This window comes from Phodopus roborovskii, unplaced genomic scaffold (assembly GCF_943737965.1).
Source record: "Phodopus roborovskii unplaced genomic scaffold, PHOROB, whole genome shotgun sequence".
In the NCBI taxonomy this organism is placed as follows: domain Eukaryota; kingdom Metazoa; phylum Chordata; class Mammalia; order Rodentia; family Cricetidae; genus Phodopus; species Phodopus roborovskii.
The window spans coordinates 41,912-112,415 of record NW_026126962.1 but is presented as its reverse complement, the minus strand read 5'-3'; the positions used below and the strand labels follow the sequence as shown (position 1 = coordinate 112,415).

At 40.6% G+C, this 70,504-nt stretch overlaps 3 protein-coding genes and 3 non-coding genes across 8 annotated transcripts; 5 read left to right on the top strand and 1 right to left on the bottom strand.

The window, feature by feature from the left end:
- Window positions 1–1,102: 1,102 nt before the first annotated feature.
- Snrpg (small nuclear ribonucleoprotein polypeptide G) lies at window positions 1,103–9,354 on the top strand. Its single transcript, XM_051175022.1, has 4 exons — window positions 1,103–1,164; window positions 5,900–5,922; window positions 6,905–7,029; window positions 9,179–9,354. The coding sequence occupies exons 1-4, from the start codon at window positions 1,133–1,135 to the stop codon at window positions 9,227–9,229; spliced, it is 231 nt and encodes a 76-aa protein (XP_051030979.1). The 5' UTR covers window positions 1,103–1,132; the 3' UTR covers window positions 9,230–9,354.
- A 3,141-nt stretch (window positions 9,355–12,495) lies between these two features.
- On the top strand, window positions 12,496–12,636 carry LOC127214735 (small Cajal body-specific RNA 21). Its single transcript, XR_007833891.1, has one exon. It is a non-coding gene; the product is annotated as a small Cajal body-specific RNA 21 (non-coding RNA).
- Window positions 12,637–20,098: 7,462 nt separating this feature from the next.
- LOC127214734 (small nucleolar RNA SNORA67) lies at window positions 20,099–20,234 on the top strand. Its single transcript, XR_007833890.1, has one exon. It is a non-coding gene; the product is annotated as a small nucleolar RNA SNORA67 (small nucleolar RNA).
- A 3,408-nt stretch (window positions 20,235–23,642) lies between these two features.
- On the bottom strand, window positions 23,643–33,034 carry Pcyox1 (prenylcysteine oxidase 1). Its single transcript, XM_051175029.1, has 6 exons — window positions 32,900–33,034; window positions 31,878–32,084; window positions 30,315–30,489; window positions 29,055–29,266; window positions 28,593–28,745; window positions 23,643–26,725 (listed from the first exon to the last, which is right to left on the bottom strand). Exons 1-6 carry the CDS (start codon window positions 33,003–33,005, stop codon window positions 26,067–26,069), a joined length of 1,512 nt encoding a protein of 503 aa, XP_051030986.1. The 5' UTR covers window positions 33,006–33,034; the 3' UTR covers window positions 23,643–26,066.
- Window positions 33,035–39,039: 6,005 nt separating this feature from the next.
- On the top strand, window positions 39,040–39,110 carry Trnag-ccc (transfer RNA glycine (anticodon CCC)). Its single transcript has one exon. It is a non-coding gene; the product is annotated as a tRNA-Gly (tRNA).
- Window positions 39,111–39,350: 240 nt separating this feature from the next.
- Tia1 (TIA1 cytotoxic granule associated RNA binding protein) lies at window positions 39,351–67,539 on the top strand. Of its 3 annotated transcripts, none has more exons than XR_007833888.1 (13): window positions 39,351–39,610; window positions 49,806–49,902; window positions 51,982–52,080; window positions 55,005–55,059; window positions 55,232–55,264; window positions 56,465–56,552; window positions 59,990–60,065; window positions 60,805–60,913; window positions 61,289–61,384; window positions 61,506–61,590; window positions 62,426–62,549; window positions 62,689–62,797; window positions 63,421–63,569. XR_007833888.1 is itself a non-coding variant. In XM_051175027.1 (13 exons), exons 1-13 carry the CDS (start codon window positions 39,585–39,587, stop codon window positions 65,114–65,116), a joined length of 1,164 nt encoding a protein of 387 aa, XP_051030984.1. In that variant the 5' UTR covers window positions 39,354–39,584; the 3' UTR covers window positions 65,117–67,539. The 3 variants fall into 3 exon arrangements, 2 of the variants coding, with proteins under 2 accessions (XP_051030984.1, XP_051030985.1); XM_051175027.1 differs by lacking the exon at window positions 62,689–62,797 and adding an exon at window positions 64,990–67,539 and having other exon boundaries at window positions 39,354–39,610; XM_051175028.1 differs by lacking the exons at window positions 55,232–55,264; window positions 62,689–62,797 and adding an exon at window positions 64,990–67,539 and having other exon boundaries at window positions 39,354–39,610.
- Window positions 67,540–70,504: the final 2,965 nt, after the last annotated feature.

The window sequence follows — 70,504 nt, the reverse complement described above, 5'->3', positions numbered from 1 at the left end:
ACATCCTGAGTGCATAGCAGTGGGTGGGAACCACTAAGAGAAAGAAGATACCTAGACTCAAGCACCTTTAGTCAGCACTTGGGAGGCAGAGGCAGCTAGATCTCTGAGTTCAAGGACAGCCAGAGCTATACAAAGAAATCCCAGTACTTAATAAGGTTGAGGGGAAGAGGCTTGAACCCCTAGTTTGAGGACAACCTAAGCTACATATTTAGTATGTTCATGTCCTAGTTTCAACTAACAGCAAGTGGGGGAAGAGTATAAATTAAGACTATACTTGTTTGCTTTGACAACGACACAAACTAGTCACATGGTAAGAACCTCAGTTGAACTGCATCCAACTCGGGTATGCTTTCTTAATGACTGATGTGAGGAAGCCCGGTTCAGAGGGCAGTGCCACTCCTGGGAAAGGGAGCACCTTTAATCCCAGCACTCAGGAGGTAAAGGCAGGCTCGAACCTCAGGACTTTGGTGTGGCATATCTCACATTTTATGTGAAGGGATTGAGATTTGCTAAGTGAAGTTTTGGTGCCAGTGGATCCCAAACTGCAGGACTGCGTCAAGAATACTCCAGGCTCTGGATTTACAACCTAGAATCAGCCCCGGCCCCAGCCGCTACTGGTGCAGAGAAGCTTCAGGAACCGTAAACTTCGCCTGAGTATACCTGGATAATAGGAAATGGACTGCGTGGTGCACAGGAGGCAGAGGCATGAAGATAGGTTCTAAGTCAGCTTCAACTATACGGTGAGCTCGAAGCCGTATGAATTACATCAAAAACGGGTGAGGGCGGGGAAGGAGAAACGATGAAAATGTAAAGAAAAAGAAAAAAGGAAAAGAGAAAGTTAAGAAAAAAAGCAAGTGACGCGCAAAGAAGCACGGAACCCACCACTCCAATTTTACACAAAGGAAGCTTAGCCGAGGCACCGCCTCTTGGTCGTAGCCAGTCACTGACGACGCAACCGGAAGTGTGGTGCGGGTTCCAGCGCCCTCGGTATCGCGAGATGAAGAAAACGGTTACCGGAAATCGATTGCCCAGCGCGGGGGTGACGTCAGACATTAGCGCCTGACTTGCTGCGCGTGCGTTTGTGAGGCCGCCCGCTCCTTTTCATCGTGCCGAGCCCGCTTGAAGAGTCGCCATGAGCAAGGCTCACCCTCCAGAACTTAAGAAGTGAGTAAAGCCGGCCCGGCCGAGGTCCAGGCGCTCGTGGGAGCCGTAAGTGGCCCTGAGATCCGGTCAGCATGGTTACTACAGTGGCAGTTCCTCAGCGTTCCCAAAGATAAACTATCAGAGGGCTACCTGGTTAGGAACCAAGGCAGCTGTCGACAACGTGGCGCGTGGTTGCCTGTGAGGAACCGGAAACTCACAGCTTTAAAAAGTGCATTTGAGGGGATGGAGAGAAGGCTCAGTGTGGTTAAGAGCGCTGACTGTACTTCCTTAGGACCGGGATTCAATTCCCAGCACCTACTTGGCAGCTCATAACTGTCTCTACACTCCCAAGATCTGACACCCTCATACAGACATACATGCAGCCAAAATAACAATGCACATAAAATAAAAAATAGGTTATTTTTTTTAAAGTGCATTTGAAAAGCCAGGCTTGGTGGCTCACTATTTTAATCCCAGCACTCGGAAGGCAGGATCCAGCCTGGTCTACAAAAAGAATTCCAGAAAAGCTAGAGCTGTTACACAGGAAAAACCCACCCCGCAGCTGGGCATGGTTGCGATTGTCTTTGTGGCCAATACTTAAGAGGTTGAAGCAAGAGGATTACCGCGAGTTCCAGGCTAGTCTAGGCTAAGAAGTGAGACCGTTATAAACAAAAACAGTGAATTTTTATGTTGGGGTGGGGGGAAGTTGGAAGTACAGTTCCTCTTTCTTGACCCCTTGTAATCATTTTTAAGTTTATAGTGAGGTTGTTTTGCTTGTTTTTTGATGCTCACAGACATGTTTCATTGTGTGTTTGTGCACATGGGTTGCTGAGAGGGCGTCGGATCCGGATCCACCGGAGGTTGTGACCCCCCGGCGTGAGTAGTAAGGGTGAATTCGGGTTCTCTGAAAAATCAGAAAGTGCTGAACCAAGCCCCAAGAATTAGGTTTCTGAAGCATAGTCAAACGTACACTTGCTTGCCTTCTTGCATGCAGGTAAATTTTGAATGCTGTGTGGTATCTTGCCCTGGTAATAAGTCCGTGTAGGAAAATTCGTTTTCTACTCGGAGAAAGCTAGTTTTTTCAGGGTTTTATTCTGCACCCAATAAAATTAGGCAGTAAGATGTTGGTTCAACAGGACCCAGTTTAAAGCTTTTGTCTCCTCAGACTGCACTTGTGTATAGCTTATCACTGGGCTTATAAAGACTCCAATGCATGGGAACTTTGTATTTGAGTGCACATTTTTATCAAAGAAACCTTGATCTGAAACCCCTTTGTTGGACCTGTTAAAAATTTATTAAACCATAAGTAGAAATTACCCTGCACTGCACTGTTGGTTTGTAATCTTAAATGTCTTTTGATTCTTTACAGTTAATGCTTGGGCCTTTCAGAGACTGTAACTAGTGATTTTTGTCTGGATTAGTTGTGTTTTGACTTTTTTGTTGGCTTGTTTGTGATGTTATGATTCAGGCAGGGCTTTGTTCATGATGTTCCACTACTGAACAGTTCCCTGAAGTTCATCCCTGGATTTTATAAATTTTGGAATATTGTTACGTCTGCCTCCCTTATTTTCTCATAAATCCTACTCATACAACCTAGTTTAGCATGACAAAGTGTTCCTTGGTCACTTCTAGCCAAGTGTCTCAGTAGTCTCGAAGCTGAACTCCCTGCCTAAGCACAGTCAACTTCCCACCTCTTTTTTTTTTTTTTTTTTTTTTTTTTTTAAGATTTTCAGTGTTCTGCCTGTATGTTTGCCTACATGACAGAAGAGGGTACCAGATCTCATTATAGAGGGTTGTGAGCCACTGATTGATTCTCCTGTAACAATTTATCTCTGCAAAGTCAAGTCCAGACTTCAAGCCCCTCCATCTGCAGTCCAGCAGCCATATTCTTTTTTGGATTTTTGAGAAAGGGTTTCCCTGTATTGTTTTAGAACCTGTCCTGAAACTGGCTCTGTAGACCAGGCTAGCCACCTGCCTTTGCCTCCCAAGTGCTGGGACTAAAGTTGTGCACTGCCAATGCTCGGCTAAGCAGCCATATTCTTACTTGGTATGTGCCTGAGAGAAGTTCTAAACTTCGATATCCTGTTGCTGTGAAGAGACACCGTGACCAACTTTTATAAAAGAAAGCATTTAATTGGGGACTTACTTACAATTTTGGAAGGTTAGTCCATGGTTATCATGATGAGAAATAGACAGGTAGAGAGACACTGGGCGTGACATTTATTGTCTTTGTTTGGTTTTGGTTTTTTGAGACAAGGTTTCTCTATGTAGCTCTGGTAGTCCTGGAACTTGCCCTGTAGCCCGGGCTGGCCTCTGCCTCCCAATGCTGGGGTTAAAGGCTTGCCCCACCAGTATCCCAGTGACAACTCATCCAACAAGAACACACTTTCTAATTTCTTCCCAACAGTTCATCAGCTAGAGATTAAGCATACAAGTATATGACCCTGTGGAGGCTATTCTCATTCAAGCCACCACCCTGAACCTTAGTTCTCATCTGTATAATATAGTAATAATTGTACATGCCTTGTAAGAATTAAACATGCTCCTATGTTTGTTGCTTTATGAAATAACTCCTATTAACATTTAGTGTTTGAAACCAGGTGGTGATGGTGCACACTTGGGAGGCAGAAGCAGGTGGATCTGAGTTTGAGGCCAGCCTTGTCTACAAAGCTAGTCTATTTTTTTGTTTGTTTTTGTTTTAGAACTGTTATTTGTAAATGTATCTATTTTTCCCTTCTATCAGACTCTGGCTTAACTGTATATTTGAATTCTTCCATTATACTTTATGCATTAAAACTCAATGAAGCAAGGCCTGGTAGTACAGGCTTATAATATCTGCTACTGAAGAATCTGAGACAAAGAACTGTAGGTTCCAGGCCAACCTGGATAACTAAGTAAGACTGTCTCAAAAAGATGATGATATAACTGAGTGGTATACATTTGCCTAGAGTGCTTGGGGCTCTAGATTCAATCATCAGTAGAGTGAGAAAGAAAGGGAAACTTTCTAGCCTATTCCTAGAAGACAGCAATTGAAGAGTTGAAGGTTCAAAGACAACTCCTTGAAGTTGTCCTCTGACTTCCATATTGACACCATGATGAACACAAACAAAAGATATTTTAGCCAGCAGGGCCGTGCTTTTGTACCCTTTTAATCCCAGAGACAGAGGCAGGCATATCTCTTCCTTCAAGGCCAGCCTGGTCTACAGAAGCTGATTTGGACACTGGAGAGTGTGATGGCTCTGAGTGCATCCTGCCTTCTCAGGGGCTCTAACATCCTCTTCTGGCCTCTTTTCAAGACAGGGTTCCTCTGTATTGTTTTGGAGCCTATCCTAGACCAGGCTGGCCTTGAACTCAGAGATCGGCCTGCCTCTGCCTTCCTAGGGCCAGGATCAAAGATGTGCGCCACCAACACCCGACTCTTCTGACCTCTTTAGTATCCACACATACATAACACATTCACACAGACATGCATATAAATTAGTAAGTTTCAAGCAACCTGACTGCATGACTCAGTGATCTTATGTGTCTTTCTAGAATTAAATTTTCCTATTTAATCTGTTAAATTTTCAAAATATGTACTTATTTCACTAATATCTTAATGCTTTAATGTTAAATAAAACACTGTTGCCAGACACGTTGGCACATCCCTATAATATCACTCACACACACACACACACACACACACACACACACACACACCTATAATATCAAATACAAACTAAAGAGGCTGAAACAGGAAGATTGCAAAATTGAAGTCAGTTTGGGCTACAGAATTTCAGGCCAGTGTTAGCTGTACTTGCTGAATTAGATACAGTTTTGTTATTTTAGAATAACCAAAATGTAACCAAATCTTTGTAACTATATTAATGTAAATATTCACTGTATTGTCCACTAAAATAGTGGACAATATACTGACCCATAACAACAATATGGGACTTGGGAGCTGGAGAGGTTACTCAGCAGTTAAGAGTAACCTGAGTTCAGTTCTCAGCATCAACGTTGAGAAAATCACAGCTGTCTCTGAGGAATTTTAGGGTGTCTGATGTTCTTCTGGCTGCTGCTAACAACTGCTCCAGTACACATATACTCATACACACAAACATACAGGATTTTTGCTGTTTTAAATGGTGTATTTCTGCTATACAGATTCTAAAGAGTTACTTTTTTACATCAGTTTGTGTATGTGTGTACATGTACCAGGTATGGAGGTCAGAAGATAGTTTAAGAAATTTGTTCTCTGCTTTCAAGATAAGCGTTCCAGGAATCAAAATCAGATTTGGCAGCAAATCTGACTCTTCTCACCAGCCCAAATTTTAGCTTCTTTTTTGTTTGGTTTTGTTTTTCAAGACAGGGTTTCTCTGTATAACAGCCCTAAGTGTTTTGGAACTTGCTCTATAGACCAGCTGGCCTCAAACTTAGATCCCGTCTGCTCCTGAGTGCTGGGATTAAAGGCATGCACCACCATTGTCCCAAGCAAAACATTTTTGAGACTTATTTTATGTGTATGAGGATGTGTATTTGAGCACAGATGCCCTGGAAAGTTCTAGAGCTAAAGTTACAGGTGGTCATGAATCGCCTAACATAGATGCTGGGAACTGATCTCAGGTCCTCTGGAGGAGTGTCAAAGTCTCTTAACATTTGAGCCATCTTCTGTAGCCCCAGAGAATATTGTATTGTTTTAACTTAACTGATTCTGTGTTTGTTTATGCTTAGAATTTTTTTAAGTAAGTCATAATTTTTACTCTTGCTTTTTCAGATTTATGGACAAGAAGTTATCGTGTAAGTCTGCCACCACCTCAGTTACTCAGTTTCTTTTTGTCTGTCTTAGCAGTATATAATCTTTAAAGTACCCAAAATAGTCTCCATTAATCAGGTTTCTTAGAGTTCTAGTTAGACTCTTTGCCTAATTTCCATTTTCCAATACCTAAAACTTTAGAGTATCTCATCTGTGCCTCCCTGACATTGACAAAATTAGGAGTTTCCTGTGTTGTAATATTTGAAACTTTATTGACTGTTTTTCCTTTAAACAAGCTTCCAAGTAGTCAGGCAAAGCAAGCAGCAATTGTTTCTTATGAATGTATAGGAAATACAGACTTAACTAGAAACCTGACCCCATGCAGTATAGTATATATAGTTTTTAAAACAAGGGGATTTTATTAGTATTTATTTGGTTCTCTAATCTGCTATACATTAACATTGAACCCTGCTATTTGGAATTTTGGTTCCTTTATGTAAAGATAATACTACTTTATATATGTTGGGGAGGTGTTATTGGTGGGGAGTCATTGACATAGGGTCTTGCTGTATGACCCAATCTGGTCTCGGACTTTTGAATCAGTCCTCCTTCTTTATGCCAAGTGCTGGAATTATAGTCATGAGACAGCACATGTGATATCTTCATAGGATCTTAAAGGCTAAAATGTAGGAAAAGAATAACTAGCTGGGCGTTGGTGGTACATGCCTTTAATCCCAGCACTCGGGAGGTAGATACATATGGATCTCTGTGAGTTTGAGACCAGCCTGGTCTACAGATCGAGTTCTAGGCCAGGCTCCAAAGCTACAGAGAAACCCTGTCGAAAAGAAAAAAAAAAAAAAAAAAAAAACAAAGAATAGCTAAAATATATTAGCCTGGTGTTTGGCAGATAGTACGGGTATGGGGTAGTGGTCTCACATTCCAACAACCTGTCTTTTACTGCCTGATTTGTGATGGATGGTTGACAGTTAAGGGCTTTATTGAAACTTCTTTTTTCCCCTCTTACAGTGAAGTTAAATGGTGGCAGACACGTACAAGGAATACTACGGGGCTTTGATCCCTTTATGAATCTTGTGATTGATGAGTGTGTGGAGATGGCAACTAGTGGGCAACAGAATAACATCGGCATGGTGGTAAGTAAATGTTGATATGGAGGAGGTGTGTGTGTATGTCTTCACTTCCCTTATATCAACTTCTCATACAAGTTAGATACCCTTTGAAAGGCAAATAAGAGGAAAGATTAGAACTTTGCATTTCCTCTTTTCCTTTTATCTATGGACATATCAGCTGTGATAATAATTCCAGGTACCTGTGGATAAGATCTCATCTCTTCTTAGTCTTCTCATCATAGGGCTTAAAACAGCTAGCTGTTGGAAACCATTTTTGAACTTTATCCTATAGAGATAGGCATACACATACATAGCCAGACTTTTGATTACAGTAAAAATTCTCTAAAGCATAGGATGCCCCAGGATATCTTGTTAAGATACAGGACCTTGTGAAACTGGCTTGGCTGTTTTTGATTGTTTGTTTAATTATGCTTATTTTATGTATCTGGATGTTTTGCCTGCATGTATGTCTGTGTACCATGTGTATGCCTGGTGCATGTGGAGTCCAGAAGAGGGTGTTAAGTCCTCTAGAACTAGAGGTACAGGTAGAACCAGTGCTGTTAACCACTGAGCCATCTCTCCAGCCCCTGGCTCAGTAATTAAGAGCACTTGTTAGTCTTGCAGAGGACTGATCCACGCTGCAGCTACCAACAATCCTTAATGCAGTGCCTTCCTCTGATCTTCTTGGGCACCAGGCATGCTCATGGTACATGTACATACATGCAGTCAAAACTTTCATATAATAAAAAATAACTAGGAAAAAATACAGGTTTGGAGCCTAGGAATGTATGTATCTCAGTGTTATAATGTTTACCTAGCACACACAGGCATTACTTTGCATTCTTGGCATAAATGTTAAACATGCCTTTCATTACAGAAGAATACGGTAAACCAGAATTGGGGTGGGGGGATTAGAATAGAGTCTGACTGTTTGGCCTGGAACTCAGAGTACTCTTCCTTCAAACTCTGAAAGGGCTGGGATTTCAGGCTTCAGCAGCCACCATGTGCAACTGAGCTTTCATATTAGACATGAACTTTCCAACATTCATTAAGCAATAGTTCTGTGGCCACAAAAAAAAAAAAAAAAAAAAAAAGGTTTTTACATTCCTCGAATATAAGGACTTGTGATGAGGTCATCTCCCCCTACACCCCTCATCTTAGAGTTTCTATTGCTCTGATGAGACAACATGATCACTGAAACTCTGATAATGGAAAATGTTTAACTGGGGCTTGCTTACAGTTCAGAGGTATTTAGGCTATTATGATGGGAAGCATGATGGCATGTAGACAGGCATGATGCCAGGGAAGTAGCTAAGATTCTACATCTGGATCTATGTGCAATAGGGAGAGACGGTGACACAAGGCCTGGCTTGAGCTTCTGAAACCTCAAAGGCCACTCCCTATGAGCCTCTGGGAGCCATTTTCATTCAAACCACCATACCCATTATGGCAAAAATAGGACCTTATCCACTGAGCTGAATGCCCAACCCCTTGAACCTTTTGGTTTTATTAAGGTTGGGTAGTGGCCGGGTAAAGGTAGACTACTTTACTATTTTACTTGTGTATTTTAAATCATTCTTTTACATCATTTCAGATCAAAAGTTCATGGTATTACTTATTTCAGAGCTCAGTGTAGTGATGCATACCTATAATCTCACCCCTCAGAATCTTAGTGTATTATTATTATTATTATTATTATTGTATAATGGCTATTCTTCTATATTGTCCCTGTTTAAAGATGAAGAAACAGCTGATGGTTGGCACAGTCTTGTAACCCTGGTTCCCAAAAGCTAAGTCACAGTGACTTGGCATCTCATAAAGTTAATCATTACTTTTCAGTCCTAATGTCATAATATCAGTCTCTTTTAATGGGCCTATTAGAATATAGGCGTTGCTTTTTTTTATTTTATTTTGTTTTTTATTTTCTTCCTCCCCTCTCTTTAAAACAGGATTTCACTATGCATCCCTGGCTTGCCTGGAACTCAGATATCCTTCTGCCTCTGAGTTACTGGGATTAAAGGTGTGTGCCACCATACCTCATTCATGTCTTAATTTAAAAATTAACTTAATCTTTGTGGCTTGAGAAAAGCCTCACTGATGTGTCATGTTGAAAAGGTACTATATTATAATTTGCCTTTTTAAATGAATTATTCTTTTCAACTGACTTCTTTAGGTCATACGAGGAAACAGCATCATCATGTTAGAAGCCTTAGAAAGAGTCTAAACAATGGCTGTTCAGCAGAGGAATTCACATCCTTCCCCAAAGGACTGTTTGTCTGGGGTGTAGAATTGGGTCACGTACATTTTCATAAGAAACTTTTTGCTAAATAAACTTTTGTGATACTCAGAGTGTGTTTCTGGAGTTCTGAATGTTGTGTGGTTACTCTTCTCTCACCGGATCTTCTTGGCCAAGCTGTTTCCTACATTCAGGTGGAAGCTTCTGGACTCAGTATGAAAGGAGATAAGTAATCAGGCACTGAGCAGATGAACTGCAAAAGTGTGGCTTTCAAACACTAGTTCTAGTGCTTTTGACTTCTATGACTCCAAATTTGGGTTGAGTTCCTTTTGCAAAATTTTTTAGGACAAACGGGTTTCATATTTTAGAATATGTATTTATATGCCATGTACTGTGTTAGGATGGGAGCTTTGTTATTTTTCTATTATTGTGAAGAAAAACCATGGCCAATTTATAGGAGGGGGAAAAGTTTATTGGGGACTTAAAATTTAGAAAATGAGTCCATGTCCAGCATGGCAAGCAGGCCTGGTGCTGGAGCAGTTGCTGAGAGCTTATATCTGTAGGCAGAGAACTAACTGGGAATGGCCTGGACTTTCGAAATCTTAAAGCCCACCTCTAATAGCACATCTCCTAATCCATCCCAAACAGTTCATCAACTGGGGACCAAGTACTCAAATACATGACCCATGGGCAGTTCTCAGTGACACCACCACAGGACCCAAACCTAAACAAGAAATTCATTATTTCCTATTCATAACTATATATGTTGCTTATTGATAATATTACCTTTTTTGTTATGGGTATATATGTGTGGAGATAAAGGGACAGCTTGGCAGCAAGTACCTATACCAATGAACCATTTTGCTAGCTGAAGATGGAGTTTCTGTCCCACCTGGTCCCCCAGCTGATTCACCACAAATAAACACACGGATGCTATATTAATTATTATTAAGCTGTTTGGCTAATAACTAGGGCTTCTTACTGGCTAGCTCCCTCTTAATTATTAATCCATTTCTATCTGTATTGCCGTGAGGCTGTGGTTTACCATTAATCTGGCATGTTACTCCTTCAGCAGTATGGCGTCTATCTGGCCACCTCTCTCTGCCTCTCCCCAGCCTTCTGGTCTGGTAGCCCTGCCTATGCTTCCTGCCTGGCTATTGGCCAGTCAACCAGTAAGAGAAATGTATATATAGAAGGACATCATCAGCTAGCCTATACAATATTTTTGCTTGATTTTTGAGTGCAACAAGTTACATGAGTTACAGCTCTGTCTTGGAACTTGCTGTGTAGATCAGGCTGTCCTTGAACTTATAGATAGCTTCTGCCTCCCCAGTGCCAGGATTGTGTATGCCACCATGCCTTGTTTGTGGAGAGGAATTAGGAATCAGAACAACCTTCCTTTATATAGCCATTCCACCCAGCTCATCAGGTACATAGGCCTCACAAACTGGAGGCTGCATTCTAGCCCTCAGTCACTCTAAGCAAAGACTTGAGGATTTTTTTGTGACTGGGTAAGGAAAGCCTAAGTTAGAAACTGAAGCAGGGTGGTATGTGCACAAGGGAACTTCTAGAACAGCAGAGTGCCTCTGAGAAGCCATGCTTATAGGTGGCTGCCATGTGCTCAGCTAAAACTAGTTGTGGTTTCAAGTGCTTTAATCTCAGGCAGAGGTAGGTGGATATCTAAGTTCAAGGCCAGCCTGGTCTACATGGTAAGCTCCAGACCAACTAAGGAACAGTGAGACTCTTGCTTTGTTTGTGGCTCCCAGGAATGAAGCTTCTGTGAAACAGTGGCAGTTGTATTACACATCTGTTGGATAGCACAGCCCATTATTCAGGCAACTCTGAGAGTCATTTAGTTTTCCAGTATATAGGCAGCCATCCTTTGTAACCAAGTTTGTCTGAAGTCAGTTCCCAGGTCCAGGTCTATCCTGTGACTGTCATTGGCTCCCTCACCTTGAGTGTAAATATTGTAGGGTTCTGCTAAGAAAAAGAGGAGGTAGTTCTCAGCAGGTAGTGAGAAAAGGTTTCACATTCCTGAGCCAAATAGAAATTTTCTCTCAGTACTGTAGTTTTTCTAGATCATCCTGATCATTTGAAGCCTACAGTTGAAGCCTGTGTATGGCTCACCACTGCACAATTTGGAATGCTCCATTCCCCTTACTCCATCTCTCCAAACCCCACCCACTGAATAAAGGAAAGGTGCTGTCTTTATTCCCAGCACTTAGGAGGCAAAGGCAGGATCTCAGTTCTAGGCCAGCCTGTTCTACAAGAGTGAGTTCCAAGACAGCCAGGACTGTTACACAGAAAAGCCCTGTCTCCAAAAAACAAAAACTAAAAAATATTTTGGGGGGCTAGAGAGATGGCTCAGCAGTTAAGAGCTCTAGGCTACTCTTCCAGAGGTCATGAGTTCAATTACCAGCAACCACATGGTGGCTCACAACTATACATTATAGATGTATAATGAGATCTGGTGCTCTCTTCTGGCCTGCAGGCAAACATGCAGGTAGAATACTGTATGCATAATAAATAAAATCTTTAAAAATAAATAAGGAAAGGTGCCAAAAAGCACAGTTACTTAGCTACTATTGCAGCTTCCCCTGCTCCTTGAAGTTGCCAGCCATTCATATCCCTGCCTATGAACTTAGCTTTTGACCATAATTGGGCACAAACCCAGCTTGTGGCAGACATACAGGCCTACAACCTGTAAAATCTTGCTGTAGTTTGGGCTGTGACTTCTCTGGCCTCTAATCTCTGGGGCCAGAGAACCTATTGGGAGTTGCTCTTAATAAACCTGTTACTCTTCTTCAATTCAGCTTGACCTGGCTTACCTGCACCCTTTTATTTTCATTTAATGATTCTCACTATGTGTTAGGGGAGTTCTCTTATGCCTTTCCTTTGGGAAATTTTGTGTAGACTTTGAAGAATGAAAATGTATAAAATGGCAGCCTCTTTAAATAATACTTGGGGTGGGGGAAATCCCTGCCTCCACAGAAGCATATAGTGTGATGACTCAGAAATCACCAATGTGTCCTCCTGGTTACATGAAGAACAGAAAGGTTGAAGATTTGGTAATTGGACACACCTCACTCCAAGTTTGAAGGTCGTGCAGTCCAGATCCAGAGTCTGAGGCCTTAAATTAAGGTCAAGAGTTCACTGAATAAGTGTAGAGGAGCCAGAATGGTATCATAATGGAAAAAGAGTAAGACATCAAGACCTTCCCTTTTGGGAGCTGAGGCAAGCAGGCCCATATATTAAGACTAAGATTTCCTGGGATGTGGGCTTAGCCTACCCCATTTCCCCTCAGCAGAGCCTAGAATAAAAAGGCCAAGCCTGCTTCCTCATGGGATGAGTGTTTGAGGAAGGAGCTTCACCCAGGGTAGCCCAGCCTCACATTTTCTTGACCCTGCTAACTTGGCAGGAGGAGCTGGTGAACAGGATGAAAAACTGATAGGAAAAAAAAGACTAAGACACAAACTGGTCACAATTAGGGAACAGCTCAGTGCTTACAGAGCATCAAGCTCTGTAATTGCCCTTAATCATGTAGTGCAGTGTCTGGTCCTCAGAGAAGTCCTTTCCCAAGGCCAGGTGAGGATAAGTGCCTTGAAAAAAGTTCCTGCTTGCTAAAGCAGTCTTTCCCCCTTTTTTCTGGCAGGAGGAACTTGTGGCCTTTGCACTGAGGTAAGAGGGCTCCTGGTGGAGTTGCTGAACCTTTGAGAACAATAGGCATTTAGATACTTGCTGAACTTAAAACTTTTGTCTTGGGGTGGGGAGCAAATGCTGGAATAAAATTAATGGCCACTTTCATCCCTGAATCATTGAGCCTGCTAAACTACTGTGTAATTATAGAGTATAATAGGTATAGCCTTTTTCAATAAACAGGCAGCCATCCCAATTGGCCCTCAAATCCCTCTCAGATCCTATCACTCTCCTCCTTGGCTTCTTTGGGACTTGAAACCCTCTAGAGCTGGATTCTGGCAGGTCTCTGATTGTTCAGTTTCTTTAAGAGGGCCCAACCTCCTAGTTGGAAAGCATATGGTGGGTCCTAGGGTAAGAATTTCAATTAAACTCGTTGGCTAGAAGCCCAGAGACTTTCCTCTGCTGCCCCCAGCAATGGGGTTATGGGCATCTAGGCACACCTAGGCCTTGCCCCCTGGATGAAGGGGCAGAGTGCATCACTCCTCACTCCTGCTCTCATGGTAAGCAGGACCCTGGCTCTGTACATGGCTGCAAAAGGCCCCTTTAAGAGACAATCTCCACCTACTTCCTGCCCCCCCCCCCCACACACACACACACACACTCTTCTTCCCTTCCCCCTCTCCTTCACTCCCTCTCCTCCTTCCAACCTCCCTCACTCCTCTCTGTGTCTCTGTCTTCCTCCCCCACACATGCCATGAGATCTGCCAAGGTCTCCCTGGTACCACATGTCTTAACATCTACATATAGCCTGGAGATCTGAATTTAGGTCCTCATATCTCTTGCCCTCTAAGAGATCTTCCCATCCCCTGCAGGCTCTGCAGTTTGCTCTTTCTGTTAGCTGTCAATCAAGGTGTCTGGGTAGTTTGTATTTCTGAACTGGAACTCTGTCCCTCTCCAGCCCCTCTCCACTCCTTTATTATGGAGACTAAACCAGGACCATTATCTCCTTAAGGAGTCAAACATTACAGTGCTGGGAATAATGTCTTTATGTAAACTGAAGCCACTTGGAGATTTTTTTGGGTTTCAAGGATGTGCCTCACTCAGTCCAGCTGGAGAAAACATCAGCCAGAACCAGTGAAAAATACAGCCTAACTCTCCAATGACCCCAGGAAGCCAGAAGTTTAAAAATACTAAATACCTTAAATTCCAGACCCTGCCCTCAGCCAGTAAATAGGCGAAAGGTCACACTCCTTGCCCATACCTGACTTTGTAAACTGCTTGTGAAACCCCCGCCCCAATGACCTGACCTAACTGCCATTTGTCACCCCACCTAGGAGCCCCCACAAATGCAGACCTCCTGGGCTATAGAAAACTGATTGGATGGTTTAAATTGATTGGTCCACACCGCATGGGCTCTGGATGCTATGAGATGGTTGATTTAAGATGCGCAGGCTTTGTTTGTAACCCTATAAAAGCTGTCTCAATTCTGTACTCAGGGTCCTCAGTCCTCTACCCCTGCGTGGCGAATGACTGTGGACCCCAGTGTACTTGGAATATAAAAGACCTCATGCTTTTACATCAAGACCGCTAATTGTGAGTGATTTGGGGGGCACCTTTCCTGAGTGGGAGCATGAAGGTCCACACTCTGCGGGTCTTTCAATAGTTTCCAGTGATCTTTGGTATCTGGCTGAAATCCATTTGCCAACCTTCAAAAGGATATGGACCCAAAGGGATATGTTGGAGGTTGTTTTGTGCACAGCTGGTAGCTGGGTTGCCTCCTCTATTGTCTGGTGTATCTCTGGTCCTGTAAGGTGTGGTTATTCAGTTAGAGAGTTTCATTGGTAATGAATCCTAGTGAGTGTGGGAGCTGAATCAGACACCAGCTTGCTTGGTGATATGACTATGAGTTTTCCTTTCAATAAAAAGAGTCTTGTCCTATATAACCCATGTAGGTTCTCCCTACCTCTCCTCTGAACACACAAGTGATGATTGAGGTCTGTCCAAGGTCTGGAGATATGTAAAGATGACCTCTTTTTTTACTATTTTATTTTTATGATAGTATGATAGATTTTTTTTCATTCATTATTTTTACATTCATTTATTTTATATGGAGCATCTTGTCTACATTTATATCTGTACACTACATGAATGGAGTGCCTAGTACCCATGGAGTTCAGAAGAGAACATTGAATTCACTAGAACTGGAATTACAGATGGTTGTGAGCCACAATGTGAGTGCTGGAAAATTAAACCTGAGTCCTCTGTAAGAGCAACATATTCTTTTGTTTGTTTTGTTCTTTTATTTTTCAAGACAGGGTTTCTCTGTATGTCTTTGTAGACCAGGCTAGCCTGGAACTCACAGAGATCAGCCTGTCTCTGCCTCCCGACTGCTGGGACTAAGGCGTGCACCACCAACACCACCCAGCTGAGTAATGTGTTCTTTAAAAAAAAAAAAGAAGAAGAAGAAATTATTAATTATGCATACAGTGTTGTGCTGCAGGATGGAAGAGGTTGTGAGCCACCATGTGGTTGCTAGGAATTGAACTCTGGTCCTTTGGAAGAACAGCCAATGCTCTTAACCTCTGAGCCATCTTCCCAGTCCTGAGTAGTGTGTTCTTAGTCATTGAACTGTAGCTAGTCTTTCTTGATAGACTTTCTTTGGACTGCCGGTCCCCAAATAATGACACAAAGACTTATTATTTATGAAATTTGGGGCTTTAGCTTAGGTTTGTTCCCAACTAGCTCTTATAACTCAAATTAACTGCTTCTATCAATCTGTGTTCTGCCACGTGGCTCTTTACTGCTCCTCATTCTGTAAATCCTTCCAATGCTCTCTGTCTCCCTGGCTTCTCCCACCCCACCAGATTCTAACCCTGAGTTCCTCTCTCTGTTTGGAAACCCCACCTATTCTCTCCTGCCTAACTATTGGCTGTTCAGCTTGTTATTAAACCAATCACAGCAATACAGTGAACAAATACCTCACAACTCTGAATGATCTCTGCAGACCCCGTGAAAAGATCTCATATATTTAAGGTTAAATTATATTCCATTGCATGTGTACCTGGTGTCTATTTGCAATCACATTCACATGTGTATCTCCACCTCCCATTTTCCTCTTTTATAATTTATGAAATTTGAGTGCTGTGCTGACTGTAGTTCATTCTTTTTAAATTATTTTTGATTTTATGTTCGTGGGTATTTTCCTGCATGTATGTCTGTGCACACCACATGCTTGAAGTACCCACCGAGACTAGAAAAGGGCATTGAATCCCCTTGAACTGGGGTATAAATGGCTGTAAGCCAACATCTGGATTCTGGGAACTGAACCCAGATCATCTAAGCCAGTGTTCTTAACCAATGAGCCTTGACTCAGCCCTCCTCCACTTTTTCTGTTCTACAAATCAGTATCGTTGTTTTTAATATTTATTTATTTATTTTATGTATGAGTGCATGTACGACTTCATGCCATAAGAGAGTATCAGATCCCACTATAGATTGTTTTGAGCTACAATGTGGTATGTGGTTTCTGGGAATTGAACTCAGGACTTCTGAAAGAGCAGCCAGTGCTCTTAACCACTGAGCCGTCTCTCCAGTCCAGCATCATTATTAATAATGCAAACATCTTTGGGGATCCTGATGTCAGAATTTAAGCATTTACCTTAATCTAGCTGTGTGTCATTTTTATAAGTGAGTTCATTACAGTATAGACATTTAAAAAATAAAACAGGCAAGAGAATGGAACAGATACTTTCCCTAACAAACAAACAAATAGGTACAAGAAAGTAAAACCATTATTCAGAAAAATGCAAAACCACAATCAGAAAAGGTCAAATAAATAAAGCCAATAATAAAGTTAAATACAAACTTGAAGCAATTAACAAGTATTGAGGGTGTGGAGAAATTGAAGTACATTATACTGTTGATGGAAATGAAAATGTCACAACCCTTGGGCCAGTGTAGGAGAGCTTCAAGACTGAAAAAAGAACTGTCATATGTTCTAGCAGCTCCTTTTCTGCGAATATATGACAGATATTTTAAGTCATTATTTACAATGATTTAAATTCAAACCAACGGTTTGTGCTATCACTTCTTTTGAGGCAAGGTCAAGTAGTGCACACCTATAATATCAGTCCTCTGATCTCAGCTACTATCTCAGCACCATAGTAACAATAGCTTATCTCTGTGATAGGGATTATGGTCCCTGTTTAAAGATAAAACCAAACAGGTAAGGTGGCACAATATCCTAGCCCTCAGGAGGCTTGAGTCATGGTGATTTGGCATCCCATAAAGTTTGTAACTCCAGTTTAGATATGCATCTCTTCTAACCGTCTTCTGTGGCTTCATGTCCTCCAAGAGGTCTTCTGTTAGCCTTTCCCCTCCTCCCACCATTTTGTTCCTATGTTCTAATTATATTATACCAAAACTGTAATGTAACTCAGAATACAAACATAGCCTGCTTAAGGCCCAGAGTTCAAACTGAACAAGCCCCCCATGTAGCCCATGCACAGTAGGAATCTCTCCTGTCTAAGACCAGTGGTACTCAGGAAGTAACAATGTGACCGCTTGTGTGTGACCTGTTGTAAAGGGTAGAAATGGGCTTTCAGAACATGTATGCCAGTTCCTCCTGAGAAGAATAATGAGGATGGCAGATGGCCATCCAGCTCAGAACTTACTTGTGCCTCACAGGCCCAAGAGATGCAGGTGACAGTCTTCTAGCCTTCAATCATCCCAAGCAAAGGCTTGAGACATGTTTGTGATCTGGGAAAAGGCCATGATTGAAGGCTACTGCTGCATGCAGCATGTTCAGGAAGGCTACAGTGAAGGGGGCAGCCAGTGGGACAGACATAACTAAGGGATGAAGCCACCAGGACGTTTCCTGTGGAGCCTGTCTTCAACAACATCCCAGCTGTCACATGGGAAGAGAAAAATGTTGAACATATGGTATTTTGGCCTATATTTCTGATCTTTAGGGAAATTTTTTGAGCTGTAAACTGAGTTGGGATTTCAATGACCCATTTGAAGGTCATCTTTTTCCTTAATCTACTACACAGGCCATGCTGTGTAACATTAAGTAACTTTCCACTAACCATAGGTGCATTGGTAGACCAGTTAGCTAAGATTTCCCACAGGGGCCTTCCTGATGGTTTGGACTTAGTATTCTGAACAGTTAGTTACAAGCTACATCAGGGCTCTCCAAACCATCCTGGTACCTCTGTATATTTTATGTCTTTTGACCTAGTATCAAAAAGTTTGAAATCTTCATATTTCCTCTTTAAAAAAAAAAATAAGACCTAAAACCAGGCATGGTGGAGTATGCCTTTTAATCCCAGCACTTAGGAAGCAGAGGAAGGCATATCTCTGTGAGTTTAAGGCCAGCCTGATCTACAGAGTGACTTCCCTCTAACTCCTTTTGACTTCCATGGACATCCCCATAAATACATGCATATACATCGAAGTAGAATAAGGTATTTTTAGTTTTTATTTATTTATTTTTTGAGACAGAGTTTCTCTGTGTAGATTTGGAGGCTGCCCTGGAACTTACTCTGTAGACCAGGCTGGCCTCAAACAGCAGAGATCTGCCTGTCTCTGCCTCCCAAGTGCTGGAATTAAAGGCATGTGCCACCATCACCAGCAAATACTATTTTTAAAGACTAATTATTGGCAAACAAGGTTTTGTTTTTGTTTTTTAAAAAAAGACTAATTATTAGAGTTAAAGCACTGTTTGTACTGCTCATTCTCAGGAATGGTTTTACTTGCCACCTGGAGACATAGATGAAAAAAATGTGTTGTTGCCCTTAACAACCTGACAAAAGCTTACACTGTCAAGTCTAATTTATGTCTCTAAAAACAAAAGTCAGACTGCCAAGTACACTTGTAAAATCTCAAGTGCTTGTTCATCCTCCTAGTAGTTTTAGATATAAAATGAGAATACAAACTGTACTTGGGATGGAGGCCTTTAAGGAGCTGCCCTGGCTTTGGTCCACTGGAGAATACATCTCCTTTTCTCCACTCTTTGGTATCAAGGGCTTATTCCAAAAAGATTCCTACAACAGACATAAAGACACACACATACACGTAAGAAAAATTTAAACTCAGGTGGTGGTGACACATGCCTTTAGTCCCAGCACTTGGGAGGCAGAGACAAGCAGATCTCTGTGAGTTCCAGGCCAGCTAGGTCCATAGATCAAGTTCCAGGACAGACTCCAGAGCTACACAGAGAAACCCTGTCTTGAAAAACAAAAAAAAAAAAAAAAAAAAAAAAAAAATGTAAAAATGCCCCAAGCTTTGAAGCCCAAAGGTATTCAAACAAAAAGGAAGTGATAAGCCGGCTGTATAGTATATAAGGGATCCTGGTTTAGTCCCCAGGACAACAAAGAGAAAAAAAGGAGGTGCTGGACAGGGTTCCCTAGCAATGTTGGGGAGGATGTGCTTCAATCTAAAGGGCTGTGAACTCATAAGAACTGTGGTTTCTGTGCTTCTCCAAATGGTGGCCAAAAAAAAAAAAAAAAAAAAAAAAAACACAAAAAAAAAATCTGTCAGGGCTGGCCCCAGCACAAGGATAAAAAGGAACCCTGAAACATGTTAGCTTAACAGCTGTATGAAGGCCTTCCCTACTTTCACCAGTGTAGGATACCCTTCTCAGCTGCTGTAGCATTGTGGGCATGGCACTCACCTCAGGGCTGGCTCTGGAGTTCCAGAGGAAAAGCCTTTCCAGAAATCCCAGTACACTCTATTCAGCAACCCAAACCAGAGGAAAAACAGGCAGAAGAGTTGGTGAGAAACAGGAAAGGAAATTTACTTTCAGTAAGAAGAGGTTTTAGGTGATATTTGTCTAGAATCAGTCTGCATGCCAAGACTCGTACCAAGGAAGTTATTTCTGCAAGGTGTGTCTCCCTTTGGTGCCAAGGAAGCCCACTGGGGGTGAGGAAACTGCTGCTGCTCAGAAACAGTCTCCTGCTGCTCAGAAACAGTCTCCATTTGCTTGACAAAGTACTTTACTACCAGGCCTCTGATTCTGTGAGAGGAACTTCTGGAGTTTTCTAGCAGACCAGTGACCTTGAAGTTTAAAAATAAAGTACGGTAGCCAGATGTGATGTCACACACCTTTAATCACAGCACTCCAGAGTCAGAAGCAGGCATACATCTGTGAATTTAAGATATGCTTGATCTACAATGAGACCCTGTTTAAATAACAATAACAACAACATTAAAAACAAACAAGTCCAATGTGATTCCTTTCCAAGGGGCTGACTAATGCCCCTTTCAGGAACGTAGCAACTTGGAAGAAAACCTGCCATACCTGAGGTCTCTGAGAGAACATGAGATGCTTGTTTGTTGCCTTTGGCTGCCTACATGGAGGAAAAAAAAAAAAAAAAAAAAAAAACCTGAGAGGACCAGCAACTTAGAAATGGACTGAACACTGGCTTCCAGATATGTACCCAAGGACACTGAAGAAAAAACCATTGAGATGCATACCCACACATCCTTGTTTTTTATAATGCTATCCACAAAAGCAAAGTCATAGAATCAGCCCAGCTGTCCATGGACAGATGAGTGGACATAGAAAATGTGGTACATACACACAGAAGTGTTTGATGCACCTGTAAAGGAGGGCTGGAGGTGTGCTCAGCTGGTAGAGTGGATTGCTGAGCTTCCACAAAAGCTCCTGCAGTCTTTACAAGCAAATGCAGCTTGGGCAAGCCCAGAGAAGTCACACTAAAGCAAGATCTTCATGACACTGAGCATGGGGGTTCAAAGTAAAATACATCAGATGCCAGAAAAGAGGCCATTTCTGTCTTGTGTTGTTTTAGATTTCTTTTGTTTTGGCTCCTTTATTTTTATGTGTATAGGTATTTTGCCTGCATGTACATCTGTGCACTACATGTGTGCCTAGGTCCACACTGGATCTCCTGAAGCATGAATAGATAGTTATGAGTCATCATGTGTATGCTAGGAGTTGAGCCTAGGTCCTCTGGAAGAGCAGTCATTGCTTTTAACTACTGAGCAATCTCTCCAACCCTGTTGAAATCTTAAAACAGTGAGTGGACTTGCTTGCCATAATTTGTCAGTCAAATTAGCTATGAGACTAGACTACATCTCAGTGACCCTTTAGGCCCTTCAGGACCAGGCTGCTCCTCCTGTCTCAGAGTGCTTCAAAACCACTGTGTCCTGAACATGCTTACAGGACCACAAGGGGTTCCTGGCAGGTCCTGGGAGAAGACTTCTGTGTCTCTGCCAGTCATTTTTGGACAATACAGATGCAGCTAGAACCCTAAAATGACAAACAGAAATGACAAAGAGAAAGCCTTTGAGAAATGGCTATGGAAATTCCTATGGAATAACCATGGGGCTGGCTTTCCTAGTTATAACTACTCTGGGGTCTGCTCAACAACGTTCTTCTTTCCAGCCTTTGCCTACTTACTCTTCTGGTACTACTGGAATCTTCCAGATCACAGGCCATTAGGCTCCAAATAGTGCGGTCTCAGGGATATCAACAGCCACCAACAGCATCAAGCCTGCTTCCTACTACCAAGGACCTCTTAGCCTTCATCATATTCCTGCCTTAAACTTCTTATGATAACAACTCTCTAGAACAAAATATCTGCAGAGCATTTGTTACACCTAGTCCATTATGGATCATAAGGAAGAAGAGACAACACTTACAGTTACAAATATCTTATTAAACCACCATGTAAATGGCCACAGATTGATCAGGGCTGCAGAGCAAGGACTCGGGAACCTTGTTTCTCCTGACAGCCCCAGGCAGGGGCAGAAGTGGGTTTATGAGCACACAAATCACAAACATTTGTTGCCAAGTTACAGTTATAATTTTCACTAATCAGAATTAGAGATTAGGGGTTCCCTTGAATGTTCCATCATTGTCAATCAATATATAATGCAAGCCTTTTAGTCCAACCAATCAGATTCATTTTTTCTTACTGTTGTTGGGAACAGCCATATGTTTCTAAAAAACTAAAGATGCATAATGACTATTTCTATGGTTTAGGGAGGAGGGCCTTTGGAAAGTTTCAGCTCCCCTAGGGCTTGGGAACCTGCACTTTATTTCATCCTGCAGGTAAAATGGAGTCTGAAGTCAAAATGGCAATGCTTAATCCCTTCACCTTCAATACCTTTTAGTTCCACAACCCTGACAGACCACTAAGGCTAACTAGGCCTCTGTTCAGAAGCTCCAGATTAGCTTCTTCCCTTGATAATGATTTGACTTTGCTGCTGTCAGGGACTAGCATAGGAAGGAGCAGGATGACAGTAGCAAAAATTCCCACACTATAACAATCAGATCACAACCTGGAGCCTGACCCAAGTCACTTGTGGTATCTTAAACATTCAGACCCTAATTGTGATTAAAGGTATATGCCACAACACCCAGCTCAGCAGGTTACATTTTAAATTGAGTAAGCTCAGAAATGCAACCCCCTTACCCCCAAAGCAGCCCATGTGAAAATGTAGATAGTTCTGGAACATCCTTATCATCTCTAGAGAGAGAGCACACAGTTTTGGAGTGTATTGTGTTCTGCTGATTAACCTTGACTTTGAATTCCCTTGGGGCACTGTATAATCATCTCAGAAGCCTTAAGCTAAGTTTATATAATGGCTTCTCTGCAGAGAAATGCATGTCTCTTCCCCAAATGGCCTGTCTTCTAGTACCTAAAGATGGGGCCATATACATCTTCATATTAAACATGATTTAATAAACTTTTTTTAAACAGGGGCTCATTTGAACAGTTTGACTTATTATTATTACTACTATTATTATTTTAGACAAGCTCTTGGTGTGTTGTCCTGGCTGGCCCGGAACTCACTCTGTAAACTACACTAGCACAGAACTCACAGATCCACCTCCATCTCCCTCCCAAGTGCTGGGATTCAGGGTGTGTGCCAACACACAAGGCTAAAGATTTTTAAAAATTTCTTATGTATTTTGTCTGCATGTATGTCTGTGCACAAGAGTGTGCCTAGATCCCTGAAACCAGATTTACAGACAGTTGTGAAGGGCCATGTGGATGCTGGGAAATGAACTGAGGTCCTCTGGAAGAATAGCCAATGCTCTAAACCTCAGAGCCAACCCTCTCACCCACTAGCAAAACTTTAAATTATAAGCCCAAATATATCCCATTACAGATCAAAGTCAACAAATTGGAGAAATGTAATTATCTCATATTTCCTTGCAGCAGCCCTCCTATAGGTGGTGCAGCTTTTGCTGATCTGTCTGCAGTTAATGGTCTAGAAATACTCAATGGAAAATACCAGAAATAAGATGGGCAATTGTGCATGCCTTTAATCCTAGCACTCAGGAGGCAGAGGCAGGCAGATCTCTGTGAGTTTAAGGCCAGTCTGGTCTACAGAGCTAGTTCCAGGACAACCAGAGAAACACAAAGAAACCCTGTCTGGAGAAACAAAAAAGAAAGAAAGAAAGAAAGAAAGAAAGAAAGAAAGAAAGAAAGAGAGAGAGAGAGAGAGAGAGAGAGAGAGAGAGAGAGAGAAAGAGAAAGAGAGGGAGAGAGGGAGGGAGGGAGGGAGAAAGGAAGGAAGGAAAGAAGGAAGGAAGAAGGAAGAAGGAAGAAAGAAATAGATAAAGAGGGAGGGAGGGAGGAAGGGAGAGAAAACCAGAAATAGTGGTGAGTGTGGTAGCACACACCTTTAAACCCAGTGCGTGGTATGGGGGAAGCTGTCTCTGTGACTCTGAGGCCAGCCAAAGCTATATAGTGAGACTCTATCTAGAAAAAAAGAAAGAAAATACCAAAAATAAGTTCTAAGTTTTAATTGATTTCCATCATGGTAAATTGTTACATTTTTTTTTCTATCTTACAATTAATGTTGTTAATCTTTTACTGTGCCAAATTTATAAATTAAAACTTTATCACAAGTATATTATACCTGTGGAAAATAAAACATATGGGGCTCACTGCTTCCTAGCTCCAGTTGCCCACTGGGAGTCATGAAACACTCCTCAGATGAGGAGCCACTGTACCAAATCCACAACAGTGTTCTTATATTCTTGACAAACTATGTTCATTAAAACCACAACAGGAAAAAATACAAATGTCTCTGAACATATCAGGAAAAATGCCAACCTTTTGATAAACTATGAGTTTAATTCCTCATACCAAATATATCATGGCTGCTTTCTCTACACATTATTAATACCTACAGCTGTACAATTTTTTTAAAGATTTATTTATTTATTATGTATACAGTGTTCTGCCTGCATGTATGCCTGCAGGCCAGAAGAAGTAACCAGATCTCATTACAGATGGTTGTGAACCACCATGTGGTTGCTGGGAATTGAACTCAGGACCTAAGGAAGAGCAGTCAGTGCTCTTAACCTCTGAGCCATCCTCTAGCCCCCAGGGGGGGAAAAATAATTTTTAAGAATCAATATTTTCTTAGAACACTTTGCTAATGCAGTGCTATAATCCAGTGAAGAGAGTTGGTTTTTGTTCCTTGAGACAGGGTGTAGCCCAGACTGGCCTTGAACTCTTGAGCCTCTTGCTTCTGCCATAAAAGTACTGAGATTACAGGCATGTACCACCAAGACAGGCAAAATTACTTTGTTTCCTCTTAATATTAGTCACTGGTGCCCTTGAGCAGTGGACAAAAAGCTAGATTTCTTGAATTTGACTACACCAGAAGCCTGGATTCCCACAGGCAACCATAGCTGAAAGGCCCTCACTGTCTTAAGATTTCAGGCCTCTCACCTGGAATGTTCAGCATCTGAGTGATTCCCTCTGAAGACCCAGTTCTAAGGCCAGCTGCTCTGGGGTCACCCAAGCTGCCTCTGCGGCAGTGCTAGTCCACATGAAGACCACTGCAGAGAGTCTACTGAGCAGTCACCTCTGGCTGGGGTCTGTTGAGGTCTTGGTTTGTGTTTCTTAGCACTTTTAAGGCACTCAAAGCTCTTCATCTAAGATTTCACACCACATCCAGGATTTGCTCACCTTTGGCTACAGGCTAGGAACTTGATTTACAAAGGTACAGTGCCAAGAGCCCATCTTCAACCCAGGAAATCCCAATCTCTAGATGTGAGGCCCTGAAGTTCTTGGGGCTAGGGATGTATCTCGGTGAAAGAGCACTTGTCCTTGCCTGGGATACTCAGGGTCTTGGGTTCAATCCCTAGCACAAGTAGAAAATCACAGACCTCCTTATATGAGGGTCTCGTATTACAGTGTCAATTTCTTGATTTAATAGTCTATATCCTGTTCCCACTTAACAGGATATCTCTATGTCTGAATCTATCCAAGACAAAAGCAATCAAAAAATCACATTCTTAAAGTCATGACTTCAGGCTTGAGCACATTTACATTAAAAAAAAAAAAAAAAAAAAAAAAAAAAGGTAAATTGCCTGGTCTGTATTCCTGCACATGGGAGGCAGGAGGATTTCTGTAATTCAAAGAAGAGCCTGGGCTACATAATGAGTCCCAGCCTGGGGTGCAGAGTAAGACAGTTTCAATACCCTCCCACAAAGGAGAAAAAAATAGAAAGAGAAAAAAAAATTGTTCTACAATTTGAAGAAAATTCAGGCCACCTACATCCAGCCCATTGAATTCAAATCCAGATATTTATCAAGTTCCAGGTGACTCTTTAAACACCAGTCGGTGGTGGCACACTCCTTTAATCCTAGCACTTGGAAGGCAGAGGCAGATGGATCTGTGAGTACAAGGCCAGCCTGGTCTACACAGCCAATTCCAGGACAGCCACAGCCAGGACTGTTAACACAGAGAAACCCTGTCTCAAAAAAACAAAGCAAACGAACAGAAATAAAAAGATTAAAAACAAAGCCCTTCAAGTCTGGGAAACTCTGCCATTGTCCCATACACAGTTAAAAGCCAGGTAGTACTCAGGAGGCTGAGGCAGGAGGACCCCTCTTGAACAACTTAGTGAGACCCAGGATCAAAAGAAAAACCATAAAGAGGGCTGGATGTAGCACTGTTCAGTAATAGAGTGTCTGCCTAGCATGCACAGGGCCTTAGGTTCAATCCTCCTATTCAGTCCTATACTTCCCTGCAAAACGGAAGAGTGAAGACATTCTGGATGAAGATCATGTTCTCCAGTAAACAGGAACACTATGTTTTCTCATGGCCCAGATGAAGAGTGCTGGTAAAGATTCAAAATCATCTCTGCTGATTGAGTTCTTCAAGAGCAGGATGCTCTGGGGAGGGTCAGTGCTCAGTTACAGTTCCGTTTTAAGTTTCTCATACAGGTTGTCCTGGTCAATCATGTCCTCATTGCCGTTCCAGCGGTGGTAGGCAAGGAGAGCTGCATTGTAGCCAGCAATGGCACTCATCTCCATGCAGCTGGCAGCAAACTCAATGCCATTGAGGTAATAGAGTCGGTCATGGAGGATGATGGAGGGACACTTCTGAGGAGGCTCATAGTACGGATAGGACAGCCATGACTTCCGTGCAGCATAATCATAAGACAGGAAGAGCTTTGAAATCTGCTCTTTAGTGAGAATGTCCCTAGAGAAGGTCCTCCACACTTGAATGCCCCCCATTGCCCGTGCAGGACCCTCTTTCTCTTTTACAGAGGCTACAATGGACAGGCTATTAATAAACATATCTGAGTCATCAGTGACAAGAATTGTGGAGAGGCCAAATTGGTCCTTAGGTCTGGAGCTGAAGAGAGTGGAATTGAGTTCTCCTTTAATGAAAGTTGTCACCAGGTGTTGATATGGGTCATTGAATTCCTCGATGGGCGGATCAAAATTGAGGAAAGTTATGCCAGACATCTTTCGGTTCAATGGAGCAGCCACAAGGACAATATCATAGAACTCAGAATGGGTCTCAGATCCTGTTTTATAAACCACTTCATACATCTTTGTGGGATTTCCTAGAGAGCAAGGGCAAGCATGGATTTCTTAGTGCTTTTAACATACTCAATTTCAGTCTTTCTCAAAATCATTCTGTACATTTTTTTGTCTTCTTTGTTTGTGTACATGTGCATTTTGTGTGTGGAGGCAAGAGGTGAAACTTCAAGTGTCACCCCAGGAGCTGTCCATCTTGTTTTTTGTCTTTTTTTTTTTTTTTAATATATATTTATTTTTTTATTATTTTATGTATTGAAATGTTTGCCCACATGTATGTTTGTATACTAAGTGTATGCCTGGTGCCTGTGGAGCCAGAAGACTGTGTCAGATCCTCTGGAACTGGAGTCACAGGCAACTATGGGCTGCCAAGTGGGTGTTGGGAATTGAACTTAGGTTCTTTGCAAGAGCAGCAAATGTTCTTAACCACTGAGTCATCTCTCTAACCCCCCACCTTACTTTTCTCTCACTGTAACTCACCAACTACCATATGCTGGCTACCAGAGAATCCCAAGGATTTCCCTGTCTCTATTCTCTCTCTCCAGCACCACAATTACAACCACTTGCCAAAATGCCCAGCTTTATATGTGGGTCCTGGGATCAAACTCAAGTTCCCATGCTTATGTGGCAAGCATTATACTGAAAAGGTTCTTATCTTCCCAGCCTTGCTTTTATTTTTGAGACAGTGCTTTGTGTAGCTTAGGCTGCCTTCAAACTCACTACACTGCCAAAGATAACCTTGAACTTTTGATCCTCCTGTTTCCAGTTCTGGAAGATTAGAATTATAAGGTATGTGCCAGAGGCTGGAGAGGCAGCTCAGCAGTTAAGAGCACTGCCTGTTCTTCCAGAGGACCCCAGTTCAATTTCCAGTACCCACATGGTAGTTCACGCCTATCTGTAACTCCAGTTCCAGGGAATCTGCCAACTTTACACAGACATATATGTAGGCAAAACACCAATAAACATAAAATAAAAATAAGGTATGTTTTTGTAGTGTAGGAGATCAAACCCTTGGCTTGAGGCAAGTACTCTACCAACCAAGATACACACACAGAATCATGATAGTGTATATGTGCTGTGACTATAGACTATGTACACACACCTATGCATGGATGTATCTGCATCAGGACATGCACACAAAGGCTAGAAGAGGACATAGGGTATCATGTTCTATTTGCTCTTTGCCTTATTCTCTTGAAACAGGGTCTCTCACTGAACTAGAACTAGCCAAAAACCATAGTGTTATTTCTGTCTATAGTCTCCAGCATACTGAGGTTAAAGGTATATATGAGAGACATCTAGCTCTTTTTTTTTAGACATGGGTGCTAGGGATTTAAACTCAGGTCCTCACGCTTGTGAAGCAAGTGCTCTTATCCACTGAGCCATTAAACCAGGCCAGAAAAATCTTTTCTTTTGGGATCCCTTACAAAGTTCCAAAACAATGGAACTTCACAATCCTCAAGCATGTTCCCAGCTGGCCTAAAGGGCATAACCATGGCTCATGGGATATGGAAAAAAACCTCATTTTCAAAGGGCATGTTCTACATTTTATTATTACTGAGTAGAAAATTGTCCTTGATGATGTAATACAATTGGATAATTATATAACCCTTAACTTTTTACAATCATAGAGAAGCTATTAGTGGTATATAGCTTTAATCCCAGAATTTAGGAGTCAGAAGAAAGTGGATCCTGTGAGTCTGAGGCCAATGCAGTATACACAGTGAGTTCCAGGACAGCCAGAGCTACTTTAGATACAAAAACCCTATCTGAAAAAAAAAAAAAAAAAAAAAAAAAAAGTGTGTGAGTGTGTGTGTGTGTGCCATGTGCTATTTTCTCCCTGAGCTGTCATTTTTGCAAGAATAACCAGGAACAACCAAAGTTCAGTCTCACCTGTCTGCTTTGTCCTTGTCTTCTCCTCTATGGATACTACAGAGCCACTTATAAGGTTGCTGCTGGAGGCCTGAAGGAGCCCTGAGCAAACAACTTTATTGCCACCTTCCACCGCCCAAAGGTTGGAATCAGCAGCTGTCATTGACACTGCCCCTGTCAGGAAGGGGCAAAAACACATTTTAATTCTGTCTTGGTTGGGTAAGTGGCCCTCTCCTATCCACTTAGATGTTTTGCTCCAAAAACCTCCAGACACTGCCAGAGGCCTTCAGGGGCAAAGGTCTCGATCGGGAAAGAGACACTGGAACTAAGAAAAGCACTCACAGATAGAAATAAACTATGTCGGTAAAAATGCTTGAGAAGGTAGCTTCCTCCATCCCGAGGTTGACTCCAGAGCTCCCCCTGCCCCAAGTGGCTAACTTCCTTAGCTATGGTCATCCCTGATTTCCTCCAATAGTCTCTTACCCACAAAGGCATTGAGGTCAGTGCTTTGACCAAAATTGATCCTCATGATAGGAGCAATCATTTCGTTGAGGAATGTCTCAGAGAAGCCTGCTTTCTGCAGGTTTTCACGGAGTGTTTGGTTAAGTAGTCGGACATAGTCATCCCCTCCAATAGCGAGCATTAACTTTTCTACACTGCTGAAGGCATAGTCATGGGACTGATAACGATAGATCCTTGAAAGAAAGAGAAATGCCCATTAAACCCCATGCAGAATCGGGGCTATAAACAGCCTCAGAAGAATTAAAGTGATGCCAGACTTGGGAGGCTGAGGCAGAAGGATTGCAAATCATAGACCAGCCCTAGATATACAGTAAAAGTCTATCTTTTTTTGTTTGTTTTTCAAGACAGGGTTTCTCTGTGTAGACCATGGTGACCTCAAATTCACAGAGATCAACCTGCCTCTGCCTCCCAAGTGGTGGGATTAAAGGAATCCTCCACCACCAGTTTGTGAAATTCTATCTTTAAAAAAAAAAGAAAAGAAAAGAAAATCACCAGGTGCTGGTGGTACACATTTTTAATCACAGCATTCAGGAGCAGAGGTAGGTGGATCTCTATGAGTTCAAGGCCAACCTGACCTACAAAGTGAGTTCCTGGACAGCTAGAGCTGTTATACAGAGAAACCCTGTCTTGAAAAACCAAACCAAACCAAACCAAACAAACAAACCAAAACATGATGGATGCTGACTCACAAAATCTGTGCATCCACATTCACATCACATACAACAGACAATAATAAAATAAAATTTAAAAAACCAAACTCAGCTGGGCTTGAGTGGGAACTCCAGCTTTACCACTTCCTAGGTGGGGGGGGTGGCCTTCCACACTTAAAACCTGGACATCCTCACCTTCCACACCTACAAAAAGCAGCCAACAGCAGTGGCTCCCGAGCCAGCTGCCATGAGAATTGATGCCTTTTTTTTTTTCAACCCCAGCTTCTGAATTGTTCTTTGCAAATGTTTCTTTAGTGTTGCCAGACACACTTAGATGCTGTACAAAAGTCACCTTCTTAAATGGGATGGTCAGGCATACCAGGCAAGTGTTCAACCATTGAGCCATATCTCAGCCTTTGCAAAGCACAATTTAGAAACAAAACAACTAGCATAACCAGCTCCCAAATGGAGTTTTCTGTGAACCATTTTGCCTAACAAGGTGGTGGCTAGGTGGTAAACTAGTTCAGGAAACTAACATTCTAGAACTCAACAGACTGAAAGGGATAGTTACCTCATGAACTTGTCCAACAAGTCTTCTACCCACATGTGCATTCTCAGGGACTGAAATCCATAGTGCCACACCAGCTTAATCATGTTGATTATAAACCAGCTGCTCTCCTCAAACACTAAAGACTTTCCATTGTACACTCCCATTAAGCCACCTGAAGTTGGAACACTGGAAAGACCTGCCAAAACAAAGGGAGGGGCTCAGGAGATAGCTCAGTGATTAAAAGTTCTTGCTGCTCTTATAGAGAACCTGGGTTCAGTTCCTAGCCTAGGCATCACCTGCAACTCCAGTTCCAGGAGATCTGATGCCTTCTTCTGGCCTGTGTGGGCATCTACACACACACACACACACACACACACAGAGAGAGAGAGAGAGAGAGAGAGAGAGAGAGAGAGAGAGAGAGAGAGAGAGAGAGAGAGAGAGAGAGAGAGTTTTTAAGAAATCTTAAAACACAAAAACCCAGAGGAAAATTATACCAGTGGCTTCAGTGGTTTCAATACTAGCCCAGAGAAAAGGGAATTTGGGGGATCTGCCAGGGACATTCTGAGTAACTTAGGGGCTGTCTTCAGGCCTCAGGAGACACATTAGAGGTCTATGTTTAAAACAATGTGGACACGTACTGATTGCTCAATCCATAAACTGTCATACTAGGAGATGGGTCAGAAGATCATGTGCACGTACCAAATTAACCCCAGTATTCTTAGTAATGGAGAATGAATGGCCAGGGGTGAAAACGGCACCTGGGGAGTAAGATGTACTCCATTCCTACACTGATCGTGCAAAACTAGGAACTCCAGGTAAATGGAAAAAGGCCAAAGTTACACAACATTTCCTAAAAGGGCTTGCAGAGGCCTGCCAGACTTCCTCACAACATGCTTCGATCCTCTGCTAGCAGTGTGTGTCATATGTTCCTGTGAGCACATGTCTCTGTACTCTATTTGAATGACTTCATGCCAAGTGTTTGAAGCCTGTGGGTCTCATTTTCTCATCAGAAAAACCAGCTGAGGTTTCTGCTAGCTCAAAACACCCTGATTCTTCAACTCAAACCTAGGGCTTTAAGAACTGATGTGGGGGAGTGGATGTAGGGGAGACAGCAAAATGGCTCAGTGCCTAAAGGCATCTCATCTGCTGCCAAGCCCAATGACCTGAGTTCAATTCCTGGGACCCACATGGTAGAAGGAAAGAACTGACTCGACCAGTTGCCCTCTGCCCTCCATACACACACACTGCAGTACTCAGATACATCCCACCCCCACTGTCACACAAAATAAATAGCTAAAATATAATTTTTTAAATAATTTTTTAACACTCAATAACAGGCATCCTCACTCCACCATGTGGTTGTAATTCCAGAGAACTGATGACACACAGATAACTAGAGTCTCATTACAGGAGAGTGGCTCAAAACTAAACCAGTACCAACTGCTAAACCCCACAAGGGAAACAGTTTCACTAACTTCTCTGTAGAAGAAAAACAAAGCAGAAACAACTCAGTTCTCTTGTGTGATGAAAACACCTAGAGCCAGTCACACAAATCTGCTTAGCCCTAAGACCAAAGTCACATACCCAGCTCTTTGACAAAACGCTTCATGTGCAAATTTAGAGGATGGATGACAGAGCCCCCTGACTCATAGTCATGACCTTGCACCTTCAAAGTGGCCAAACGGCCCCCGACCTCTTCTCTTTCAAATACGTCAATCTTCACATCCTTTCCAAATTTCTTCCGAAGGTAATAGGCTGAGGAAGTGCCACCAATTCCAGCACCAACGATTGCTATAAGGAGGGAAAAAGAGGAACCGTTTGTTTCCTCTCTTAGCAGTGTGGCTTTGTTTTTGAAAGGCTATTAACCAATAACAGACATTACTCAAGATTATAACCAACAACTTGGGGGGAGCCTGGGGGCAGGGTTCTCTCTGAATTTGGACAGGCGCTGTAGATGAAATAACAAAGTCAAAAGATGCCCAAACATCCTCACAGATCGTTGTGGAAAGACCACCGGATCCACGGACCCTCCTATACCCACTTCCTGAGGAGGAAGGGAATGGGCCACTCCTGCACGCATTTTAAATAAAGTGGCCGCCATCTTCACCCAGCTTTGTTCTTTGTCTCTCCAAGGCCCCAACACCATAAACGATTCCAAAAGACACAGCTTCAGATGGGGTCAGAGCGCCCGCAGGTGAAAACCCGAGGCAAACAAAGCCAAGAAGATAATTGGTCCTCTGGTTAGCTGCAGCAGTTGCGGCCTCCCAAGCAGAGCGCAGGTGCCTGGAGGCGGTCCAGCTTTTCCAAGGGAGGGCTGGAGCAGGGGACTGAATGGTCCCTGTGCGGTATCTGCGCGCCTCCGTCTGCAGATAGACATCGACTCGGCTCCAGGGACAGAGGCGGGCTCCCGAGGGTGTCTAGCTCCTAGAGCTGAGGACCTCCCAAGCCGAGGCTGCAGGGTTACCGAGTCCCCAACCTGCCCACGCCTCCAGTGGCACTGTTCCAAGCTCGGGAGCGCATTGCCGGATCCTCGGGACCCCGATCTCCATCCTGCCACGGGAAGACGGACCTCAGCATTGCCTCGCCTCCTCATCCCCCGCACCTACCGATCCTGTCTGGCGGGGCCCGGGGCTCGGCGCTCGCCAGGCTGCCCAGTTCACACAGCACCAGCCCGAGCAGCAAGCCCACCAGCACCACGATGTCACGTCCCATGGCCTCCAGCAGCTGCAGACTGACAGTGGGTCGGCCAGCAGACCCGGAACTCTATGAGTCTGCGCGCGCTCGACCCGCCCACGCCCCGCCCCAGGGCGCATCGCCACGCCCACACGTTCCACCCAAGTCTTTTGCACCCCAGTCTCATCCTAACTTGTGTTTCTGACCTAAGGCCACTATGTTCCCAAAGTCTACTTTGTCCCTGGAAACACACATCCAAGGCGTATTTTGAGGCCCACCTCAGCCTTCCCCCTTCCTCCTTGCCTCTCCGGTAGAATAGAGTCCCCCGCTTCTTCACTAATGCCCTCTGCGGTCCCCCAAATCGTGTGCTTGTAGTGAATACTCGGCTAATCTCAGTCAAAAAAAAAAAAAAAAAAAAAAAAACAGTCAAACCTGCCGCTAACTTTTCCGGAGTGAGTGCTTTGTTCCAGGGAAAACAAGGGAGATGGGGCATTGTGAAGTTGCATGCTACCAACGTGAAACTAAGTTTTTTTTCATTGACCTTCATAGAAAAAGGAACTGCTAGCCCCTGGTTCTGCTAACACACAAGATAAGGAAATCCCCTCTACTTCAGCCTTCCCAAGGAAAGTTAACTTGAAGTCCATCAACTCATCATTCTCTGCTTCTACTTTCCTTTGCCCTTGTCAGCGTTGAGACCAAGGCTTCTCCCCAAGACATGGGGAAGAGCTGTGCTACTTTATATAACAAGGTGCTTCCCAATTCTAACAGCACGCATTCTTGTAGGGTTTTTTGGGTTTCCCCCCCCCACACACTTTTTTTTTTTTTTAAATGACAGAATCTCAAGTAGCCCTAGTGATCTCAAACTTACTATGCAGGCCAGGCTGGCCTTGAACTCACCCTCCTGCCTCTCCACCTCCTGTGGGCTGGGATTTGACAGGCTTTCATCAGCCAGAAGCTCACATAACAAAATTGACCCCAGGGTCTTTCTCTTGCTATTTATTTGCCTTCTCACAGTTGTTCAGCCATAGAAACTCCAACTTTTCTTCTTGTCCTGTGCTTTGTCATTTCTCTAACAATTGTCTGGTGCTCCGAATAAAATCAGCTATTCAAGACCAGACAGTGGTGGTACACAACTTAGACCCAGCACTTGGGAGGCAGAAGCAGTGGGTCTCTGTGAGTGCAAGGCCAGCTGGGTCTACGCAGAGTCTACACAGAGAAACCCTGGGAACTGGGGGAGACTAATGCATGAGACTTTAGTCCATTTCATTATTAGCTCCATCCTCCCAGGTCTCACTACCTCTAGAGTGGTGACCTTGGTCTACAGAGTGATTTACAGGATAGCTAGAGCTACATAAACTGTCTCAAAAAAAAAAAAAAAAAAAAGAATAAATAAATAAGTCCAGGATGTATTTGAGGAAGATGCTCAATGTTAACTTCTGTGAGAAAAGCTTTTGACTCTAACTTGACCCCATTTCTCTTGTCTCCCAAAAACAAACACAAAAGAAACAGTATATGAGCACAAAGAGCAATATTAATGAAAGGTAACTGAGTTGGAGATGAAGAAAGGTTAAACTTGGTGCTAGCAAGATGACTCACAGTCCAAGCAGATGACCAAAGTCCTATCCCCTGAAGTCATATGAAGGCTGGAGAGAACCTACCATAAAGTTGTCCTCTGACTTCCATGTGCACACTGTGGCCTGCATCAGGACAGGTCTCACTGAGCCCGTACCGTACCATTTGGGCAGAAGCTGATAAGAAGTGAGGGAGCAGGGTCATGTAAGTAAAAGTGGAGAGAACAAAGAGAACTCTTGACATGTTTGAGGGGTCGGTAGGTCAGTTCCAGAATTCAGGGGTGGAGGTGACTAAGGGCCAAAATGGGAGAGCTGTACTTAGGAGCCCAGAATGCAGGGCCAGTATATCTATATACAGCAAAGGAAACAGCTAAGCTTTAGCTTTAGTTTCTCAAAGTATGTTGTTCCACACACAGGAGTTCAGTACATTAGAAGCAACAGACCAGTGGTAAATATTTGTTGTTTGATTACAATTGGTTCTGTTAGTGACCTTGAGCCTAGTGTCATATTTGGAAACTGACTTCTAATACTGAAATTCAGTGAGAGGCAGGGGAGGTGCTCTGCAAATGGGAGCCAAGGCATTTTCATTCTGTACCCTGGTCCTTTCAGAAGAACAATCCTGATGATACTCAGACTGGGAGCAGAGACAGACAGACAGAGAGAGAGAGAGAGGTAGGAGCCAGGTGATGTAGCACAGGTCTGTAATCATAATTCTTGGAAAGGGGAAGCAGGAAGATCAATAGTTCAGGCCTGCCTGTTTTACACAACACCCTGTTTCAAAAATAACAACAGAACAAAACACAGTAACAATCAAAATAACAGAGAAAATATTACCATATAAAGTATATATTTTTTTTCTTTTTTTGAGACAGAGTTTCTCTGTATAACAGCTCTGAATGTCCAGGAACTAGCTCTGTAGAGCAGGCTGGCTTCAAACTCAGAGGTCTGCCTGCCTCTGCCTCCCAAGTGCTGGTATTAAAAAGTGTGCACCACCACCTCTGGCTAAAGTATAATTTTTTTGTTTGTTTGGGAGACAACTTTTGTTTTTTAGTTTCATCTACATTGGTGTTTTGCCTGCATGTATGTCTGTCTGAGGGTGTCAGATCCTCTGGGGTCTTCTGGGGCTGGAGTCACAAACAGTTGTTAGCTGCCATTTGGGTGCTAGAAATTGAAACCAGGTTCTCTGTAAGAGCAGCTAGGACTCTTAACCATTGACCCCTCCTGTCTCAGCCCAAAGAGTGCTGGGATTACTTGCATGTACCAGAACTCCCAGCCTTTGTTGTCTGAAAAGTCAGTCTCTTTCAGAAATTTAGGACCACCAAGAATTCTCTGGAGAGATGGCTCAGTGACTAAAAGAACTTATTGCTTTTCCAGAGGACTGGGTTTAATTCCCAGCACCCATATGGTAACTGTAATTCTAGTTCCAGGGGCTCTTCTGGCCTCCTCAGAAACTAGACACATAGAAAATAAAATAAATAAATAATTTCTCTAAAAAGAGCTTACTGTTGATTTCAGCTCAGGCTCCCCTGTAGAAGGTTGGGAGGGTCACTTCAGGGCAGTTAACCAACCCCACAAGAGGTCATTAACAAACACAAATAGGTTGCACATGGACTGACTTCCTGCTTTCCATAGTTTTGAATACCCTTGCCCTACTAATCCCCTGCTGAGCTCCTTCCCTGTTACCTCATTCTTGCCCTAAAATATTCAGTCACCTCTATACAAATTGAATTTGGGTTGTTGGAATTTTCCCTATTGCAATAATATCTTACTGATTAAAATCTGACTCTTAGTTCATGCACTTCCATGCTTGTCTTTGAGAACAGAAATCCAACATTCTGCCACTACTCACAGAGATCCTCCTGTCTCTACCTCTGGAATGCTTTGACTAAAAATATGCACCTCCATGTGCAGCCACATCCTGCCGAGAGTAGTATTTTAAACAGAAAACATTAATAGCTATGCACAAATAAGAATTTTCTTCTAATAGAACAATAATTGGGAATGTCCTTAATTTTGCAAAAAAAACTCAGAGCGCTATCAATTGATAGGAAGTGGCAAATTGTTTCATCTCTTAGCTTTCACAACTTATTGTCCAAACGTTTGCAACTAAATATCCAAGCTGGCTGCTGCCACTTGAGCAACACCGTATAGGTGCCTTGTAGAAACCAGCCCTGTAGAAAATGTTTCTTTCTGAAAAACAGAAGTCCACCCGAGATTTTGAAAGACCGGGTCCTCTGGAGCTTCACTCTTAGAAGGTTCTAGAGCACGTGACTGAACTATTTATTTATTTATTTATTTATTTTCTCTTAAGCTCTTTCTCAGAAAGACCTATATGTCATTAAGCGAAGTCTGTGGAAAAAGGTCCGTGGCCTCCGAACCAGAACAGAAATGGGAATATGAGGTTGAGAAAGCACTGGAAGTTTAGCGCTATCAAAGCCTGGTGGCTCTCCATGTCGTCTCACATCTAGTTCTAAAGACCTGGGGCCTTTGTGGTATAGTTCGCTATAGTGTAGATTGAGCGTCACCTGGAGGTTATATGCTGCTAGAGCAACTTCACCTTCAAGGGCCTCTTGCAATGAGCTGCAACCTTCTCAGAACCCTGTAACACTGAGCATGCCTGAAGATTAAAAAGGATGGTCTATGTGGCAGCAACTATGGAATATTTGAAACTCACCATTTTCATCAAAAATTTGAATTTTGTTGAGATTAATCAGCTAAATTAAAACACTTAAGATTGTATTTACCTTGAGGGGAAAAGCGTAATAGGCAGAGAGAAAGGTAAATCCATGTAACAAGCACCAAGTTAGCCAAAGCTACACAGTAAGACCCTGTTTTCAAAGTGTGCATGTGAGAAAGTCAGAGACAGATATACCATTACTATGCTTATATTAGCAAAAACTAGAAAAATTAATAGCATCTCAGTATAAGAAAAATGGAGGAAGTAGAGGAGAGCAGCTTGGGGCCTGACTTTAAAGCATTTTTCAGTGGGATGTGAAAGATGGCTACAACCTTGCCTTTGTTGTCTCAGTGCTTGGAATGCTAGAATTACAAGTGTGAGTCCCCACAGAGTCTTAAGCCTCTGTTTGCTAGGCTTAAGGTGCTCGAGTGGGTGAGACAGCAAGCGTGGAAGCAACTCTGAGAGACCTACGCGGCAGGAGACTTGGAAGTTTCACATCACTTCCAAGTTGGAGATCCAGGTTACATTAGATATCACCGCACAGAAACCTTGAGACTCAGTCCTCCTCCTCTGGACCCACCCCCACACCACTCCAGGTTATAGGACCCAGGGACAGCCTCTTACAACTGCCCATTTTTATTTCTCTCTTGTTGCTTACTATTAGAAAAATTGTTACTTTTGTTATGAGTGCTGTCCAGATTATGGTGCTTAGATAGCAGTACAGGAGCCTCCGGAGCCAAGAGGAGGCTGCTTCTTAATTTCCGTAGTTATAAGATTAGAACTATTGACAAGAGAAAAAGGGGGGAATGAAACACCAAAAAAAGTAATGTTAATGATGGACTGACCTGGAAACCAATATCTGTTCCTTGGAATTTGCTAACTTCCTCTCACAAGGCCCTGAGATAAGAAGAATTCACACTGCCCCTCCTTTCTCGTGAGTCAACAGGTGGTAAATAGGGTCCTTAGGAAACAAAGAGATAGCTGTAACTCTGGTTTGCCCAGACAAAATTAATTAGCACACCCTGAGGCCCTAAGGTCTGTTGACCCTAGTAGCAGACCATCCAGCCTCCAAGGGTCACGTACTCAATGGACAGAGGGTCCCACCCCCTCCCTAAGCTTGTGGGTTTGCCTTTAAAAACACCTGGGCCCAGGGAAGGGGGCTTCTTCTCCCTAGCCTGCATGCTGGAGGAGACCGTTTGCGCAAAGCCTCTTGCATTTTGCAGCAACTGGACTGGACATTGAGTTCTTGGGGTATCGACCGAACCTGGAAGACTCCTCATTCTGAGGGTCTTACAAGAGGACAAAACTTTTTCCTACTATGATTTTTATACATGTAATTTTATATTTAGGAATCTATCCCATAGAAATAAAGTTTAAAAAATAAAAGAAACAAAGAAAGAAAAGAACTAGCTTTGGTTGGTGTGATGGTTCACACCTGTAATCTCAAAATTTGGGAGGCTAAGGCGGGAGAATTGGACTTTGAGGCAAGACTAGTCTACATAAAAACACATTATCAATGAATAAGGATATCTATACTAAAATTTTGATATTAGTTGTTTAAAAAAATTGTCAAGATATTACGTTCTTCCTGCTACTGTTACTTCTAAACAATAATAATAATAAAATTTTTTGTAAATTTAGGTTTTTCTAAAAATACAGAAAAAAACCCACTCAATAGCATTGGGATGAGAAAAGATGAATAGTTTCATAAAGCAAGGAAAGAAATACAAGCATCAATATGTTTTTATTTCTAGATACATAATCTAGGAGCCAACGAATATAATAAGTATCTCCTATAAGTTTCTGGAGGCCTATGACAACAACAGCGCCGCTGGTGTAGTGGTATCATGCAAGATTCCCATTCTTGCGACCCGGGTTCGATTCCCGGGCGGCGCATGTGCTCCTTTTTTTTTTTTGAAAAAAGAAATCCTTCCTGTTATGAACATACTTCTGGCATTTTATGTTTTAACCTCCCCGAAGGTTTTTATTTCACCATTTAATTAACTGACGAAACATTGTGAACTACACAATCCTGAATTATTGGCATTGCGCCTGCGCAACAAATGACTAAGGCTTGAAGTCTAACCCGGCTCTTAAGAGGGCAAGCGTGCTAGGGGCTGTGCGCATGCGCGGCGCGGGTCACTCGGCTGGCGGCTCTTATGCGTCCGGCTCGCCGCCATCTTGAATCGGGGTTTCATTGTTCGCGGTGGGCCGGGCATTTTTGTGTAATTGCAGCCGAAGGAGGAGGCGAAGTAACCTGCAGTCGAGCGAGGAGGCCCGCTCTTCCGCAGCCATAGCCGCCCCCACGATTTAGGAGGTAGCGAAGGGCAGGGAGCTGGACCCTGAGGTGCCGCCGCGACTGCAGCAGCCATGGAGGACGAGATGCCCAAGACTCTGTGAGTCTGGAGCAGCGATGAGGGAGGAGGGATGGTGGTCGCCCCGGAGGGAGGCCGCGGCCCCTAGCCTCTCGCAGCCTATTGTTCTCCGTGAACGCCGCGCTCTGGTGGTTCCTCCCTCCCGTGCGCTCGCCAGGATGCTTAGAGCCGAGACGGGCTGAGAGGACGATGGTGGGAGAAGGGCTCGGTCCTGTCAGCCCCTCGGCTGGGCAGCCCGCGGCCCCCAGGCCTGGAGGAAGGACTTTTCATTCAAAGCTCTCCTCAGGACTCGGCACACCCTCCCGCAGTTCCATGCTTGCTTCCCCCCCAACCCCCACCCCTTTTTTTGATGAATCTCTTCTTGATTCCCTTTTGGAACTTCCTTTCACTTTCTTCTGGTAGGGTTTTTTGTTTTTTTGTTTTTTTAATTCTTGAGGCTGAGGTAGAACTTTATTCTTGCCGTTGATGAAATAAAAAAAAAAAAAATCAAAAAAACCGTCAGACATCTGTCTTGAAAGTCTTTTGGCTTTCCCTCTGTAGCACTTCCCTGAGTCGATCAAACGCCTAACTGGACACCCAAGGATGTTGAAACCGTTCTTTAAAAATGGAAATCTCACTGGGAGGAATGCATCTGCTGAGGGAAAGTGGACTCATTAAAACATGTTTGCCACCACTTGCTAGTAGTGATTGACTTTGTTACCGATGAAGCAACTGTAGTCTAAGCATCTTTAGTGAGTATTTAGTAACCCGCGCTGAGGATACTTTCTTTGTCTTTGTAACTTCTCTGCAGTCTTTGTTTTCCAGCGCACTGGATGAGGTGATCCTGCCTTTGTTGGATTTCACAGGGCAAAAAGGAAAAGGTCAAGCAGTTGTGGGGTTTTTTGGCTTTTGGTTTTTTGGGGACGTGTGTGTATGTATATGTGTATTTTAAGATTGAGACTTGATGATGGTTACACCATGCATATAGATGGTCAGTTCATGTAAATGAAGTAGATTTAATATGTATCACCTCACAGAGTTTAATCATGTTCCTAACAGTTTTTTGTTTTAAGTTTTAGAATCCTGATTATTTTAGACCTATGTGCATTTAAGGTTCTTGAAATTTTCTAGATATTAAAATTGTTCTGAAGTACAGATAAATTATTTAATCTCCTCCCCCAATTTTCAATTTCTTTTTTGTGGTTTATTTTGTTTGTTTTTTTTTTTTTTTTTTTTTTTTTTTTTTTTTTAGATAGGGATTCATTGTGTAGCTGTGGCTGTCCAGAAAGTCACTATTGTAGACCAGGCTGACCTCGAAGTCACAGAGATTCACCTAACTCTGCCTCCCCAGTGCTGGGATTAAAGGTGTGTGCTGCCACCACCCGGTTTTAAAAAAAAGGCCTCTATATGTACCCCAGGTTGTTCTTGAACTTGCTACATACTACACTGGCTTAGAACTGTAGGTTCTGCCTCAATATCAAGTACCAGGATTAAAGTCTACCATGCCCAATTTACTTTTTTTTTTTTTTTTTTTTTTTTTTTTTCCCCCTTGGTTTTTCAAGACAGGGTTTCTCTGTATTGCTTCAGAGCCTGCCCTTTGTAGACCAGGCTGGCCTGGAACTCACTGAGATCCGCCTGCCTCTGGGATTAAAAGCATACACCACCAATGTTAGTTTACTTTTTTTTTTCTTCTTCCTCCTTTGTAGACCAGGCTAGCTTCCAAACTTAGGATGATCTCGGGATTCTGCTCCCCAAGTACAGGCATGTACCACTTCACCAGGTTTACACTGTTCTTGATACATTAAATATTTTGTTAGTTTATGGGACCTTAAAGTAGCTTTTTAGTAAGAATGTAATACTTAGGGCATGACCCTTTGTTTTTGGAAAGATTGTATCTGTAGGTGAAAGGTATAAACAGAGAAGTACTGTCCTGAAAAACCAAACAAAAAAACTTACATTCAAATTGATAGTATTTTACAGTCTCTTTTCTTTTGAGAGAAAGTCTCACTTTTGTAGGGAAGGTTGTATCAAACTTGTGGTCTTCCTGCCTAGCCTCCCAGGTGTTGGGATTAAAGACATTTTATTTAGGAGGGGGTGGAAGAGAATCTTTGTGGAGCAGATTCTCTAAAGTTTAGTGATTGAAGCAGAATATAATTCTCTAGCAGATTGCAAATGTCATTCAAGTATCATTCTGAAGATTAGAGAAATCAGACCTTGGTTTCCATCTTAGGCACTGAATAAATGACTAGGTATGGTGACTCACTTAGATGTAGATTTGAGTGAGAAGGTCAAGGGTTCAAGGCCAGCCTTGGCTACATGACACTTTGTCTCAAAAAAGAAAAATTCTGTGAAATAATAAAATTTAAACAAGTGTCGTTGATCTCTTTAACAAATTTTTTGACTTATTTATATGTATGAATGTTTTGCCTTTATGCATGTATGTGATCACAAGGGGTACTGGTGTTTACAGAGTTCAGAAGAGGACATTGGACCCCCTGTTTATCTGGAGCTATAGTTTTAAGTATAGTTGTAAGACATCATGTTGGTGTTGAGAATTGAACCAATGTCCTCTGCAAGAGCACTAAGTGCTGTAAACTTCTGAGCCATCTCTCCAGCCTCTCAGGGCATTTATAGAATGCTTGAAATATTCCAGGCAGGGTTCTTCTAGATAGTAGTTAACTAATACTTTTTTTTTTTTAATCTCTACTTGTAAAGGATTTATCATTAGTTTCAAATCTACCTGTGCTTTTCCCTCAAATTTTCAGTTTTTCCATTATAAAATCACATACATTTTAATATGATGTGGCTAAAAACAAACCCAATCTAATGTTCTGCTTTGTAAATTATTTTTTAAGTTAATTGTCTAGAGCTGTGTTAATAAAAGTGAATAGTTCAAGAGTTTTGGATTCCATTTTTATAACAATTTGATTTAGGTAGGAGTGGGAAGTGTTGAGACAAGGTCTCCTATAGCTTTTTTTTTTTTTTTTTCCTACCCCTGCCTCCCAACTGCTGGGATTACAGGAGAATTCCTGGTTTTTAGAACTATTGGAAAACTTAGTTATCCACTTCAAAAATCCATATTCCTTGAGGGATATAGCTCAGTGTTAAAATTGCATGCTTAGTACATCCTAGCTTTAATCCTGGTAAACTGAATTGAACAAAACAGTCCTGACAGAAGCTGTCATATTGTTACTACTAGTATTGATGCCCTTTCAATCAAATCTCATTTGTTAGGTGATAGTCATTTTGAAAAGCTGCAGAAAAGTAACAAAAACAGTACACTGAAGACTTAACTTTCCTGTGGAAGTACCAGTTAATTACCATTTAGCCAGCTATGCATTATTTATGTTTCCATATGCGTTTTTTTTTTTTTTTGGTTTGTAAATTTTTAGATCACTCTGTGTGTGTGTGTGTGTGTGTGTATGGCTTAGTATGTGTTGGGGGGTGTCAAAGCAAACTGTTGGGTGTATTCATCATGTGGGTCTGAGGGATCAAACTCAGGTGGTCAGAATTGATGGCAAGTGCCTTAAATCACTGATCTTGCTAAATCTTTGGTTTGGCTTTTCCAGATAAGTCTGTGTAACTCAGCCTGGCTTTGAAGTTCTAGAATAATTGGCATGTGTGCTACCACACCCAACCAACCATGTTTTTCTTTTGTCCATCCATTCCTCCATCCCTCCCTTTCTCCCTTCCTTCCTTTCTTCCTTCCTTCCAAGTGTGTTGGTTCAAGATGGTGTTTTTTAAGTCTCATGTATAAGAACAAAGGCATTCTTTAAGGTAACCATAATATGCTTTCACCTTGAGGTTAACATTCATACACTGAAGTGGGAGTGAGTATGCATGTGTGACACTTAAGACCAGGTGTTCCATTAGTGCCTACTTTCCCAGCTTAGATACATCCTCAGCTCCAGGTACCATGTTAACTAATATATTGTTTATTTATAATTGCCAAAGAAGACAGGCTATAGGAGTGTGTTATTCTCCTCCCATGGAAGCCTTGGAAGCTTGGACCCTTATATGATCATCTTAGGAGGTGGTAGACCCTTTGAGGGGTGGGTCCTATATATGTGCGTAACCCTAGCATTTAGAGGTGGAGGAAGAAAGATGAGAAATTCCACTCTAGTCTGGACTATCTGGCAAAATCCTGTTTCAAAAAGAAAAGTCCTAGAAAAGGCTATGAAGTCATAGGGACACTGTCTTGGGAAAGGGTGAATGTAGCTCTTACTAAAAGACTGAGTTGTTACCAGCAAAACCAACCCAGGTGCTGGGGAATTTCTGTATATGGCCTTTCCACTTCATTTTATATACCCAGGGAGTCTCAAAAATGCCAATACCAGGTTGTTTGGACTTCCAGCCATCAAAATCATAAGCCAAACATGGGTGTTATCCAGCTTCACATATTTTGTTAAAGCAGAACAACAGACTGAAGATGGCAATTTTCATCTCACTGACTTTACTGCTTAACTTTACTACACCTAACTTGACTTTATAGTCTGTACAAGATTGGTACATTATCCCAAAACTGTCACAGTAAATGCCAAAATGGTGTTTGGAGTATTTAGAGCCACACCTGTGATCCCATCTACTCTAGAAAGTGAGTCAGGAGGATTGTAAGTTCAAGGCCTGCCTGGGCAATTTAACAAGACTCATCTCACAGTTATGAAAACAGTTTTAAATTGATGGGGATAGCAAAGGCCCTAGGTTCTGTATTCTTGGTTCAGTAGAACCTTGGCTTGTAACTGTTCCAGTTCAAAGTTTTGTGTCTGGATAGTAAATCCAAGTCACAAGGGGGAAAAAAAACCTGGGTAGTGTAAACACATGAGGAATTTATTTAAAATATATTGAAATTGAATATGATGGCACACACTTTAAATCCCAGCATTCAGAAAACAGAGGCACATGGATCTCTTGAGTTTGAGGCCAGATTGGTCTATAGAAAGACCCTGTCGTTCGTGTGTGTGTGTGTGTGTGTGTGTGTGTGTGTGTGTGTGTGTGTGTTTAAAATAAAATTATATACACATATAGCTTTCTGCAGTAAGAGTGTGGAACTTAGCTTAGAAAATAATTTGGAAAGAGAGACAACTTTTAGCTCCCATTCAGAATCAAATCATAGTCTGTCTCATTCCATGCCTGGGAGGAAGGGCACTGCCACCACATTTTCCTCTGGGGTCAGGTTGTTACTTGCCACCAAATACATTTTCTTCAGGCTTTGCTTCTTTGTTGTTTTAAGGTCTTACTAAGGCCATCCTGGCCTGAAAAGGCCTTCGTATTCCAGATTGGCTTTTCTCATTGTTTGTTCTCTTGCCTCAGCCTCCTAGAGTTAGGATTGCAGATCTGTGCTGTCATACCTGGCCTAAAGAAGCATTTGTAAGTACAAATGAGAATGGACAGGACATAAACTACAAATCCTTTTTATTAAAGTTCAGATATGATAGGGCTTGCCTGTAAACTAGTACACGGAAGGCTGAGGCAGGAGGATATGGTCCACATATCATGACCCTATCTTTATAAAAAAGGAAAAAAAAAATAACAAAAGCCGGACCTTTTGTAAAGTATGAAGAATTTACTACTTTTTCACTCCAGCATGGGGAGGATCTGCAGATTGCGCATTAGTCAGCACTTTCTGTTGAGAGCTGGTATTTATTTAGCTAATAGACTAGAAACAGCACTGTATAAAAACTTGAGGACAACATTGGTCTAACTTACTGAGATAATAGGTTCACTCCTTATGTTATTTACATAAGGAAAATTTGCCCTTTGATTTCATTGTTCTTCCTGTCCCAACGTTTGAGTCAGTTTGTCTAAGACTTGCTTTGAACACCGCAGCCTCAGAAGGGCTAAGATTACGCCAAAACATCTGGTTCTGGTTCCTCCTCCCTTTCTGCCTTTCTCTTCTTCTCTTCCTCCTCCCAAATGGACCTCAAGTTGTATAGACAAGGAATTTCTTGCCAGGCAGAGTCAAGTGTATCTCTGCAAGTTCGAGGCCAGCCTGATCTACAGAGTGAGTTCCCGGACAGCCTCCAAAGCTACAGAGAAACCCTATCTCAAAAAAAACAAATTGTATAAACAAGGTTTTTTTTTTTTTTTTATCTTTCTGCCCCAGTCTTCCAAGTGCTGTGAATACAAGTGTGCTGGTACATGACTGGTTTATGGTTCACTGGGGATTGGATCCAGGATTTTGTGCATATTAGGCAAGCATTCCACCAACTGAGCTGCATCCCCATCTCCTGGCTTAATTTCCTTGATATGAAAAGATTATATAGGTTCTTTGTAATTATGCTGAAGATTGAGAACATGACAGTAAACACCTGTGTGTGGGTTAATTGATAGAGGCCTCTAGAGGTCAGAGACTATTAGAAGCCACTTCACACAAATAAATATAAAGGAAAAACAAATAACATTTCATTTCAAATTTATTTTTGAGACAAGATTTTGCTTTGTAGCCTAGACTGGCTTTGAACTCACAATAATCCTCTTACCTCACTTTCCTGAATGCCTTGTTTACAGGTATGAGCTTCTACATTTGGCTGGGCAATATCTCTTCTTAAGAATGTTCATTCTGTGATGTGGGTGGGTGCGAATTGCCTCCAAGAATGTCTGTGCATTTTTTGTGTGCATATGAGGGAGGCCAGAAGAGGGCATCAGATTCACTGGGACTGGAGTTACAGATAGTTGTGAGCTGTCCTGTGGGTGCTGGGAACCGGAACCCTAATCCTCTGGAAGAGTAGACAGTGCTTTTAACCTCTGAGCCCTTCATACTGCTTTGTATTACTATCTACAAACTAAGTTAATATCTTTCAGAAGATTTCTCAGGAGCATGGTGATACAACTTGTAGTTGCAGCTACTTGGGAAGCCAATATAGGAGAGGATTGTGAGTTTGAAGCAGCTTAGTCTAGATAACAAAGTGTGATCTGGTCAAAATAACAACAACAAACTCCACTATCTATACAAAATGCTAATGAATGTATGTATAACAAGTCAGAAAATCTTATACCATTTTGCAAAGTAGAAACGATAGAATAAGGTACCGTAATCCTAAGTACTGTCAATATACTTCAGGAAAGTAGATACTAGAATTAAATTTCAAAAAGAGCAGTATTTAATTTATACTGATTTGTAATTCTAGGAATTTCCTTTTTGCTTGGTTTATATTGTTATCATGTTTATTTATTGATTGGTTTTGAGATGAGATTTCACCATGTAGCCTGGACTAGCATCAAATTTCTTGTCTTTGCTTCCCAAGTGCTGGGATAAGACGTAGGCAGTGCCATTTATAGCCCTGGAATTTCTTGTAGGCACGAAATTTGCTGAGGTGCTATAGAATTTTTAGTGTTCACCCAACTTCCCCTAATAGTCGCATCATACATAAACATGGTACAGTTACCAAAATAAATTGAAACAGGTAAAATACTGTTAACTTCAGACTTTAACCACCTTCTCATTCCCCAAATGAGAACCCTCTCTGTCCCAGAATCCAATGCAATATACCATATTATGTCCAGTAGTCACTGTCCATATTATATCCAGTGGTCATTGTATCTTCCCTTCAGTCTAGGAGGATTGTCTTACATGATTTGTATGATACTTGTGAGGGGTATTGGTTATGGTTTGTTGTATATATTAGAGCTCCTGAGGCTAGAGAGTTAAGGTACACTTATAGATCAGAAAGCTGTGGTCTAATGATGAAACTGCCAGTAATAAATATTTTAGAGGAAGCTGCCATGAGATTGTGCCTGTATCTGTTTCTTCTTTATATTTCACCAACTAATTTCAGCTTCTGTGGGTGCATCTTCCCTGTAGTAATTACTGAGATGGTATTTTCTATTTCATTCCTCCTCTGTTTGTTAATTAGTTTACATCAAGGACAAGTTGTTTTCACCAATTTAGGATTCAGGGAAGGATTTCTTATTCTATTATCCAGTTTTAATTTTAAGCCTTTTGTTATTGTTGTTGTTTTGATTTGTTTTGGTTTTGTTTTTTGAGCAGGGTTTCTCTGTGGCTTTGGAAGCTGTCCTGCAACTAGTTCCTTGTAGACCAGGCTGGCCTTGAACTCACAGAGATCCACCTGCCCCCACCTCCCAAGTGAGTGCTAGGACTAAAGGCGTGTACCACCACCGCCTGGCTAATTTTAAGCCTTTTTTTAAAAAAGGTTTTACTTTTATGTGTTTGAGTGTTTTATGTGTGTGTGTCTGAGCAAGCACCACATGTTAATAGAGGCAGGAAGTGAGCAGTGGATCCCTGGAAATTAGAATTGCAGACAGTTGTGAGCTACCATGTGGGAGCTGGGAATCAAACCTGGGTCCTCTGCAAAAGCAGCCAGTGCTCTTAACCACTAGGCCATCTCTCCAGACAGATTCTTTTAATCAAAATGTCTTTTTTTTTTTAAGTAATTTATTTATATTTTATGTACATTGGTGTTTTGCCTGTGTGTATTTCTGTGTGATGGTGTTGGGTTCCCTGGAACTGGAGTTACACACAGTTGTGTGTGCTGCTATGTGGGTGCTGGGAATTGAACCAGGGTTCTCTGGAAGAGCAATCATGTCTCTTAACCACTGAGCTATCTATCTCTCCAGCTCCCTAAAATGTCTTTTTAAAAAGACTGGCTTTGAGCCAGGCGTTGGTGGTGGTATATGCCTTTAGTCCCAGCACTTGGGAGGCAGAGGCAGGCAGATCTCTGTGAGAGCTAGTTCCAGGACAGGCTCCAAAACAATATAGAGAAACCCTGTCTCAAAAAACAAACAAACAAACAAAAAAAAAAAAAATTGGCTTTGGACTTGGGTTGTAGCTCAGTTGAAAGAGTGCTTGCTTGGCTTGTGCAAAGCCCTAGGTCCAATCCCCAGTACTGTATGAAACCAAGTGTAGTTTACACCTGTACTCCTAACACTTGGTATCAGAAGTGTCCTCTGGTATATAATGAATTTGAGGCCAGCCTGAGCTACATGAGACTCTGTCTCAAAAAAACAAACAAAAGACTGTTTCTGGCTTGTGCTGGAGATAAGCCCCAGGCCCTCTCCTTTACTGAACTAGTACTGTGCCACAGAACTACCTCCAGATTTGGTACAATTTCTTAAAGGTATCAAATTGTTTTAGAAAATGTCTGACGTCAAAATTTGTTTTTATATGTCCACTATTCTGTAACCTTCAATTTAGTTTTAAGCTTGATAAGCTAGGCTTGATGGTATATTCATGTAATCCAGGGTTTGGGAAGTAGAGGCAGGAAGATCACAAGTTCTAGTCCACTTTTGAATATATAGTGAGATTCTAATAAAAGAAAGTTTATTAGACTTATGTTCGACTTTTATGACATGAGTCCTTCGTAAGTGGTACTGTCTACTTTGTATTTTATATAGTTTCTTGCTGATGACATTTGCTATGGAGTCATAATTGTTAACAACCAAGGCTTTCACTTTGAAGTCAGGTTCTTTACCCCTTTGCAGTTTGCTAAGTGTAGTGTATTTGCTGACGTTGGCATGCTGTGAATGTCTAATTTCCATGCAGTATTCTGTAAAGAAGAGTCCCCTCCATCCCGAAAGCCTTACCCTGACTGTTCTGAGCTTTTGCTCAAAAGGCAGGATAAATGCTTCACTTTCTTCTTGTAATTCTCATTTTTGGAGTAGTAAGCACCAGCATTAAAACTTTGCTTTTGGATGTATGGTCTTCTCTTTCTGAGTACATTTTTTCTACTGATTCCTCGTATTATTTCTCAGTGCTCCTTCTTTTCCCTCTTGCTCTAGCATTCTTATAGAATAGTAAAAAAAAGAAACTAAATTTACATTTTGTGAGCATATCTAGGTACTTGGTTTGTCTTGAGTCAATGATATACCTATGATTGCTCCCAAAATTTATCTTCTTTTTTTTTAAAAATTATTTTATTTGCACTGATGTTTTGCCTGCATGTATGTCTGTGTGAGGTTGTCAGACAGTTGTGAGCTGCTATGTGGGTGCTAGGAATTGAACCGAGATCCTCTGGAAGAGAAGTCTGTGCTCTTAATTACTGAGCCATCTCTCCAGCCCCCAAAATTTATTTTCAATAAGCAGCTTTAGAAATATAAAAAATAACCTTCCCCCCCCCCCCCAAGACAGGAGCTTATTCTGTAACCCTTGTTGGCCTAGAATTCAGCATGTAGACTAGGCTGGCTCTGAACCCTTTGCAGGTTGAGATTACAAGTATGAGCCCACCATGCCTATCAAAACAAATAAATCTAAAATGGTAAATTGTTTCCCTCTGTGTTCCAGATACGTCGGTAACCTTTCCCGAGATGTGACAGAAGCTCTCATCCTCCAGCTCTTTAGCCAGATTGGACCTTGTAAAAACTGCAAAATGATTATGGATGTAAGGGTATTTCACTCAGTCAACGTTCTTTAAAAAAAAAAAAAAAAAAATGAAGGCTGTCATTCCTTCAGAACTTCTTCATCAATGTCTAATTTATAAGGATCTTAGTGAATTTGTTATTAACCTGTCTAGTAGACAGTCACATTTAATTATTTTGCTAACTGAAGGAAGAAAGTTGAATTGATCGTTTTTAGAAAGCATAGTGTATATGTGTGTGTATTTGCTCTTCTTATAAGATGTATCAAGGCATCAGAATTGTTTTACATGTAGTGTCAATCAGTTGAATAATCTACAGGTTCACTTATTGGATCTAATTGGGGTAGACTTTTAATATAATAAACAAATGTATATATAATAAATAATGAAAAGGAATTTTTAGCTTCATTTTTAAAGGTTTCCTTGCATGTCTGTCAAACCTTAATGTATAAAAAACACATCAAATTTATTCATATGGTTGGTGTTAACTATGAATAATATCTAGCTTTTAAAGCAAAGTTTATTGTTTATGTGTACAGGTAAACACACATCTTATGTGCATATGTGTATAGAGGCCAGATGTCAACATTGGTGGTTCTTCATGCATAAATAGTAGGGTCTTAAAGTGTAATCCAAGATGACATAGAACTAGCTATGTAAGCTAGGATGGGTGCAGTCTTCCTGCCTTAGCTTCTCAGGTACTGATATTACAATGTGCCACCACAGCCTGGCAATTAATTAATTGTTTTGCATGTTTGTTTATTTGTTTTTGAGGCAGGGTTGATGTAATTCAGACTGACCTGAAACTTGAAATATTCTACCTCAGCCTCCTGAGTGATAGTGACAGATATGTGCTACCAGTCCCCCAGAATCTCAATTATTGTAGAATGAGAATTTTTTATTTAATTTTATGTGATTCTGTGCACTGACATTTTGGATTCGTTTCCTTTAGTAATTCCTAGAAAGCCTTAGAAAGATTTGAACTGGTTATGAAGTTGTTCTGATATCCTGCACTGATAGGTTCAGACTATTAGATTTACTTTCTGCTTTAATTTATGATAAAGTATCTTGAAGCCACGTGTGATAGTGCATGCCAATAATGAGACAGAGGCAGGAAGATCACAGCAGTTTGGAGGCCATTCTAATCTCATAGTAAGTTCCAGACCATCCAGGGCTCCATAGAAAAACTGCCAATAAATAAACAAACAGCATCTTGCTTTGGGCCATAAGTTAGCTCAGTTGTAGAGTGCTTCCTTAACAGGAACAAGGCCCTGGGTTTTGGGCTCCAACACTAGGGGAAAAGAAAAAAAATCTAGGTTTTATTTATTGTATCACAGTTACCAGGAGAAAAGAAGAGGTATTTTGTTTTTGTCTTTTAAAAGTCTTTAGACTCACCCAGGATGTCCTCAGATATTTTTTCTCAGATTTAAAATTTTTATTTCATATAATGAGTGTTTTGCATACCTGATGCCCATGGAGGTCAGAAAACCCTGTCAGATCCCCTGAAATTGGAGTTTATGGATGGTTGTGAGCCACCATGTAGATTCTGGGAAACAAACATGGGTCCTCTTAACCTCAAGTGTTCTTAACCTGTGAGTCAACTGTTCAGCTCCCAAGGGAAGAAATTTTTAAATGCTTTGCAGTAGGCAAAGAACTTGTTTCAGAAGTCCACATTCTGAAACCCATTGTCAGTATTATCAGAGCCTGCTTAGTGTTCATAACCCAGTTTAAGAACAGGATGGAGAATATTAGTTAAGATTTTATGTTGTTCCACAAATTAGAAGCAGTAAGATGTATAACTTTGTAGCAATAAAAAGTAATATACTGAGTAGGAGTATTGTTTATGGTAGAATATTATGTAGTGGGTACATTTGATCAATAGTACTGCAAAAAGAAACAAAAAGTGAGCTAAAGGAAAATTAAACTAAGTAACTAAGTGTTTACTTTTTTATCTGAAGTTTTACTTATGGAATGAGTGAATCATTCTCCAAGGCCTGCTAACTGTAGAAGTTCTGTATATTTAAGGGGATTTTTTTTTTTTTTTTTTTAATGGAAAAGTAAGCTTAAAATTGACTTCTGTATTTCCTCTTTCCTCTCCAACAGACAGCGGGAAATGACCCATACTGTTTTGTGGAGTTCCATGAGCATCGTCATGCAGCTGCAGCACTGGCTGCTATGAATGGGCGGAAGATAATGGGTAAGGTAAGCTGTCATAATTGCAGAAGGTGACTTGTACTGGAAAAAATGTTTTTCTTTTTTTATTTTTATTTTGCATATCCCAGTTCGCTCTCCCTTTCTCCCTCCCTCTTTCCCTCTCTCCTACTCTCTCATGCCTCCCCTCCCACCCCCACACTCCACATGTAGAGTGATGCCCTCCAGGAGGGGTCATCTACATCTGTCAAGTCATTTGGAGTAGGGACTAGGACTTCTCTCCTGTCTCTAGGTTAAGGGAGTATCCCTCCATAGGGGATGTGCCCCCAAAGCCCTTTTGAAAACATTTTTCTTTCTCATCTTCCTGCCTCGACCTCCCAAGTGGGACCAAAAGTGTATGTCATCACACCCAATTTTATGCAGTGCTTGAGGTGGAGCCAGGGCTTCGAACAGCACTCTACAGCAGAGCTACATCCCCAGCTCTTAAAATAGAAAGTTTTAAGTTAGTTTATACCTTGTTTCTGCTTTAGAACCATTTATTCTCTTTATGGCAAAGTTTCAGCTATTTGTATTTGTATTTTAAAAAGGTAGGATTATGCTGTAGAAATTGCCCAGTATTCTTCTAGGACCTGGGTTAACCTACATGGTGACTCACAATTATCTGTAACTCCAGTCCAAGGAGATCTGATGTTTTCCTCTTTCCTCTGAGAATACTGCACAGACATGATGCACAGATATACATTCCGATTATATACCCATATGTGAATAAATAAAAATTTTAATCAAAAAAAAAAAAAAAAAGGAGCTAGGGCTGGAGAGATGGTTCAGAGGTTAAAGCATGGTTGCTCTTCCAGAGGTCCTGAGTTCAATTCCCAGCAACCACATGGTGGCTCACAACCATCTGTAATGAGATCTGGTGCCCTCTTCTGGCCTGAAAGCATACATTGCAGACAGAACACTGTACATAAGTAAGTAAATCATTTTTAAAAAGAAAAAAAAAAAAAAAAAAAAAAAGAAGGAAGCTGACCAAGTGTCACACACTTTTAATCCCAACACTCAGGAGGCAAAGGCAGGTGGATCTCTGTGAGTTGAAGGCCAGCCTGGTCTGCACAGCAGGTTCCAGGTCATCCAAGGCTATAATAATCTTAAATGAGTAAATGAATTGATAGGTTAAAGCCTCTAGAGACCAAGAGGCCTGTGTTAGCTCCTTTCCTCTATGGTGCTGTGTACATATTAAACCCTAAATAGTTATGGAACTACTCAAATTTGGATGACACATAATAATAACATGGAGTACTAATAAAAAGGCATGTATGAGTAACTTTGTTTTTTTTAAAGAGAAATGTGGCCAGGTGGTGGTGGCACATGCCTTTAATCCTAGAACTCAGGAGGCAGAAGCAAATAGATCTCTTAAGTTCCAGAACAGCCTGCTCTACGACCAAGTTCCAGGACACCCAGAACTATATAGAGAAACCCTATCTCAAAAAACCAAAACCAAAAAAAAAAATAGTAAAAGTAAAAGCCAGGCATAGTGGTGCTTTAATCTCAGCGCATTGCAAAGTCAGATGCAGGTAGATCTCTCTATACATAGTGACTTCCAGGACAGCCAGAGCTACATAAGGAGACCCTGTCTCCAAAAAAAAGAGAAAGGAAGGGTGGAAGTTAGGAAGGAAGGAAGGGAAAGGAAAAAAAGAGTGAACAGAACCAAAAGTTTGGAAATAGAGCTACATAATGAGACCCTGTCTCCAAAAAAAAAAAAAAAAGAGAGAGAGAGAGAGAGAGAGGAAGGAGGGAAGGAAAAGAAAGGAAGAATGAACAGAACCAAAAGTTTGGAAATAAGTTATTTCAACATTAGCAGAAATGTGAAAAGATTAGGATTTACCAAACATATCTATATGAGCTGGACCCAGATGTGGAGGCAAGAGAACTTGCTAGTTCAAGACTATAGAGTGAATTCAAGTTCAGCCTGACAGCTTAGTGACTAGTCTAAGAGTAAAATGTAGAGAAAGGCAGAGCCAAAGATGTAACTCAGTGGTAGATTGTTTGCTTGTGCACATTTGTGAGGCTCTAGGTTCAATACCCAGAACCATCAAAAAAAAAAAAAAAAAAGATGAAAAATGTGTTGAGAGGTTGTAGAGACAACTCAGTGGTTAAGAGCACATGCTACTCTTCCAGAGGCTCTGGATTTGATACCAGTATTCATATGATAGCTCAAAGCCTTCTGTAACTCTAGATCCAGGGGATTCATTACCCTCTTTTGATTCTTTGCAGGTGTCCATATCTGGTATTAGGTACAAATATACACAGACATAGATGAAGGCAAAACACCTATACACATAAATAAAATAAATTTTTAAAAAGAACAGAAAGGGGAGCTAGAAAAATGGCTCAGCAGGTATGAGCTGCTGCTCTTCCAGAGGTCCTGTGTTCAATTGCCAGCACCCACATGGCAGCTCACCACTGTCTATAATTGCAACTTCAGGTTCAGACACCTTCACAGAGACACACATGCAGGCAAAAACACCAATGCCCATAAAATAAATAATTTAAATAAATACAAACAAACAAACAAAACAGAAAAAATGTATTTACCAGTTAGAATTTGTCAAACTAGAACTGAAGATGAAGGCTAGACTAACATCCCCTACATTTTGCCTCACTTTCCTATATCACAGGAAAATGTCATTTTGAGCATTCTTTTGAGTTTTTTGGTTTGGTTTCTTTTTCAAGACAGGGTTTCTATGTATAGCCCTGGCTGTTCTAGAACTTGCTTTATAGACCAGGCTGGCCTCCAGCTCAGAGATCCGCCTGCCCTTGCCTCCTGAGTGCTGGGATTAAAGGTGTGTGCCACCACCTCCCAGCTTGAGCTTTAATATTATGGAATATAAATATGTGTAATTTTTTTCTTCTTCCTTCCTTCCTTCTTTCCTTCCTTCCTTCCTTTCTTCCTTTCTTTCTTCCTTTCTTTTTTTAAGGAAGTCAAAGTGAATTGGGCAACAACCCCCAGCAGTCAAAAGAAAGATACAAGCAGTAAGTACATTTGATGCCCTGTGGGTATTTGTTGTAATAATTATACCCCATAGTTCTATTGTAAAGCATATAGCATCATACATGTTTGCAGTAATATTTTGATCGTTATCCTGATATGATTTAATGTGTTTGTGTTAATAAATTTAAGAACAAATCTAATCTTTGTCATCAGGTAGTACCGTTGTCAGCACACAGCGTTCACAAGGTAATTGTATCTTCTTAAACATAAAATGAACTCTCTTGAAAGGGTATTCACTAACCACCTTAAATTTTTTATTTGATTTTGGTTGGGGGGGGAGTGGGGTGGAAGGATATAGTATATTTATGTTTCTGGCAGTATTTTACCCCTTCTTTCCATTGTTGACCAAGTGTGGCTTGTCCACGACTTTGTTGCTAGTTCAAGCTCTCTGTCCCCCTTGGTAGCAGCTGATGCCTTAGAAATACTTTCACCACCTAAAGGGCAAGATACCCTACTTCCCTGAGGTCACCTGGGCTTCATACCCAGATCTTCCAAGTGCTCAAGTTGCTCCTGAAACAGTGTTTCCGGAAGAGCACCCAGTGTGTTGCTTAAGGCCTGCAAATAGGGGTAACTTTTCTTTCCAAATCTACTTAGTCTAAGTTGATATATGTGCCCATTTTAAAGTGTTCTTCAACAAGTTTGGCTTTTCAAATGTTTCTTTTGAGAATTGTCTTAAAAAAAAACAAAGCTTCACATATGGGATGGTTACTTCTCACCAATGCTTTTCAATAGTGCTGATATAAAGTGAAGGGATTATTGTTTTCACTCTGTTGCCTTCAGTCTTAGTTCACTTGCACATGGATTCACATAAACTGAATGATGTAATGTCTGGGCAACCAAAACTGTTGGCTTTTGAGAAAACTGTCAAATACTTTAACATCAAACTGTTGCGTTGCAAGGTATTCCTTTGATTGTTCTTCACAAAATAGTGGCTAAATGAATTATTTCATGTAGCTAGCTTCAGTAAATGGCCTTAAATAAGGTAAATCTAGTCTTCATAACTTGCATTACTACCACTTAATTATAATTTATAAAACTTAGATATAGTAATAAAATGAAAACAGTAAATAATTACTATTAGAATGATAACTAAGTCTTACTTTTTTTGCAGAAAGTTTTCTAGACCTTGTAAGGACTGACTATAAATAGACAGTAACTGCCAGCTTCTGGGATCTGTCCGTCTCTTTAGAAGACTCCTATGTTGTTAATTCTGAGTTGTTACGTTTAAGAGTGATAGGATCTTATAGCAAGGACAGTATTTTATACCTGATTATATAGTCTATACATTGTTTTTTTTTTTTTTTTAAGAATTCTTTATTGCATTAATTGTAGTATTTAAGTTCTGAAGTTGTACTCTTCTTTTCACTCCCCTCCTTCCTTTGTAAGATCATTTCCATGTGTTTGTTGGTGACCTCAGTCCAGAAATCACAACTGAAGACATCAAAGCAGCTTTTGCACCATTCGGGAGAATTTCGTAAGTAACAATAGACAAATGAAACACTTTTGATTAGAAGTAACTTTATGTAATAATAACTATAACTTTGTTGTGACTGTGAACCTTAATTTTTTTTCTTTTTAACTTTTATTGATTCTTTGTGGAGTGAACCTGAACCTTAATTTTAATGCTTTAAATATAGCATATTCCATTGTTTAGAGATCATCCAAGAGTCTTAACAGCAGGTTATAATCCCACTAGTGAGTAACTAACTGATCTTTGGTCATCTTAGACCCTTGCTGAGTTAGCAGCACTTCCTCACTTCCTCAGACTGCTGTCATAGACATTTTTACACTCCTGAAAGTGTTGTGCTGTGATTGAAGAAGTTATTCAGGCACTTGTATGATTACATGCCTTTTTTGTTAATTTAATAAAATCAAACCTCAACATTTTTGATTAAAAAAGCAGTTGTTAAATATTACTTCCTTGGCACTTAACTCCTCCCTCTCTTCCCATTTAAAACTTAGCAATAGTGCTTTATACTATTTTAGAAAACATTACATTTGATAGTAGTCATGTATTTTAGACTTTTTTGTCAGTATTTATTCAGGGTAGCATTCATCATAGAAGCACTTTAGAAGTCTGAAAGCATGCCATATTACAGTAAGAATAACAAGCAGTTTCAATTTATGCAGAAGCAGTTGTTGAGTTTAGTGTTGTAGGGTTTATTATTCCTTTGTTATTGTGTCACTAGAACAAAAATAAAAAGGGAGTTCTAGCTATGGCTGCTTTGAACAAAACAACAGATAAAGGTGAGGATATTGGAAAGAAGATGCCCATAGCATTGTGATGAGTTTTCGATTGACAGTTGCAGTTGGTTAAGAGAGTCACCTTGAGGGTAAGACAGGATTGAAGCTTATAAATGGACTCTTCTGTTACATGACATTTTCCTTTGTAAGAACTGAGTAAAAAAATAATTAGGTTCTAAATTCTTGGTTGTCTTTTATAAGCTGTGTTAGGATTTCAGTTGTGGTTGGTTTGCTTTCAAGTATCTAGACTAGGCAGGTCTTACTTTAACTTTGTTCTGTCAAGCTCTAAAAGTCGTTCTCTGCAAATCTTGTACATTTTCAATTTGGTGTAGAGAACCTTGGTAAGTTTCATCTTGTCCTCAGAGTAGTCAGGATGACAGAAAGTTTAAGAGTTCTCCATTCTTGTCTGTGCTGCATTCTGTGAAGGTCATTTTAGAAGGAAGTAAGGGTCAAGTATATTTCAAGGCTTATACTTCTGAGACACTAGAAAGAAGAAAAAAACCTTTCTAACATGGTGAATAAATGCAATAGCTATTTTGGTGGATTTTTAATTTTAGTTGAATTACTTTTTCTGATGAGAATCTTAGTTAGAAATTTAGACAAAGATTGTTTAATAATTATCAAAGGGCTGATAAAATGGTTCAGCAGATAAGGTTGCTTGCTACCAAGCCTGATAATCTGAGTTCAATCCCAAAACTCCACATGATAGAGTAAACTGACCCCTGAAAATTGTCCTCTGACTTCCTTACATTCATGCTCTCTCTCTCAGTTAAATGGCCTTCAAGTTTTGAAGTTTCATGACTTTGATATTATAAACTAGTCTATCTAGTTGTTAAATATGACCACATCATATTTTTAGTCTGGATTTTTTTATTTGTGTATTGTTTTCACATGTGTGTGGTTGCATATGGGTGTGCATGTGTATATAGGCCAGAGGTTGATATCAAGTGATTTAGTGAGAATTTCTCACTAAAACCTAGAGCTCAACAATTCTACCAGTCTAACAGCTTACCCTGAGTAACCTGTGTCTGTTTCCCAAGTACTGGAATTCAGCTGCCACATTGACCTGAACTGTATGTGCTGAAGATCTGAACTCGGGTCCTTTCATTTGCATGATAGCATGTTATGTGCTGATCTGCTGAGCTATTTCCCCCCCCCCCAGTATTTGGATTTATTTTCCCCACCCCAGTATTTAGATTTTCTTATAAGCCCAAAATTGTTAGTATATTAATTTTTTTTTCTTGGTAAGGCCTTTGTGAGGTAATGTGTGTTTAAATGTTAGCTTATACAGGAAGTTAGCTTTCCTAAATTTATTAAGAACTATTTGACAATTGAAAATACACATTTCTGTTTTTGTTTGTGTTGTTTCTTGTCTTAAGGCAGCAAGCTGATAAGAATATTGAAGGGTTTCTACAGTAGATGTCTCTGTAGGCAGTTTATACCATGCTTGATTTGTAGGAGGTGTGGGGTACATGATGGGCTGTTAAATATTTAATATGATAATAATTCTTTCCCTAATCTATATAGCTTAAACCTTTCTTGTTACTTGAGTCATATAGCAAATTTTGATATAGAAATAAATTAACTACCAAATTAAATGCATGTGTGCCTTGCAGATAATAGTTACAGAGAAGGGGCTTACATTAGTTTTCCCTAATCAGAATTTCTGTCATTTTGATAAGTCACTTCTAAACTGATCTAAAATATGCTTGTGTATACTTACATTGCATGGCTTTTGACTTGGGTTCTTGTAAACATGCCTGCTTTGTTCATGTGTCTTGAGAGAACAAGCATTGTGACATACCTGGCTAATTTAAAGTAGATTGTTTGTGAAGCACAATTTGAGTCCAGTTTTTTGAGGTATGGAGTTTTAGCTATCGTGGCTGGGTTTTTACTCAATCTCAAATAATAGGGCTCTGGTTATTTTGCAGAGTGTCTCTGAAGAATGGACAGAATTGCCCTGGCTAACTACAAGCTACGGTTCACAGTGGATAAATGTTGGCGTGCTTTTTTACTTTCTGACTTTTTAAGACTTTGTTTCATATCTTGTAGTTTCCAATCAATCTTAATATGAATGCTATTATGAAATTCAGTACAAAATCGTTCTTAAATGTTTAAAAGTAAAATGTGTTTGTAGTATTCTTCAATGATTTAGCATTTCTGAAAATGTCAAGTTTTCAAAATTTACCCTAGACCAAAATGGGGGTATATATTCATCTGAGAAAATGAAGTAATTAGCTTAAGGGATATACATATTTTATCCTTTAGTTTTCCATTTTGTATTTTAATTTTTTGAATGATTAGGTTGAATATGGTACCAAATAGCAGATTATAAATTGCATGGTTAAAGAAAGACAATGTATTGTACCTGAGAACCTTGTAATTACTAAGTGATTAATGGGAACATCTGTTTTCACCATGCTTAATATTTAAATGTTCATAAAATGTTCTGAAGTGGGAAACTTTCTTTATAATATAGATTTATATTTAAGACATTATTGATTTGCATGTCTAGAAAATTAACCATCATTGGCCAATAAGTAAGTTTTAGAGAGTAAAAGGCTTACTGTTAGTGAAGGTGAAATGTAAAAATGAATTGTATATTGCTCTTATTTTATGCACACAGGGCAGTTTACAAAACTGAATTTCTGGTGGCTTCTGTTTCAGAGATGCCCGTGTGGTAAAAGACATGGCTACGGGGAAGTCTAAGGGATATGGCTTTGTCTCCTTTTTCAACAAATGGGTGAGCACAATCAGAAGTACATGTACAGTAGTATAGAGAAGGATGAAAACACTCAAGTTGTTTTAATCCTTTTGTCTCCGTGTATTTAATTATCTGATAATTAGCACCTTTACTAGAAAAAAGTCTATTTTATTCTATTTAGCTATTTAGTCATTTAGCACCTGATGCATGCAAAATATTGATACTATGTTTCAAACAATGCAAACTAAAAATGCTTACAACCAAAAAAACAAGCCCAAAATATTTTGTCAAGGTACTTTTGATGATTTGTAATTGCTCTGTTATCCCAAAGACAGAGATGTATACTGCTGTGCCTATCCTTATCCCTGTTAAGCATTCCCAAAACTCATTATCCAGGTAGTGGAATTTAAAGACAATGTTGCAATTTTGGAAAGCTTTCTGTTATTTTGTTTCATAAGGCACTTTCATTATTTATTTATCTAGTTATCTGTTTGTGTTTTTGTTTGCTTGTTTTTATGGTTTCTCAGGACAGGATTTCTCTGTGTAACAGTCCTGGCTGTCCTGGAACTCACTTTATAGACCAGGCTGGCCTCGAACTCACTGAGATCCACCTGTCTCTGCTTCCCAAATGCTGGGATTAAAGGTGTGCACCACCACCACCCGGCTCATTTTCATTTTTTTAAAATCTGCCAAAAGCATCACATTTTCTTTCTTGCTATAAATTATTTGTAATACCAACTAATTGCAGCTTCTTTATTGTCTCTAATGTGCGGAACAGGATGCGGAAAATGCCATTCAGCAGATGGGTGGCCAGTGGCTTGGTGGAAGACAAATCAGAACTAACTGGGCAACCAGAAAGCCTCCAGCTCCAAAGAGTACATATGAGTGTAGGTGCATTGGAGAAGAGAAGCAATGTGGAATTATGGAGAGAAAATACACTAGATTTTAAATGTTAGAGCTGTTCCCGGAGACTTATTGCAGAAATAGATGAGAAGCAGATCAAGACTACTGTTCAAAATGTACTTAGTTTTCATTTTTGTGATTTTAAATAATTATCTTCAATGTCAAGTCTCCTGTTAAATAGAGCACATGGGATAATGTTTATGCATTCTTGGGGGGAGTCTTAATCCTAAATTAAAATGTATTACGTGTTTTATAGACATTTTTGATTGAGGAAAACTACCATTATAGTAGGGTAGTTAATGAGTTAATCCTTCCAGATATGTGTAATGATTTGAAGACAGAAAATGTTCTCTTCCCAGTGAACACCAAACAGCTGTCATATGATGAGGTTGTAAGTCAGTCCAGCCCTAGCAACTGCACTGTGTACTGTGGAGGAGTGACGTCGGGACTGACAGGTATGGGCAGTTCGCCTGTGTGGCACCTTGAAACTAGCTTAAACTCTGAAAAGCTTCATATGTATATGTTTTTAATAGTGTAAATTCTTTTTTGTTGTTGTTTATTTTTGTTTTCTAACAGAACAACTAATGCGCCAGACTTTTTCTCCATTTGGACAAATAATGGAAATTCGAGTCTTCCCAGATAAAGGATATTCATTTGTTCGGTAGGGGAAATTTCTTCCAAAGCTTTTTTTTTTTTTTCTTCAGAAATAATTTTGAGACTTTAATATTGTGATTTTCTTGAGAATTTGTCTTGGCTTTACAGGGTGGTGGTGGTGCCTGTCTTTGGTCACTTGAGTTTGAGGCCAGCCTAGTCTACAGAGCGAGTTCCAGGCTCCAAAGCTACAGAGAAACAGTCTCGAAAAACCAAAGGAAAAAAATTTTTTTGCCTTGCCTTGATCACTTAATCTCTAGCTCAAGTGCATTTCCTGAATAACACTGAAACCTGAGAGAGAAACATCTTTAGCATATAGCTGTGTGTGCTCTTGGTTTCTTTATTCTTTTCTTCTTCTTGTTCTTCTTCTTTTCTTTTAATTGACAAGGTCTCACTGTACTGCTCTGGCTGGCCTCAAACTCAGAGCTCCATCTGCCTCTGTCTTCCAAGTGCTGGGATTAAAGGCTACTTAAATATATATATGTATGTATGTATGTTTGGTTTTTCAATTAATGATATATATTTTTATAACCCCCTCTGTCCAACACAAAGCCAACAAAACATGCCCTCCATTAAAACAAATTCCCAATGCTATGCATGGTGGTGCTTATCTATAGTCATAACACTTGATAGGTAAAAGATCTTTAAAAAAACATAACAAAGGAAATATTCCACTTTTTTGGTGGGTGGGAATCATTTCAGAATCCTCTATTGTTTTCATGCTTGTTTTGTTCCCCCCCCCCCCATGGTAGTCAAATGTATTTTTTATGATTTTTAAAAATACTTTGTGTTCATAAATACTTAAAAGAACTTATATTGGTGATTCTTAATATTGTTTCCAATAGGTTCAATTCCCATGAAAGTGCAGCACATGCGATTGTTTCTGTTAATGGTACTACCATTGAAGGGCATGTGGTGAAATGCTATTGGGGCAAAGAGACTCTTGATATGATAAATCCCGTGCAGCAGGTGAGAGGGTCCTTGACTTTGGGATGGACTTGCTGGGCTAGTAATGAGGTTGCTTTAAAATGAAGCTTTTGATAATCCTTGTTAACGAGTTTCTAGCTCACTTCATAGTATATAAGGGTTCTTCCTACATGTATTATAGTTCCGGAGTGGTGTGTCATGGATTGCAGTGGTGACATGATGAGTGTAACCGCCTCAGTTGACTCATGCTCACACAGTGGATTTTAAAATGCTCCGCCAAACCTAACAGGGTATTAAATCTTTTTTTAATACTTGGTAGATTTATTCACAGTGATTTGGAGAACTCACAAGCATGCTTGACCCAACTGAAAAACACATAAAGCTATAAGCATATGTAGGCTTTAGTATTGGTGCCTTTTCTTTTTCTATGCAATTTCAGTGGTCCAAACTCAACCCCACAGAGATTTCTATGAGGGAATTGTAAATGGAGCATAGAGGTGCCAGTGAGAAAAACCCTAAACTACATGTATAGACTTCTTATGTTCTCTATTTAGAAGAAATAGTCATGTACAATTATGAACTTCAAGTTCAGTATTGATCATTAGTCCTTTGCCTGAGCCTTTCAAAGACTGCCATTTAGAGCACCACATAGTTTCAGTAGTATAAAGGCACTTTTTTCAGTGGTGTGTGTGTGTGTGTGTGTGTGTGTGTGTGTGTGTGTGTGTGTGTGAGAATCCAGGCATCACATAGATTCAGAAAGCACTCATTCCACCACTGACCTACATTCTCCCAGGCTATCCTATTATTTCAGTTGTGGTAATGGCCCTGTGCTTTGGCTGTGTGGTATATTAAGACTGTATATAGAAAGAACTTCAAGTAATACTAAATTATCTGTTGTAATTTTACTTAATAGCAGCAAAATCAAATAGGATATCCACCACCATATGGCCAGTGGGGCCAGTGGTATGGAAATGCACAACAGATTAGCCAGTATGTGCCTAATGGTTGGCAAGTACCTGCCTATGGAATGTATGGCCAGCCGTGGAGCCAGCAGGGATTCAAGTAAGTAAATATTCTCTTTGCCTTTCCTAACCTTGGAAAACATCAGAAAGAAATTCAAGCATTGAGTAAGTCATGTGGACCCAATATTAAGCATAAGAGTAGCCTTGAAGGACTTTATCTAAGGTTCACATCTTGCCTCTATCTGCTCTATAGTGAATGTGCTCTCTCACTCTCTTTCTCTCTCTGCACATACATGAAAATGAAATAAGATATATTTTTGCTTAGAAATATTTTGCCTTGAAATGTAATCACAACAATACAAATTTGATAATGTTTAATAATAAACCAACTTTTTATTATTATATTTTATTTATTTGTGTGACACACATACCACTTTGTATTCATGGTGGTCAGGAGAAAACTTGTGGGAGTTCTTTCCTTCTGCTACATGAGTTGTGGTGATCAAGCTCAGGTTCCAGCTCAGTGGCAAGCACCTTGACCCAGTGAACCATCTTACCAGTCCCTATGTCTTGTTTTCTGAGGCAAGATCTTATGAAGCCCACACTGGCCTTGAACTTTATATAAAACTGAGGCAAAAATGCAAACACATAAAAATAAGTCTTAAAAAACAAAAACAGTAAAGATAAAACCTTAAATATTCTTTTTAAATCTACTTTATAGTTTTCCTTGAATATTATTGATGTTAATTCTCCCTATAATTTGTGATCATGTGTGTGTCTGTGTGTGTGTGTGTGTTTTTGCTTTGAGACAGTATTTCTTGATGTAGCTCTGGCTGGCCTGGAACTCAATGTCCTCAGAGATCTGCCTACTTCTGCCTCCTGAATGCTGCAAACAAAGGGAGTGGCTTGTTGAATATGCATTCAGCCTAAGCAGTGGGTTGGTTTTTCTGAGTTCAAAGGGGATGAATGTTTATAGATTAAAATTTTTTGTTTGCTTTTTTGAGACAAAGTTTCACTGTGTACCCCTGGCTGTCCAGAAATTTACACTGTAGACCAGGTTGGCCTCAAACTCATAGAGATCCACCTGCCTCTGCCTCTCTGGAGCTAGGATTAAACTCCCAGCTTTAAACTATTTTCATAGCTGTAATTTCTTAAAAAAAAAAAAAAAGAAATTAAATTACCCAAATATATTATGGGATTATTATTTTTGTTATTGTTGTTTCGTTTTTTGTTTTGTTTTCAAGAGAGGATTTCTTTGTAGCTTAGGAGCCTAGCCTGAAACTCTTAGAGGAGGCTGTCTTGGAACTCACAGAGATCTGCTTGTCTCTGCCTCCTGAGTGCTGGGATCAAAGGCGTGTGCTACCACCATCTGGCTGGGGATGCTTATTTTTAAAAGAAAATATTTTTGTGTTTGTTTTTCCTGACTTAACAGTTTTTCTCATATTTGAATTAAGAAAAGATATAACATTGTTTTAACAAAGGATTTCCCTCCCCTCTGCTTCTCTCACTTTCTCTAACAGTCAAACCCAGTCTTCTGCAACTTGGATGGGACCCAATTACAGTGTGCAGCCACCTCAAGGGCAGAATGGCAGCATGCTTCCTAATCAGCCTCCTGGATATCGAGTGGCAGGGTATGAAACTCAGTGAAAACAGACTACAGAATGGAAGCCAGTGGCTTTGACGCTACAGGGAGGGTAGGAAAAACTGTTTACTTAAAAATGCATCAAATCATTCAGTACAAATGCCAGATTACAATGTATTTATTTAAAAGATTCATTTTTTAATCATGAAATTACTTTTCATCCACAATGTTTTAAAAAGGAACAAGATGGTGGATGTCTGCCAATTTTTGCCTTCATAATCTTTTTGATAAAGTTTCTCAGATCCTTGTTTCAAAGACAAATGCAGGGATTGCTGCCACTTTTTAAAAATTAAGAGGCAGAAAATTGCACAATGTTGTACTTTTTTCCATTAAAGTAGCATACAGTTCAGTTTGCATTCCTGATATGGTTTAAAATATGTAATATAGATGTAAAAAGAAAAGCCAAACTTGTGCAGAGTCTAGAAGTTCTTTATAACTTTCAGCATATGTGTTAGTTTTAAAGAGTAGGCATTATGTGACCTATGCCATCTCCACTGTTTCCCCTTTTGAATTTTTAAATGTAAATTATTAGTTTATATCATTTTGTATCTACATTTTTCACAAACTTGTCCTGCCTTATGAAATTTCTGTAAAATATTGTTAAATGAAAAAAATGGTGTTCACTTAGAATGAAAACTTTTCTCAGATGGACTGATAATTGCATTCAACTTGTTTTTATATGAGAAGGTGCCTCAAGGATTCCCTGTTGGATTTGTTTAAAGGGATTTTTATCTTCTATGATAAACTTTGCCATCTACCAAGAACTATAAAAACAACAACTGTGACCAAGGAGACTCTGCAGTGTGCTAAGTCCTCACCCACATCAGCTTCATGTGTCAGCATCTACGTTTACGTGTGTTGTTTTCTAGGATATTTCCACAAGTAATATTTTGCAATTAGCAAACTTTGTATGTCATTCCTTTCCTAAAGTTGTCATGAAGAGTTGACATGAGACAGGTTTTACATTTGCATGTGAATTTCACATACATACTTTGGTAGTCTTTGATACAAACTTATCTGTTCTTGTTTTCAAGAATTTTGAGACACAATGTTATATGTAAAGGAATATATTAATTTGATGTTTTCTAGTTAGATTTACTTGAAAAAGTAAATCCACTTCACTATGTACAAATGATAGCTGTGAAATTGTAGAATATTCCTCTGTCAGGCTTGGGATTCATTATGAACTCCAAAATTAGCCTGAAGGATCAGTTGGGCAAAACATTTTTTAAATGTTCAGAGGCCAAAAAATGAACAAACAAACAAACAATAAACCCTTAAAATCCTACCTCCTTAAATAGCCATCAAGGAAGTGGCTCCTCAACATAGGCAGGACTGTGGTTCTTTGGTACCTGATCTCTCAGCGCTTCAGAGCTTCCACATTATTATTTTTGGGGTTTGCTCTTTGATGGCATTGTTCTTGCCTTGGGATTTCTAATACATTTCAGAGTCTCTTGGTTTGGTTTGGTTTCAGTGATGACCACAACCTCTTCCTTGACATCAGAGAGAAAGGAGCCCCTGTGAATTGTGGGTTTTGAGACCTGCAGAGAGCTCCTAGCATTTTACTTAGGCCTGTGGAATTGGAAGCATTTCCTGGCCTTTGTCTTCCAGGTAGGAGCACATGACTCTAACCTGTTTTCTAAGCCAGTCCTCTTTAAAAACAGAGCCCAGGAAGACAGCTCTAAGTGTGTGCTTCTCTGGAGCTCAGTTCTATGCAGTTGTGCTGATGTTTCATTAAGTCACTGTGTATTTTTTAAGTACTAATCCATTGAAATTTGCTTTATGGAAGAAAAATAAATTTTTTAAATACATGGAAATTTTATTTCTTTGTAAACTTCTACAGATCAGGACAGGCAATAAAAGAGCAGCTTAAATGAAATACTTTAAACACACACACACACACACACACACACACATCAGGAAGCTATTCTTTTTTTAGCTATCTTATTTCTTTTATTCTGACTTTTGTTTTTCTTTTAGCAACCTCAGTGTTTTTCTCTACTAAAGAATTTTACTTTCTTTGCAACTCAGACTGGAGGATCATTTAGGCACAAGTAATTTATTTTGTGCAAAAGTGTAATTTCTTCTTTTGACTCAGTACTGAGGCTTTTATTAGCAGCATGTTCCTATTGCACAGATCTTAAAATTCATGTTGTGGTAGTGACATGCTCCTGTTGAAAGACTGACATTTCAGGAACATGGATAGTGTTGGTTTAAATTTCAATGTTCAATCATTTAAATCATTTTCAACCTAAAACTGGTATAAGTATCATAAGGAAATTATGGTTTTTAAAGTAAAATTTTTTGCAATATGCATTCAGATTTTACTGTCTGGTACTGTAAAGAACCTGAGCGACTCTCAATGGGTCATGGAGCCAGTATTCTTTATTCTGACTGTTTGGATATTAAAATTCCTTTATGTTTTCTATGACCTGTAGGATCTTCTTGCAGTGATTATTGTGTTTGAGATTTTTTTTCTTTGAGTACTTCATTGTTAACAATCAGGTGTTTCATAAGAGTTCTTTCACCATATCCCAGAAGCCTTGGTCTGCATGGGTTCTGCAGAAGCTCTGCACTCTGTGGGCTTACCTAACTGAAGCCAGAATCAGGTCTTCCTGTTTTACCTCTATGTTCACTTTCCTTTTAAATTCGTGCTAGAGTTCCCTTCCATTTTCAGAGGATTGGATTGCTTTCATAGTTAGACTTAAAGAACTATAGGTGCTATTGAGATTGTAGTTTAGTAAAAACAAAATGTGTGTATTGAAAATTTTAAAAAGCAAATCTTTTAAATGAGTGATGATTTCTAAAAACTATTACTTATTGGTCTGGTGACCTGGCTTAGCAGGTAAAGGTGACTGCCACCAAGCCTGATGACCTGAGTCTGATCTTGGAACATACTTAGTGGAAGTAGAGAACTAACTCTCAACAAGTTTTCCTCTTACCTCCACATGTGCATACCCTTGACCACAAATATAAAAAAAAAATTAAACCTGTTGGGTTTTTTTAAATCTGTATCATATATGTGTGCATTTGTGCTTGTGAGTGCAGGTGCCCATGGATGCCAGAAAAGAGGGTGTTGAATTCTTGGAGCTGGCCATTACAGGTAGTTGTGAGCTACCTGACAATGGTGCTAGAAACTGAATAATGAAAGAACAGCACATGCTCTTACCCACTGAGCCTTCTTTCTAGCCCCTTTTTTCTGTTTTTTGCTTATTCATTTGGTTTTGAGACAGAGTTTTATTACTTCTGAGTGCTGGGGTTAAAGGCCTGTCTAAGTTACTGTTTTATTGCTGTGAGAAAACACCATGACTAGAGCAACTTGCAACAGAAAGTATTTAATTGGGGCTGAGAGAGGAAGGGAGACAGAAAGAAGACAGGACCTAGCATGGACTTTTGAACCTAAAAACCCACTCACTCCCAGAGTCATAGCTTCGACAAAGCCACACCTAATTCTTCCTAAACAGTCCACCAACTGAACCAAATAGTCAAATATGTAAGTCCGTGGGGGCCATTCTCATTGAAGCTGCCACAGAGAGCTGTTTCATTTTATTTTAGTCACTGTAATCTGACAGGTATAGTTAAGGTTTGGCCAGCATCCTCCAAAACCTTGAGTTTTCAGTCTTAATAAAATGAAGGTATTGCAGCTGAGCAGGATTTTCTCCTTTTACTTGGAGACCTTAGTCATATGACTATATGATAAAAGAGGTCTCCTTTTTAGTAAGGCATAATAGTAAGGCTGTAATCCCAGCATTTAGGAATTTGAGGCAGGAGAATGACCATGAGTTCTAGATCTAGCTTCCATGGCATCTGCACATACATATGTATAGCCACATAGACATACACATAATTAAACTGTTGTTTCTTTTTTATTAAGCTTTATTTTTATTTTTAAATTATTGTGAGGGGAGGGTACATTGCTTTCTAAAAAGAAATTTGTGTTAGGGGCTAGAGAGATGGCTCAGTGGTTATGAACACTGACTGCTCTTCCAGAGGACCTTGGTTGAAGTCCTAATGGTGGCTTTCAACCATCTGCAACTCCAGTTTCAGGACACCAACATCCTGTTTGTTTGTTTGTTTGTTTGTTTGAAGACAGTGTTTCCCTATGTAGTCTGTATAGCCTTGGCTGTCCTGGAACTCAGAGATTGGCCTGTCTAACCTTCCATCTCAAGATGCCTTTGAGAGACATCCAAAGTTCTGAACTCCATCAGTGAGGTGTGTTCTCACCTGGTTGATTACAGTACAATGCAAGAGTTTAAAAAGAAGGGACTTGGGCTGTGTGAGAGCCAGGTACATTTTAAGTTTTAATTACTATGCATAAGAGATCCATGAAACAAAAATGCCTCTGATCTGCAAGCCCCTTGCCCAAGGGGAGATAGTTCCTGAAATACTGGAGGGTATTGTTTATATAAGATAACAAGCCACATTTTCTCACTTCCCTAAACAAATTTGTCTGACTACCTGTACCAGATGATCATATATGGGTGGGAGGGAGGTTCACGGGATATGCTCATCCATGACTGGATGTAGGCTGGAGGTACATCAGGATGTATGTTTGCCCCTAATTGGACCTGATGGGAAATGAATTATGAATTTTCCTTCTTACATCCTTGCCATACTTGGTTCTGGGCCATTTCCAAGGAACCTGAGTATGGACCTGACCAGCCCATCCACCTGGCCATAAAGCTTGCTTCAAATTTTGCTTTAAACTGTGATAGTGGTCTTATTCTTGATCAGTGGGATTAACACCTGGAGAGGAGGCTCAGTGGTTAAGAGCACTTGCTGCCCTTGAGAGGACCAAATTTGGTTCTCAGCACCAACTTTGGGAAGTTCTCAACTGACTCTAAATCTAGCTGAAAGACCTGGTGCCTCTTGTGACTTCCACAGGCACTTCATTCAGATGCACATACCAGTGGTTCTTGAAACCCCCTTTGGGGTTTGCACTGCAATTCATAATAGTATCAAAATTACAGTTATAAAGTAACAACCATAATTTTATAGTGGGGGGGGTCACCACACAAGGAATTGTATTAAAGGGTGAAGCATTATGAAGGTTGAGAACACTGGTACATATATGTGCACAAAATTTTAAAAATAATGAAAAAACATGAACTTAAAACAAGTAGTTTGCACCTTTCGGAAATCTACAGCATAAATAAACTATCTTTGAATCAAAGCTTTCACATGCAGATGGGTGAATTATGTGAAGCAGAGTTCACTTACAGGGTAAACCCAATCATTATTTAGGTAGTGCTCTAGACTTAGATGTTCCTGACTAGAGTCTTCTAGAATCTGTTTTGGATTTGGTAGAGATTGGGTTTGTTTGAGACAGAGCCTCATGAATCCTAGGCTGGTCTCAAAATTGCTTTGTAGACAGTATTTTGCTGATCCTGCCT

Bases quoted from the DNA above. Each gene is read 5' to 3' on its own strand.
- Snrpg (XM_051175022.1), top strand. From the start codon at position 1,133: ATGAGCAAGGCTCACCCTCCAGAACTTAAGAA. The intron at 5,923-6,904 runs GTAAGTCTGCCA...CCCCTCTTACAG, and splicing joins TATGGACAAGAAGTTATCGT to TGAAGTTAAATGGTGGCAGA. The intron at 7,030-9,178 runs GTAAGTAAATGT...TGACTTCTTTAG, and splicing joins AGAATAACATCGGCATGGTG to GTCATACGAGGAAACAGCAT.
- Pcyox1 (XM_051175029.1), bottom strand. From the start codon at position 33,005: ATGGGACGTGACATCGTGGTGCTGGTGGGCTTGCTGCTCGGGCTGGTG. The intron at 28,746-29,054 runs GTAAGAGACTAT...CCTTCCTGACAG, and splicing joins TGACCTCAATGCCTTTGTGG to GGGCAGTGTCAATGACAGCT. The intron at 26,726-28,592 runs GTGAGACTGAAC...CTTGCTCTCTAG, and splicing joins GACAAGGACAAAGCAGACAG to GAAATCCCACAAAGATGTAT.
- Tia1 (XM_051175027.1), top strand. From the start codon at position 39,585: ATGGAGGACGAGATGCCCAAGACTCT. The intron at 39,611-49,805 runs GTGAGTCTGGAG...TCTGTGTTCCAG, and splicing joins GACGAGATGCCCAAGACTCT to ATACGTCGGTAACCTTTCCC. The intron at 61,385-61,505 runs GTATGGGCAGTT...GTTTTCTAACAG, and splicing joins AGTGACGTCGGGACTGACAG to AACAACTAATGCGCCAGACT.